General features: G+C 39.5%; 3 protein-coding genes across 6 annotated transcripts in view; 2 read left to right on the top strand and 1 right to left on the bottom strand.

The window, feature by feature from the left end:
* The first annotated feature begins 8,624 nt into the window (after nucleotides 1-8,624).
* eef1db (eukaryotic translation elongation factor 1 delta b (guanine nucleotide exchange protein)) lies at nucleotides 8,625-37,487 on the top strand. Of its 2 annotated transcripts, XM_061976082.2 has the most exons (10): nucleotides 8,699-8,775; nucleotides 13,560-13,612; nucleotides 19,888-20,981; nucleotides 21,320-21,446; nucleotides 21,553-21,624; nucleotides 29,380-29,464; nucleotides 29,601-29,707; nucleotides 32,929-33,123; nucleotides 33,203-33,397; nucleotides 37,384-37,487. In XM_061976082.2, exons 3-10 carry the CDS (start codon nucleotides 19,888-19,890, stop codon nucleotides 37,420-37,422), a joined length of 1,914 nt encoding a protein of 637 aa, XP_061832066.1. In that variant the 5' UTR covers nucleotides 8,699-8,775; nucleotides 13,560-13,612; the 3' UTR covers nucleotides 37,423-37,487. The 2 variants fall into 2 exon arrangements, with proteins under 2 accessions (XP_061832067.1, XP_061832066.1); XM_061976083.1 differs by lacking the exons at nucleotides 13,560-13,612; nucleotides 19,888-20,981 and having other exon boundaries at nucleotides 8,625-8,775.
* A 1,950-nt stretch (nucleotides 37,488-39,437) lies between these two features.
* LOC133616715 (E3 ubiquitin/ISG15 ligase TRIM25-like) lies at nucleotides 39,438-53,297 on the bottom strand. Its single transcript, XM_061976296.1, has 9 exons — nucleotides 53,176-53,297; nucleotides 50,857-51,249; nucleotides 48,372-48,467; nucleotides 48,063-48,281; nucleotides 47,819-47,966; nucleotides 47,696-47,737; nucleotides 40,486-40,557; nucleotides 40,166-40,404; nucleotides 39,438-40,025 (listed from the first exon to the last, which is right to left on the bottom strand). The coding sequence occupies exons 2-9, from the start codon at nucleotides 51,217-51,219 to the stop codon at nucleotides 39,732-39,734; spliced, it is 1,473 nt and encodes a 490-aa protein (XP_061832280.1). The 5' UTR covers nucleotides 51,220-51,249; nucleotides 53,176-53,297; the 3' UTR covers nucleotides 39,438-39,731.
* Nucleotides 53,298-60,590: 7,293 nt separating this feature from the next.
* Nucleotides 60,591-61,859, top strand: part of naprt (nicotinate phosphoribosyltransferase) — a 24,650-nt gene continuing 23,381 nt past the window's right edge. For all 3 annotated transcript variants that reach the window (XM_061976078.1, XM_061976080.1, XM_061976081.1), the window contains exon 1: nucleotides 60,591-60,945. In XM_061976078.1, coding sequence (XP_061832062.1) covers nucleotides 60,669-60,945 — 277 coding nt within the window. In that variant the 5' untranslated portion in view covers nucleotides 60,591-60,668. The remainder of the gene's footprint in view (nucleotides 60,946-61,859) is intronic.

Raw genomic sequence — 61,859 nt, forward strand, 5'->3', positions numbered from 1 at the left:
TACCAAACAATCTGTCACTCCTAATCGCTAAATCCCATGAAATCTTGTACGTCTAGTCTCTTACGTGAATGAGCTAAATAATATTATTCGATATTTTACGGTAATGTGTTAATAATTTCACACATAAGTCGCTCCTGAGTATAAGTCGCACCCCCGGCCAAACTATGAAAAAAAACTGCGACTTATAGTCCGAAAAATACGGTACTTAACGTTCAAAATGGAAAACTTAATTTTTTTGCAAACTATTAGCTCATTTGAAATTTGATACCTGCAACATGTTTCAAAAAAGCTGGCACAAGTGGCAAAAAAGACTGAGAAAGTTGAGGAATGCTCATCAAACACTTATTTGGAACATCCCACAGGTGAACAGGCTTAATTGGGAACAGGTGGGTGCCATGATTGGGTACAAAAGCAGCTTCCATGAAATGCTCAGTCATTCACAAACAAGGATGGGGCGAGGGTCACCACTTTGAACAAACGCGTGAGCAAATTGTCGAACAGTTTAAGAACAAAACAAAAAATTAAGTTTCTCAGCTCGAACGATAAATATCTTGTCTTTGCTTTCTATTCAATTGAATATAAATTGAAAAGGATTTGCAAATCATTGTATTCTGTTTTTATTTACGAATGACACAACGTGCCAACTTCACTGGTTTTGGGTTTTGTACTTGTATTAGCAGGCACATTCATAATAACGCAATATTGACTGTGGAAGTCTTGCGCTTCCGGGTTCTTCGGACCACCAATCACGGACATGACAGCTGCGTTCATGGTTCTGAACAATGATTTATTTTTCATTATGAGTCTCTTTGTGTGTTTTTTTAGCCATCGTCTCTTATGTCCGTCTCGCTCTCGCTCTTGCTCGCCTTTCCAATCTCCCTCTCCTTCCCGGCTACTAGATAAACACTCCCAGGTGGGTCATCTACGCACCTGTCGCTGATCTCGAAGCCGGTCCTGGCACACCCTGCTTTGCTGCAGGTCCGCAGGCCACGCCCCCCCCCCCCCCCCCCCCCCCCCACACACACACAGACAGACTCATCACAACCTTCGCTATTTCCTTCCACAAAAAACAATAAGCATATATCATGCAGCAGTATTGCCAAGTGCTGAACAAGAAATACAAACTATAAACATAAAACAATCACTTACTGTACAATGTCTGCTCTCACTGGGATGTTGACTGATGGGATGTTTATATCTTTCCGTTTAGATCAGGGGTCTGCAACCCGTGGCTCCGGAGCCGCATGCGGCTCTTTGATCACTTTGATGCGGCTCAGCTGCATACTTGCCGACCCTCCCGATTTTCCCGGGAGATTTCCGGATTTCGGTGCCTCCCGCAGAAAACTCCCGGGATTAATATTCTCCGATTTTCACCCTAACAATAATAATAAGGGCGTGCCATGATGGTACAGCATTTAGCGCCCTCTACAATCTGTACAAACAGCGTGCCAGCCCAGCCTTTTGTTGTGTGCATCTTCTACTTGCACACGTAAGTGGCAGCAAGGCATACTTGGTCAACAGCCACACAGGTTACACTGACGGTGGCCATATAAAACAACTTTAAGACTCTTACTAATAATGCGCCACACTTTGAACCAAAACCAAACAAGAATGACAAACACATTTCGGGAGAACATCTGCACCTTAACACAACATAAACACAACAGAACAAATACCCAGAATCCCATGCAGCGCTGACTCTTCCGGGCTACATTATACACCCCTGCTACCACCAAACCCCGCCCCCACCCCAACCCTGCTCCCCCACACATCAACCCGTCGGTTGAGGTGGGCTGGGTTTGGTAGCCGGGGTGTATAATGTAGCCCGGAAGAGTTAGGGCTGCATGGGATTCTGGGTATTTGTTCTGTTGTGTTTATGTTGTGTTACGATGCAGATGTTCTCCTGAAATGTGTTTGTCATTCTTGTTTGGTGTGGGTTCACAGTGTGGCGCATTATTAGTAAGAGTGTTAAAGTTGTTTTATATGGCCACCGTCAGTGTAACCTGTGTGGTTGTTGACCAATTTTGCCTTGCTGTCATTTACTGAGCAAGTAGAAGCCCCATACAACGTGTGGCTGGACCGGCACGCTGGTTGTAGTGGGCGCTAAATGCTGTACCATCACGGCACGTTCGAGAGAATAGTTGCCCTGAAATTCGTAATCAGCTGGAAAAATCGGGAGGGTTGACAAGTATGACTCTGTCAAACGCCAGTCATATAAAACTTGCGGGCCGCACTAACATTCAATTTTCATATTAAGATGTGGGCCGCGTGTCTGAGACCCCTGGTTTATACATAGCACAAAGCAAAAAAAAAACTTTGTATGCAATGTTATTTCATTTTAAATTTCAAAAGATTTTTGTGGCTCCCATTGTTTTCTTTAATTTGTGAAACTGGTCAAAATGGCTCTTGGAGTGGTAAAGGTTGCCGACCCCTGGTTTAGATGAAGAATTCATCCTAATCCTCGCGAAGGGTTAAAAAAAACGAGCGTCTTTTCGTGTCTTTCTCGCCATCTCCGGGTCAGAGTTGACCAACTTCTCAGGTTAATGTCCACATCCTTCTACTATCCAGGTGAGACGCATGATTTTATTATCTAGAATTAACTTTTACCAATTCAGAGGCAACGTAGCAGCTCACCGGCTCAGTATGTCTCTATAGCAGCATAACAATATCGCTAATACTTGGTCATACGTGCCAACTACTCCGGTTTTCCCGTAATTAGTACGGTTTTCATCAACCTATTCCGGGTTACGGTTGCAGTGATAAAAAATAAGTTTTTTCATTAATTAAAAAAACATATTTTTTTAAAAGTTTTATTCACGAAATCGCGTAACAACAATGACAATCGACACTGCTTCCCGTAACTTCCTATCGAGCCATTCCGAATGCCATGTGCGAGGCTATTTATAGCACCGCTGCCAAGCACGAGGCCATTGTTTCCAAACGAGCGAACGATCATGGAATCAGCCGGAGAAACATCGCAAACGAGTCTTAAACCGAAAAGAAAACTGCAGTCATTCCGTGAAGAATATTCAAAAGCCTATCCGGGAATAATTATCCGTTCCAAAAAGGGTGAAAACTACGCAAATTGCACCTTGTGCAGACAAGATTTTTCGATCGGACACGGAGGAATTAGCGATGTAAAAGACCACGTTGGGACAAAAAAACACAAGTCTAATGCCGTTGCTAGCGATACAAGTGGAAAACTTTCAACGTTTTTCGTCGCCCAAACAGATTCTTTGGATGTGATAAATGCCGAAGTTTTATTTACAGAGGCAATAATTGAGCAAACAAAAAGGTAATGACACCAATGTTATCTATTGGAATTGTTTAGTACTGTTATACTGTTAAAAGTGTTTATACTATTTATGCTTTCAAGTCCAAGTTGAAGAAATCTTGTTAAATGTTGACAGCATAACTACCAAAATACAGAAGTATGTCCTTAATATTTTTGCAGTGCTATTTCTGTTGAAAAGTTAAAATGATTACATTAGAGATGTGATGTGCCACTTTTCAAGTGTCTGATGGCTTAAATTAATTTTCATTAATGTTTCATATTTTGAATTCTTTTGAAAGGCTTACAAAAAAACTACATTTGAATTGTAATTCCATGCTATTGACAGGACTATTAATTTTAATGAAGTTAGCTTACCATGTTTACAGTATGATAATTGTGATAGAAATGTGAATTTTAGGCACAGAATATTTTTTACAATTGAACAAGGCAGTAGATTATACAAGCTTGGACAGAAAGTTAATAATGACACCAATTTTTTTTTTAATGGAATTGTTTAGTACTGTTTTACCATTTGTTTACTGTAAAAAGTGTTTATACTGTTTATACTTTCAATTAACAAATTGAAGTCTTGTGAAAGGTTGACAGGATAACTGGCATTAACTGTCAAAATAATTTCAAACTATTGAAGTTAGCTTACAGAATAAACATGTCAATCAACCCATATGATTTTTGCTGTAATATTTTTGTTTTGAAAAGTCACTGTGACTGATAGAAAAGTGATGGTTTTAGCAACATTTTAACCTGTCTGAATGCTAATAATCATTTTGCGTCGGAAGCCCCCTGAAACCCCCACCAGGACTTTGTCCTGGACCTACCGGGGCCTGCGGCCCCTGGACCCTGGCTACTAGGTTTTTCTGATTTCAAAAGTTGGCAGGTATGTAATCATTGTGTAGCGGCTTAAGTGGTTGTGTTGTGCCTTTATTTTGTTGTGTTGTGGCGTTCACATTTGTTCAGACCTCTCTAGGCCACAGTACAAGTTTCTCTCAATATCATTTTAAAATCCATTATTTTTGTTATCAAATCCATTGTACGTTTGAATATCTAGTTCAGTGGCTCTTAATCTGGGTTCGATGGAACCCTAGGGGTTCGGTGAGTCGGGCTCAGGGGTTCGGCGGAGGTCAGAACACACCCGACTCATCGTGTAAATACAAACTTCTCCCTATCGGCGTATAACGGAAACGGCAACAGCTGACTGATTTGCAGGTGTGTAATTTGTTGTGAGTTTATGCACTGTGTTGGTTTTGTTCTTTGAACAAGGTGATGTTCATGCACGGTTCATTTTGTGCACCAGTAAAAAAAACATGGTAACACTTTAGTATGGGGAACATATTCACCATTAATTAGTTGCTTGTTAACATGCAAATTAGTAACATATTGACTCTTAACTAGTCATTATTAAATACTTATTAATGCCTTATTCAGCATGGCCTTATTATAACCGTAACCCTCTAACCCTGGCCCTAACCCTAACCAAATAACTCTAAATTAAGTCTTTATTACTTAGAATATGTTCCCCTAGTGCAGTGGTTCTCAAACTTTTTTTTGTCATCCCCCACTTTGGACAAGGGGGAGTTTTCAAGCCCCACCTGCCCCCATCGCCCCAACAGAGCGCTAATGCCAAGCTTTAACATTTTCAAATTTATTGAACATCAAGTTGTATACATTCGAACTCAATAACATAAAATAACATTAAGTTCATTAATAAATAAAATAACTGTGCAGCTGTGGTATAACTTGCATCAAGTTCAATAATAAATAAAATAACTTCCATCAACTTCAATAATAAATAAAACAAAAGTGTTATAACTTGCATCAAGTTCAATAATAAATCAAAAAAAGTGTTATAACTTGCATCACGTTCAATAATAAATCAAAAAAACTGTTATAACTTGCATCAAGTTCAATAATAAATCAAAAAAACTGTTATAACTTGCATCACGTTCAATAATAAATCAAAAAACGTGTTATAACTTGCATCAAGTTCAATAATAAATCAAATAAAAGTGTTATAACTTGCATCAAGTTCAATAATAAATCAAAACAAGTGTTATAACTTGCATCAAGTTCAATAATAAATCAAAAAAGTGTTATAACTTGCAACAAGTTCAATAATAAATCAAAAAGTGTTATAACTTGCATCAAGTTCAATAATAAATCAAATAACTTGCATCAAGTTCAATAATAAATCAAAAAAAGTGTTATAACTTGTATCAAGTTCAATAATAAATAAAACAAAAGTGTTATAACTTGCATCAAGTTCAATAATAAATAAAAAAACTGTTATAACTTGCATCAAGTTCAATAATAAATCCAATAAAAGTGTTATAACTTGCATCAAGTTCAATAATACTTCAAATAACTTGCATCAAGTTCAATAATAAGTCAAAAAAAGTGTTATAACTTGCATCAGGTTCAATAATAAATAAAACAAAAGTGTTATAACTTGCATCAAGTTCAATAATAAATCAAAAAAAGTGTTATAACTTGCATCAAGTTCAATAATAAATCAAAAAAACTGTTATAACTTGCATCAAGTTCAATAATAAATAAAACAAAAGTGTTATAACTTGCATCAAGTTCAATAATAAATCAAAAAAAGTGTTATAACTTGCATCAAGTTCAATAATAAATCAAATAACTTGCATCAAGTTCAATAATAAATACAATAAAAGTGCCATTTTGCAATCTTTGCAAAAAAAAAAAGAGGAGCTATGCATTTGGCAAGACAGGGCAAGTGACAGCACTTTCCCCCAGGAGAGCCACCTTGCTTCACTGTGAAACAGCACGGCTGTATGATCAGCTCCCATTTCCTCACACAGTGCAGAGAACAGTCGCGCTTTCAGTGGTCGTGTTTTGATCAAATTTACCGCGCTCACAACATCTGTTAAAACCTCATTGAGTTCGGGGCTGAGCTGCCTTGACGCGAGTGCTTCCCGGTGAATGACACAGTGTGTGCCCGTCAGATTTTTGTTTCTCTGCAGGCGCTGGCTCTGGCTCGACGACATTTGAGGTGCGAGTCACAAATGTATATATTTGTGTAATTGTGATCCACACATTAGCCTGCTACCCATCCGCGCGAAAGTTTGTTCCGCTTAGCCCCGCCCCCATTAGTTACTGTTGCTATGTCTGTCAAACTTTCGCTCGTACAGAGAAATATAAAGCCTACAGTAAAAATAAGTACCGGTAATTTCCATTTATTTATATAGCGGATTTCACAGACAGAATCACAAAGTGATTTACAGTGTGTATAGAAAATGAAAGCATAGTAAAAAAATAATCTAAGAATATAATAATTAAAAAAAAAAATTTAAAGTGAAATTTCCTCCCGTTCCTCGCGCCCCACCTGTCATGTCTCTATTCCCCACCAGTGGGGGGCGCCCCACACTTTGAGAAATGCTGCCCTAGTGTCCAAATAACTCTAAATTAAGTCTTTGTTACTTAGAATATGTTCCCCACACTAAAGTGTTACCAAAAACATATAACTTTGTCATGAATTTGAAAAAAACCCCAACATTTTATTTTTCACTAAAGAAGGGTTCGGTGAATGCGCATATGAAACTGGTGGGGTTCGGTACCTCCAACGAGGTTAAGAACCACTGCTCTAAATGTATAGACTATAAAGTTCACAAACATAAAGAGGGATGCTAGTGGGCCAGGCCAATCTTTCCTTATCTCTAAACTAAGACTGGGGAAATGCGTAGAGTGTTCTGGGCTTCAGACATGATTTTATTTCAGAATTCCTTGAGAGAAAAAAACGCCTGGTTAGGCTTTGTGTATGTAGTGTGTGCCTTCCTTGCTTTACAGCTATGTTGTTATTATGCTGTTTGTTACTTATGTATGTTATGTTGCAGCTATTTAAAATAGTTTTGTCTATTTGTTCTGGCTTGAAACAAATTGGCCCTTTGAAACATATCTTTGTCTTTGCGTGTTGTATGTAGACCACATTGCTTAGCAGAGTTCAGTGATGCAAATGCATGTCAAGTTGATCAACAGATTGTATTATTCTCCAGTACTGTACTGAAATGAAGGCTAAAAGGGCATTAAAGGGGACCTTAAAAAATGTTTTTTTAAATAAATATAAGTAACTAAATAGTTTCTTTTCACAGTAACGCATTACTTTTTGGTGTAAGTAACTGAGTTAGTAGCTAGTAACTGTAACTAGTTACTGGTTTTCAGTAACCAACCCAACACTGATTGTGTCTTGATTGCATACTTGCCAACCTTGAGACCTCCAATTTCGGGAGTTGGGGGGTGGGGGCGTGGTCGGGGGTGGGGCGGGGCGTGGTTGGGGGCGCGGCTAAGAGGGGAGGAGTATATTGACAGCTAGAATTCACCAAGTCAAGTATTTCATACATATTATATATATATATATATATATATATATATATATATATATATATATATCTACATCCTGAAAATATGCAAACAAAACTGTGTTTAGATAATTGATACTACAAACTTGCATAAATAAATATTTAGTAATATAACATAACTTGGCTTCTGAGAGTTTCAAAATGTAATGAATAAAATGCTAAAGTTGTTGATAAACAAGCAATTATTTTAATAATTAAATATGGTCATTTTAAATGAATTATTATGATAATTTAAAATAAATTATTTCAAATATGTTTATTTTAATGTATTATTCTATGGCTGGATGTAATAAGGAGTCACGAAAAAATACAAATAAAAATACAATTAATTTTGATGTTTTTAGCAAAATATAGTAAAAATGTATTTAGTTTTTTTTTTTTTAAATTAATAAATATATTTATTTTTAGGTAAAATAAACATAATAATACAATGTATCTCTAGTCTGGATGATTTAGTTCTTGTCACCCTGTTGTCCTCCCGTCGTGAAAAAAGGGCTGTCCTCACTCAGGTCCGCGTGGCTTCCAGCTACGGCTGAAAATCGGGAGATTTTCGGGAGAATATTTGTCCCGGGAGTTTTTCGGGAGAGGCGCTGGATTTCGGGAGTCTCCCGGAAAATTCGGGAGGGTTGGCAAGTATGCTTGATTGTGTTGTGGTGTTCACATTTGTTCAGACCTCTCTAGGCCACAGTACAAGTTTCTCTCAATATCATTTTTAAAATCCATTATTTTTGTTATCAAATCCATTGTACGTTTGAATATCTAGTTGATAGAAAAGCGCTATATAAATCTAATCCATTATTATTATTATTATGTTTAAAGGAATAAAAAGACGTACTCCTGTATAAACGATGCTCAGCAGTTAACAGCCTGTTTAACATGCAGGTTACAATGATGAGTGAAATGAGTGTTTATGTGAAATAAATGATATACTGTATTAACATATAATAACGTATACACTAATTTAGAAATATAACCATATAGGCTTTTTGACTACATCATATAAAAAAGGAAGCTTTTGTCTCCTTCCTCCATCTTGAAAGACGCTCCTTCCTCTTCCTCCTCCTCTTCCCTGTCGGATACAACGTGTCTCCTCCACCGCACACAGCAGTAAGTCACATTAACCTCCATTCATAACTTTTTCAGGGATTGTTTGTTGGCATGTGCCTTTTAAATAAGCTCGAAGGCATAAATACCTTATATTAACATTTAATATAATTTCCTGGACATGTTAGCCGGTGCTAGCATAACGGCTATCGCGATGAGGCCGACCATGCCGGACACCGTCTTCAAAGTGTATGATTATTATTATTTTTATTATTATTATTATACAATTACATAACCATAATGTCAAGAAGCGCCGTACAGTAGTGTCACATTAGTTAAAAAGTAATATTCTTATATTTTTAACGACAATGACCAAAGGCTTTCACTGCCTCAATGGCGGCGTCACATTTTTTTTAAAATCAGAATCAGAATCAGAAATCCTTTATTAATCCCGAGGGGAAATTAAGATTTTCAGTACAATCCCATTCAAAATCAGACAAACATTACAGGGAGACAGAACAGGATCGCTGACGGGTCTGCCTACTTCCGGCGCCTCTTACAAAAAAGGTGAAAAATAATAATATATATATATATATATATATATTCAGTCTAAGCCTGGGCCTCTCAGTATTGTATAGTAACAGTATTGTTTTATAACATTTGTATTACCTTTTATGTGTCATATAGTTCTTCCGCTATCTAAAGACTAAAGGTCATGGACTACCACTACAATAGTTTAAAACAAAAAAAGTGCACTTTTGTGCATGTCACACAAGATATATCAATAACTGTCAAATGAAAATGAGCTGCATAATAGGAAATCAAATACCATACCTGTCATGTCTGTGTAATCATGTTTTATTTTAAGTCATGTTTTGTTTAGTTATAGGACTCTTTAGTTTCTGTCTTTTCACTCCCTCGTCTTGTTTCCATGGTTACCCATTAGTTTCACCTGTTCCACGTTTGGACTCATTGTGCACTCTTGTTTGTCACCATAGCAACCATTAGTTTTCACCTGTCACGTCACGCACCTGTTTCACGTTTTGAGTCACGCACCTGTTTTCGTTAATCATGTCTGTGTTATTTAAGCTTTTTATTTTCTGTTGTTCGTGCTGACGACATCTGTCAAGACATGGACTATGGCTTGGTTTGTTCTCCCGAGGTGCAAGTGAATTGGACTGGTCATGGCGTGAAGGTAAATACATATTTAATAATAACACTCAAAGGAACGAAAAGCGCGCACAGTGGCGGAGAATAAACTATGAAACCAAAAGACTATAGCAAAAAAGTACAAATGAAAAGCACGCACAGTGGCGGAAACTATGAACAATTAAACAAAACACTAACTGTGGCTTAATAAACAAAAACTTACTTGGCATGGAACCGGCATGAAAAAAGAGCAGCAAGGATCATAAGGGTGTGGAGAGTGTGCAGAAACATGTATGGGGAGGTCGTCAGAACGACAAACTGAAAAGAATGAACTTAAAAATGAACTTAAATACTATGGACATGATTAGTGAAAGCAGGTGCGTGACTCAAAACGTGAAACAGGTGCGTGACGTGACAGGTGAAAACTAATGGTTGCTATGGTGACAAAACAAAAGTGCACAAAAAGTCCAAAACCCAAAACGAACATGACCAAAACAAAAACATGATCACACAGACATGACAATACCATACCATACCATACCAACTTTATTTATAAAGCCCTTTAAAGACAAGCACAGTTGAAAAACAAAGGGCTGTACACCACAAATAAATAGAGGCAAAGGACAGACTAAAAAAATAACATTTAAAACAGAAATAACAATACACAATTAAAAAGCAAATATAAATTACCCTAAGAACAGTTTGTTAGATAAAAACAGTTTAAAAGTTAAAAACAGTTCAAAAAGTTAAAAGCTAAAAACAGTTCAAAGTCTCATGCTGGGTTAAAAGCCGGTGAATAAAAATGGGTTTTAAGAAGGGTCTTAAAAATAGCCAAAGAAGGGGCCTGTCTCACATGGAGAGGGAGATCGTTCCAGAGTTTGGGACCCGCAACAGAGAAGGCTCTGTCCCCTCTGAGCTTGCGCTTTGTTTTGGGTACCTCCAGGATCAGCTGATCAGCTGACCTGAGGGACCGGGTGGGGGCATAGAGATGGAGCAGCTCAGAGAGGTACGGTGGGGCAAGACCACGTACAAAAATAGTTTACGTCCTTCGCTATGTGGTAGGTTCCTGCGGACGTTATCTCCTTTTGTTGACTATTTTTTTTCATATGGTGTTGATGTGGAAGTGGTTGCTTGGGCATTTTGTTGGGTGTGGCACCGGCCAGAGATGTTGACATGCGGAGTTTCAAGCACTCTTCGTTCTCTAGCGCAGTGGTCCCCAGTGGTACCGGTCCGCACAAGAAAAAAAACAAAAACAATTTTTTAAAATTAAATCTACATAAAAACAGAATATATACACTATATATCAATGTATATCAATACAGTCTGCAGGGATACAGTCCGTAAGCCCCCCGGTCAAATTTTCAAGCGTTGACCGGTCCGCAGCTACAAAAAGGTTGGGCACCACTGCTCTAGCGCAGTGGTTCTCAACCTTTTTTCAGTGATGTACCGCTTGTGAACATTTTTTTTAATTCAAGTACCCCCTAACCAGAGCAAAGCATTTTTGGTTGAAAAAAAGAGATAAAGAAGTAAAATACAGCACTATGTCATCAGTTTCTGATTTATTAAATTGTGTAACAGTGCAAAATATTGCTCATTTGTAGTGGTCTTTCTTGAACTATTTGGACAAAAAGATATAAAAAAAACTTGTTGAAAAATAAACAAGTGATTCAATTATAAATAAAGGTTTCTACACAATCATCAACTTAAAGTGCCCTCTTTGGGGATTGTAATAGAGATCCATCTGGATTGATGAACATTCTAAACATTTCTTCACAAAAAAAGAAATCTTTAACATCAATATTTATGGAACAGGTCCACAAAAAATCTAGCTGTCAACACTGAATATTGCATTGTTGCATTTCTTTTCACAGTTCTTTTTGACAGACATTATAGTGAGAAACCCGACCTTGTGCTTCACTGAGTTTATTAACTTACATTTATATTTTGGTTGTCTGTTCGACGTCTTCCCGCTTGAAGCCAAACCACTGCCGGACGATGGACCCCGTGCTGTTTTTCTTGAGAATTAATTATTCCTCAATTTGTTACCAGATTCGCACCTTCTCTCTCTCGTGTTACGACTCGCACCGCTCCGCTAGCATCACAGCTAACGTTACCTATGTCTGCTCGGCGAGGGCGTATGACGTTGCACGCGCCACAGTATGTGACATATGTAAGAAGGTGCGCTTGTTTTATCTCTCTGTGAGAAGGAGAGACAAGAAAGAGTTAGAAACGGATGTAGTGTAATGCCCGCAGCTAAAAGCAACTGCGTGAGAACGTATACCGTATTTTTCGGACTATAAGTCGCATTTTGTTTCGTAGTTTGGCCGGGGGTGCGACTTATACTCATGAGCGACTTACCGTAAAATATCAAATATTATTTAGCTCATTCACGTAAGAGACTAGACGTATAAGATTTCATGGGATTTAGCGATTAGGAGTGACAGATTGTTTGGTAAACGTATAGCATGTTCTATATGTTATAGTTATTTGAATGACTCTTACCATAATATGTTACGTTAACATACCAGGCAAGTTTCTCAGGTGGTTATTTTTGCGTTATATAACGTACACTTATTCAGCCTGTTGTTCACTATTCTTTATTTATTTTAAATTGCCTTTCAAATGTCTATTCTTGGTGTTGGGTTTTATCAAATAAATTTCACCCAAAAATGCGACTTATACTCCAGTGCGACTTATATATGTTTTTTTCCCTTCTTTATTATGCATTTTCGGCCGGTGCGACTTATACTCCGGAGTGACTTATACTCCGAAAAATACGGTACTCAAATATCACGATATAGTTATTTTCTATATCGCACAGAGACAAACCCGCGATAAATCGAGTGTATTCCATATATCGCCCAGCCCTAACATAAACCTTGTAATTGTAAAAACTATAGACAATTGTCTAACAAATGTGTTCCGTTAAACCACTAATGGTAACAAGCGAGTCAGTGGTGTTCTTGTTATATTTTTTGCTTTGAAAAATATGACTGTGAGGAATTTGCAAACAGCACCTTTAACAAGAATAAAATAGCTAAAAGGACTAAAGATTTCAGATTTCAAAGTGTTTAGGAGGCAGACCGTGTCTCGCCAATAACGAAATGAGAGAAGAGTATGGAACTTTTTTGGAAATCTGACTTTTTCAGTGCATGTAAACGAAGTGAGTGGCTTTAAATGATCTTCAACCTAGAATGACTTTAAGTATAGTGAGCCAAAGAGGAATGCGGTCCTGCAGTATTATTACAAGGAAAAAATGTTTCTTTCCTGGCCATCAACCCCACCTCCAAAATGTTTTGGATAAAATCTGATTTTTGGGGGAATGGGAGTGTGAGATACACAGACAAAAAAAGTGAAAGTGTCCATAGTCATGCTCACACATCTACTGGCTAATTAATCTGATCCAGTTCAGCCCAGCCCTTGGCTAGTAGAGTCATGGCTTGTATTGCCAAGCTGACGCCAGAGCTTGAAAACCCTCTCCCAACATTAACGTGTCCTGTTTGTCAACACTTTATCATATCATATGGAAGTTTTAACAATACAGTATCCCTGTGTTGGCATGCATACTTGTGAAATTTAACTAACAACAATTGTATGTGTGCTTAAAACATACTCTTATGTTTGCATTAGTATTCCTGTATTTTGACAGTGATTGTTAAATTTCTCTTCCAATCGCTTGCGGTTAACTGGATGAAAAGAACAATTGAGCATTTGATTTTTTTACTTTGAGGCTTGAACCTTTATCTGGACGGTGAGTTAAGACCTTCTATTGTGATTTTCTACTCTGCAGCAGGAACTGTCTTCTCAAAAACGAAAATACATCAAATCATTTTGTTCAAGTCTATCGGTTATTGTTCAATTGACTCTGATTATTCACATTGTGAAACAACGCAAAGGCATTTCCTGCTTCTCAACTACATGAATCTCATCAGAACTGCATGGCCTGCATGTTGTAATATCAAATGTGAAGTGTGCGTAACATCAATTTGTAAATACAGTATATAATGTCTGTACATTTGTTTTTGCATTTTTAACATTGCTGCCATTTAAATAATGTAATGTGATTTCATACAATACTGCTCAGTTTTGATCCAAGAAAAATGTATTAATTGAACAATATGTTAATTATTGTTGGTCTGGTATGCGTTAGTGTCAATTTCTGTCAAACTACACAAATACTAATATCCAGTGTTTCCCACACATTCATTTATTTGTGGCGGCCCGCCACGAAAGAATTACGTCCGCCACAAATGGATTTTTCGGTTTTTGACCCGCTCGACCGCTCATAAAAGCAATGGGACTCTGTCTGTGAATGTTGCTTGTAGTTACAACTCCGGTGCAGTAGGTGGCGGTAGCCTACTATGCATTGTAACTCCGCCAATAGCACTTAATTCACCCGGTGGGCCAGAAGAAGAAGACGAAGAAGACGACAACGATGAAGTAAAAGAAGAACGGACCGACCGGATCAAAATACGAGGGTAATATAAGTTATAGGTAGATAGGTTATAGCTGCATCGCTCGCGGCTCGTCATATATTTAACGTTAATCCGCGATTTCACCGAGCGTTTCACTGACGGTGAGCAGCCTGACGCTGCTTCATTAACACCGCCGCTGTTTGACTCGGGGTCCGGGGCAGACGCACGTAGTAACAGTCACCTGTTTTCATACCGACGAGCTAACGTGTCCAGGTTATAACCCTGTTGTCAATAAACACACATGGACTGAAGCTAAATTGTCCACTGTCCACTGCAGCATGTGAATGCAATGAAAAGAATAAAATCTGAGCCAACCAGCTGTTAAAATGTTGTCCAGGTTAATGTTTTGGCCATTAAAGGCCCTTCATTTCAAGATTTCAACTGTGATCGGGCTTTAAACAGGTGGCTGACCTGTTCAGTTGGGTGTAACTGCTACTGGTCAAATAATGTGAAATAGCATTTAATTTTACATGTATGCAATGCCATTTAAATGTAATTATAGATAATAATAATAATAATAATAATAAATACTGTGTAGTGTTGTAAATAGTCAACGGGAAGGATTTTAGTAAGATATAAGCCATGAGCACTACACAGCCAGAAAAAAACCTAGGCAGGACAAGTAAAAATATTGGGGCAAGTAGATTTGAGAAGTCGGGCAAGTAGAAAAAAACCTTAACGTTGAACCTTGCATGTGTTGAGCTGCTGCCGCTTAAGGTTAGACGGCACTGTACGGTACATAGAGCGGGCTGGACTTGGAGAGGAGGTAGGCCTACAGTCCGGACCACAGGTGCGACCTGTTCAGCAGCAGCAGGAGGAGGAGGAGGAGGAGGAGGTTGACTGACTCTGGCAGGACACCTCTGCCTCTGTTTCACTTCATGTTGCTGGTAAATAATATGGTTGTATTAGTAGGCTAAAGTTAAATTATTTAGTATTCACTAATTAAAGGGGCAGAGTTTTAAGAGACATTTTAGCTTTTACATTTTATAAGATATATTTTTTGTAAGAACCACAATTAATAAATATATTTCAGTGAATCACTAATTGTTCAAATCTGTATATAAATATGTACATAAAATGTTGTAATTATATTCCAACTCCGCGTTCTTCTTGGTCATCGCCGCTGCCGCCGCCACCCCCCGACCACACCACCACAAATAGATGCCTGTCCTGTGGGAAACACTGATATCATTTGTGTATATTTAGGGCCTGAGCAAAATATCTTATAGAAACTGCAATTATTAATATATAATACTATTATTATCAGGACAAGAACAGAACAGCTGCCATTTTGGTTCAAAATGACATTTTTGGCAAGATTTCCACGGATTGTACTCCTTCTAGAGTTCAAGTGTCTAAGTGTGGCATGGCAGCAACGTTCCAGGCTTCGCCATTGTGTCATAATTTGACTGCAAATGGTTATATCTTGATTACATTTAATATGGCAACTTTGGCGAGTAAGAATCCTGAAATAATGAGACAGCGAATGCTACATGCTAATAGCTAAGTGTTATGGACTGGTTAAATGTATGTAAAACATATCTTTCTACATGTCTTGCCAGTGGATGTTAATGTTTTAAGCTGTGTTTAAATGACAAATGCGTTGGTTATGCTGATCCTTAAACACACGAAAAACACCACTGATTGCTCCTCTCGTCTCTACAATACTTTAATACTGTTTTAACCGACCAAATTAATTTAAAGTTGATATAAATGCATTGAGTGTATTCAAATATAGCTAATTGCTTTGACCGACTATTTGAAAACAAAATTTCCACTATGCACTGATTTATTTTGTATTGTTGGACGTCAGTGTGTAAATTCTTGAATAAAGACATTACATTCTTACTTCCCTTAAACAATGTTTAAGATTAAGGATGTTGCTTGTAGATATTCTTCTCACTCGCTAAAATATATTTATCTATTAAATATTAATTTCAACTTTATTGAGAGACATACACTACTTGTATGGATGTAATGATATGAAGATTTCATATTATGGTCATTGTTATTATCGCGGTCATGTTAAATGTGCTCAAAAAGTACTTCAACACACAGAAATATTTTGAACGAGTTATTTATTGAAATAACTAAACACAGTTAGAAAACCTACACTTGGGAAGATTTTTGTTTCTCATGCTTCACTGATAGGGTTTTACTCCCAGTATTGTATCTGTATTAATGGCTAAGCTTTTATTGTTTTAAATATTGGTTTGCACTTTAAGATGTATTAAGTTGAAAAGTGCATAACAAAATCTATTATTATTTTTCTTATTTCTGTCAGGCATTTTGGCATTCTATTCTGTTTGGCGGTCCTTAAACGCAACGTGAAACCACCTTAGTCTCATATTCCTCTAAGTATAAAGAGTTAATGTGCACAGTTGAATAGCCTAGTTTCTCAAACAACAATGTATTTATATAATTTAGATTAGTATATGTCGTTTCCTAATGATGAAAGATGTTCATATACAGTATATTGTTTTCATGTTAGCATTCAAGCTGGCGGGCTGGCGCCAATCAGTCCGAGAGTTTATCGAAGCGCAGTTGTCCTTTACGGTTTTTCGATCATTCTAATTTAAAAACGGTACTACTAACCGTCGGGAGTTTTACCGCTGTTATCAATATTACCGTTTATCATTACATCCCTAACTACTTATGTTATCTACCCTTGTTAATGTTGTTGACTTATTACTGACTCAACAAATACACACATTATTTTCATTACTAACTCAGCAAATACACACATTATTTTCACTCTATTTATTGAATTTAAAATATGACTGTTTGACATGTTTCTCCAGATCACTCATGACCCTAAATAATATAAGCGTTAAAAATTAAATGAGTGAATTTTCCAAACGTATTTCTTTGACTCATGGACACACCATAAGTAGAACTATTCTCAGATTGCCTTTTAATCATTTCATTCTGCTGGCCATTGTTCATCTGCATGGCTATTTCATTCTTTTGCATGCTGCTAATTCCTTTTTTTCTTTTTAAACAATACCAATTATTATTTTCAAGCATAACCTATTGTAATTTTAACTTGTCTTGCATAAACTCAGGCATTGTCCCAAGATGCCTTTTCACACTTGCACAATTAGTCTTAAAGGGAAACAGCACTTTTTTTTGGTATTTTGCCTATCGTTCACAGTCATTATGAAAGACATGACAACGGTTGGATTTTTTAAAATGCATTCTAAATATTATATAAATTTGATCAAAAGTCTGTTTACAATGGAGCCTATGGGAGCCGTTCAATTTTGCCTATAGAGCCCCTGCAAAAATAATTTAAGCACCTCCATTTAACACTTAATATTTATGTAATTTGCTCATGAACTTTTTTTTTCTTCATCACTGATTTCTGCTCACTGCACAGACATAATAAAACATCACTTACTGTACAATGTCTGCGGCCATTAGGATGTTCAAAAATTACCATTTAGATGAAAAATGTGTCATAATCTTCGCGAACAAACGGTATGGGGGTCAGGGGGGAACAAGCGCTTTCCGTGCTCGCCCGTATCAAGTCCTAAATGACTATCAAAGTGTCCCAATTTGTCGGATTATTTCCTCAGACATCTACTTTTCAGGTGAGAGTCTTGATTTATGATCCACAATAAACTTATAGGAAACAGCAGACCACTCGATGATGTAAACTTAGGGACATACAGCAGTGATAATGTCGCCACTATAAATAGTTTGTCTGCGTTAGCGCTTATAATAACAATATCACCAATACTTGGTTAATATTCCAGTCAGGAAATGTAAATGGCGTATTGTTAACGCTTTTTGAATGGTTATCGGATTTTATGAGCGGAATAGTGGAGCTCCCATTGGCTCCACTGTAAGCAGACATTTATTTACGTTTATTTAATATTTAGAATGCATTTAAAGACAAACATCCGTCGTCCTGTATTTCATAATGATTGTGAACGATAGGCAAAATTCCCCAAAAAGTGCAGTTCCCCTTTAAATACCAGACATATGGTCATGTATTGGAACTACTCAGACATACGTAGTTAAAGGGGAACATTATCACAATTTCAGAATGGTTAAAACCATTAAAAATCAGTTCCCAGTGGCTTATTATATTTTTCAAAGTTTTTTTCAAAATTTTACCCATCACACAATATCTCTAAAAAAAGCTTCAAAGTGCCTGATTTTAACCATTGTTATAAACACCCATCCATTTTCCTGTGACGTCACATAGTGAAGCCAACACAAACAAACATGGCGGAAAGAACAGCAAGCTATAGCGACATTAGCTCGGATTCAGACTCAGATTTCAGCGGCTTAAGCGATTCAACAGATTACGAATGTATTGAAACGGATGGTTCTAGTGTGGAGGCAGGTAGCGAAAACGAAATTGAAGAAAAAACTGAAGCTATTGAGCCATATCGGTTTGAACCGTATGCAAGCGAAACCGACGAAAACGACACGACAGCCAGCGACACGGGAGAAAGCGAGGACGATTTCGGCGATCGCCTTCTAACCAACGATTGGTATGTGTTTGTTTGGCATTAAAGGAAACTAACAACTATGAACTAGGTTTACAGCATATGAAATACATTTGGCAACAACATGCACTTTGAGAGTGCAGACAGCCCAATTTTCATCAATTAATATATTCTGTAGACATACCCTCATCCGCGCTCTTTTCCTGAAAGCTGATCTGTCCAGTTTTGGAGTTGATGTCAGCAGGCCAGGGAAGCTCGTCTGCGGGAACAAACTGCCGCCATTGCTTGCCGTGCTAGCGAGGCCCTTTGTCCCTGAATTGTTCACACACTCCGGCAGATTCAATGGGGGTCTGGCGGCAGATTTCTTTGACTTTATCGTTGGAAATGCATCTGCTTTGAGTGTCGCAGGATATCCACACATTCTTGCCATCTCTGTCGTAGCATAGCTTTCGTCGGTAAAGTGTGCGGAACAAACGTCCAATTTCTTGCCACTTTCGCATCTTTGGGCCACTGGTGCAACTTGAATCCGTCCCTGTTCGTGTTGTTACACCCTCCGACAACACACCGACGAGGCATGATGTCTCCAAGGTACGGAAAACAGTCGAAAAAACGGAAAATAACAGAGCTGATTTGACTCGGTGTTTGAGAAAATGGCGGATTGCTTCCCGATGTGACGCCACGTTGTGACGTCATCGCTCCGAGAGCGAATAATAGAAAGGCGTTTAATTCGCCAAAATTCACCCATTTAGAGTTCGGAAATCGGTTAAAAAAATATATGGTCTTTTTTCTGCAACATCAAGGTATATATTGACGCTTACATAGGTCTGGTGATAATGTTCCCCTTTAACCTCAATGCTAACTCTTATTCAGATAAAACAATAGTTTGGTTACCTGTCTGTCGAATATTCCCGTTTACAGTCATATTGACATTTCTGTTTCTGTAAATATGATCAATGAGTCTGCAGAGTGAGAAGTGATCTTTTTAAGTGCATGTGTGAAAGAGGCTTTAACTATCCCCCTTTTACCTTACTTCCTTGTGCTTTTCTCCGACTAATCCACAAGCCTTTTCTTTTTCCTCTAACTGATCAAAGATGTCAAAGAAGACCCCCCGGTGTTCTGCAACGGATCTGTTGGCTCAAATGACTTCCGCCCACAGTCAGGGGGATCGTTCAAGCGACGTGGTAGCCGAGTCTAGAAACGAGGCCAGCTCCAACCACTCAACGTCATCCTCTCCGGAGAGCGCAAGCTTGAATGGAAATGGAAAGCGAAATGGAAAAAGGCGTCGCAGCAAGAAGCGCTCGTCTAAACCTGAGAGCGGCCCCGAGGGCAATGTCAACAGCAAATGTGAAGAGACATCTGATGTGAGCACGAGGCAGCCGTCCGACTGCAGAGCTGGACTGATTGGCCTGCAGTCCGAGTGTGCCAATGTGTGGTTCGAACGCGGCATCTACGAGCAAGCAGAGAGCCTCAACCAGTGCTGGCTGGCAAGCTCATCCAAAGGGACCACTAAGCGAAATGGCTCATCCCAAGATAAAAAGCCCCACTCTAAGGCATCGCGTTCCGGAAAAAAAAAAGACTGTAAACAAGCTGGCCACCAACTTGAAGCCATGCAGCCAACTGACTGTCAGATCTCCATCACACCCAGAACACCCGATGAAGGGTACCAGTCTCAAGCTCCCACGCCAACTTCTGTCACACCAACCACTCAGCAGACGGTTAACGGACACGCCCCCATTATGGCGGAACTCTTCAGAAATGTTTGGCTGGAGAAGCCCATGTACGATCGTGCCGAAGCTACCTTCTACCAAAATCTGTACGGCAACAACTCGTCCAAAGCGTCCTCCTGCGCCGCCACCCCGAGGAATACCGGCCCCTCTCCAAGCCTTGTGGAAGAAGAGGAGGAAGTGGCGGTGGAGGAAAAGCGAGTGGTCTCGCAGGCGAAGGCGGAGGTTTTCCACGCCCTGCACCCCATCCAGGAGGAGGAAGAGCCGGTCGAGATGCCTGACAAGCAGGAGAGGCAGGACCTGGGCGTCTGTTTCTTTCTTCACGCTGACAGCGAGCGCGTGTGGTTGGACAAGTGGCGCTTTGATGCAGCAGAGAGACGTTTCCACGTGGATGACGCTGCCGTGCCAAAGAAAGGTTGGACGCCCAAAACGACCGACTCCACTGTCCGACCAACGGAAAAGTATGATTAAAGCTGGAGAAGGGATCCATTTAGGCATTTCTCTTCCTTTCATTCCTTTTCCTCCTCATTTACTTTTCGTTTCAAATGCTTGGAAGCACACTCATCAGATTTTGTCTTAATTTATTACTTCGTTTGTTTGTTTTTAGTTTAATTTCCCATTTTTTTTGGACTGATCGTATTATGTGACATTACATTTCATCACACACGTTTTATATTTGATTTGTTTTGGAGTTGTTAACGCTTATGACTAGTGCATCATATCTTTGCAATTAGTCACCCCAACAGTAATACCTGCACAGTCTTGTTCATACTTCCCACTCTCCTTCCTTCTTTTCTAGAAACATGAGCGCCGTCAACTTTCTGGTCCAGGAGAAGATCTGGTTTGACAAAACTCGCTACGATGAGGCCGAAAGGCGTTTCTTCGAGCACGTGAACTGCTCCTCACATATGGCACAGGCAGTGTGTGTACGTGGCATATTGCAGTCATACCCAAAACACCCCAAAGCTCAGTCATGTTTACTTTTATTATAATGCAGCATTGTTTATTATTTTTCTCTTTGTCTTTCTCAAGGACGTGGGAGCTAACACCATCCTTCAAGACATAGCCCGGGCTCGAGAGAATATCCAGAAGTCGCTAGCAGGAGTAAGTACAATTGTGCTTTTAATTATAAAACAAAGTAAGGTGCTGCTGTGGTTTTCGCACAACCCACTTTTTATATGATTTGGTTTTTGAGGAAGAATTTCGGTTTTCGTATAGCAATCTCGGTTATACTAAGGCCAAACATTGTGCGCAACAAAAAACAGTCATCCTTCGTTTATAAACGGCCAGTTGGCTTCAGCCTTGACCGTGGTGAACAAATTTCTGTGAAGTAGGATTATAATTAATACATTTTATTGGGGATGTCCGATAATATCGGACTGGCGATATTATCGGATGATAAATGCTTTAAAATGTAATATTGGAAATTATCGGTATTGGTTTCAAAATTATCGGTATCAGTTTCAAAAAGTAAAATTTATGACTTTTTAAAACGCCGCTGTGTACACGGACGTAGGGAGAAGTACAGAGCGCCAATAAACCTTAAAGGCACTTCCTTTGCGTGCCGGCCCAATCACATAATATCTACGGCCTTTCACACACACAAGTGAATGCCATACAGGTCACACTGAGGGTGGCCGTATAAACAACTTTAACACTGTTACAAATATGCACCACACTGTGAACCCACACCAAACAAGAATGACAAACACATTTCGGGAGAACAGCAGCACTAACCCCCCCCCCCCCCCCCCCATGCTCTCTCAGGGAGAGCATGTCCCAAATTCCAAGCTGCTGTTTTGAGGCATGTTAAAAAAAATAATGCACTTTGTAATTTCAATAATAAATATGGCAGTGCCATGTTGGCATTTTTTTCCATAACTTGAGTTGATTTATTTTGGAAAACCTTGTTGCATTGTTTAATGCATCCAGCGGGGCATCACAACAAAATTAGGCATAATAATGTGTTATTAATTCCACGACTGTATATATCGGTATCGGTTGATATCGGAATCAATAATTAAGAGTTGGACAATATCGGAATATCGAATATCGGCAAGAAAGCCATTATCGGACATCTCTACGTTTTACATTAAAAACATTCTAAATATGTTTTTAACATAATTAGAGCCCCCTCGACATGAAATAACACCCATATAGTCAACTTTCACACCCGTTTCACCCAATATAGCAGCTTTGAGTGCTTTCTAATACTCACCAGTCGGGATGGGTTCCGTTTACATTGGAACTGATACGGTACCAAATTCCCAGTATCCCAGGAAATCGATACCGATATCGATAATACTCAACGGCACACATTTTTGCTACTTTTGTGACCGATAGTAAATATTGTTTTAAGTAAAATCTCATTTTTATTGCAACTTTTAAAAATGAGCTGATTAAAACAGCTGTCCAGTTGTTATAACTTGTTTTATTATTATCAATTTATATTTTGCAGGTACGACACTAAAGTGACACAAAATTTGGATCTGTATGAACATTTTACAATTTTATAGTCTGGATGTCACAGAGGAGACGTACAAGCACTATTTTACATAGCCAATATGGACAATTTGGTATTAATACAACAGGTTTGTCCTTTACCTTTGTTTAGCGGCCGCGGTGAGAGTACGTCAACCTCTGACAGCCAGAAGGTGGCGGGAGTCAGTCACTCCGTTTGATTAAAAAAAAATTGTGGTCCTCACATCCAGGGGTCACCAAATTGTCGTCGTATTCCTTTAATCTGGAGCCAGATTAAAGGTATAAACTTAAAATCAGAAGTATTTATTCCCTATTGGATACAATTTTAATACAATTTGTCTGAGCGCTATCTGTCCCGACTAGCATTCAATACGGCGACTCACACAGGGCTTTGTCCTTCCTGGACTCTGACTTCATATCTGGGGTTGTCCTTCAGACCTCGGCGAATACGCCACATCAACAGTAGCAAGAGTGTGGACGATAAGAGTGAATCAGAACCAGAATCAGAAATACTTTATTAATCCCGAGGGGAAATAAAAATTTTCAGCACAATCCCATTCAAGCACAGGCACATTCAAGAATGTGACTGTGCTTGAACTTGGACCCAGTTCCAACTGGAACTTAGAGGATATGATTAGTTGCACGGCCTATTCTAAGCATATATATACAGTACTAAACATTTTTGAATCACTTCATCCTTCATTATCTTCATTATATCCCAATATAATATATCCCAACAGTTCTTATTACAGTTGCATGTCCAAGACGTTTGACAGCAGTAGAGTGTAGTTTATGGTGTTTTTTGCTGCACCCTAAATTGTGTTACTAATGTAAGTATTGTACTTATTCCACACCAGCTGTTTGATTGTAACATGCATTTAATAGTTGTAGTTTTCATTAACAAATTTGAAGGTGCTGAAACAACCATGTAAAATCGCTAATGCTAATCAGTAGCATGTCGATATCAAAACCAATGTATATTAGCATCAAGCTAGTATAGATTTGGAAAAGTGGAGCTTTACTTGACTTAAGTTGGAGTGTTTTTTGAGGTATATTTTTTGTAGGCATTGAAAATTGCAACATTACCAAGAGGTAGGTTGGCGGAGTCAGCTCTCAGTGCTGCTGGAGTGATCGCCAAGTGCTGAAGTTCAAGAGCGGGCTGAGTCAGCAACCGGGCGTGACGTCACGTGCAACCCTGGTACCGAAACATGGCACAATGATTTTATGTCAATTGGTGCCCGGTGGGACCAGCAGGATTTGGTCGGTGCCAAAAAAGTACCGGATTCAATACCCATCCTTACTAACTGGTAGCCTGGAAGATCCTCTCAAACACTGCCAGTAAGATTTGGTATCGGGGGAAAAAAATGACATTGTAGTAAAAGTTTTATTGGCACCGAAACAAGTTTTGGCAACAAATAAATACAAACACTGACAAAATGCTATGTTTTTGGTCGATATTTTTAAAATTATGACATGTTTTTGATGCAAATATTAATATTTTTGCACACTTTCATTGTATTTCTGTGTTTTACAGGTTTTTATGATCAACTTTTTTTTTCACATTCGCTTTTTTACTCCTCTCTGAGCTGCCACCTTAACGTGGTAGAGGAGTTTGCGTGTCCCAATGATCCTAGGAGCTATGTTGTCCGGGGGCTTGATGCCCCCTGGTAGGGTCTCCCAAGACAAACTGGTCCTAGGTGAGGGATCAGACAAAGAGCAGCTCGAAGACCTCTATGAAGAAAACGATTAAGGAACCCAGATTTCCCTTGCCTGGACGCGGGTCACCGGGGCCCCCCTCTGGAGCCAGGCCCGGAGGTGGGGCACGATGGCGAGCGCCTGGTGGCCGGGCCTGTCCCCATGGGGCCCGGCCGGGCACAGCCCGAAGAGGCAACGTGGGTCCCCCCTCCAATGGGCTCACCACCCATAGCAGGGGCCATAGAGGTCGGGTGCGATGTGAGCTGGGCGGCAGCCGAGGGCAGGGCACTTGGCGGTCCGATCCTCGGCTACAGAAGCTAGCTCTTGGGACGTGGAACGTCACCTCGCTGGGGGGGAAGGAGCCTGAGCTAGTGCGCGAGGTGGAGAAGTTCCGACTAGATATAGTCGGACTCACTTTGACGCACAGCAAGGGCTCTGGAACCAGTTCTCTCGAGAGGGGCTGGACTCTCTTCCACTCTGTCGTTGCCGGCAGTGAGAGGCGACGGGCTGGGGTGGCAATTCTTGTTTCCCCCCGGCTCAGAGCCTGTACGTTGGAACCAGTTCTCTCGAGAGGGGCTGGACTCTCTTCCACTCTGGCGTTGCCGGCAGTGAGAGGCGACGGGCTGGGGTGGCAATTCTTGTTTCCCCCCGGCTCAGAGCCTGTACGTTGGAGTTCAACCCGGTGGACGAGAGGGTAGCTTCCCTCCGCCTTCGGGTGGGGGAACGGGTCCTGACTGTGGTTTGCGCTTACGCGCCAAACCGCAGCTCAGAGTACCCACCCTTTTTGGATTCACTCGAGGGAGTACTTGAAAGTGCTCCCCCGGGTGATTCCCTCGTTCTACTGGGGGACTTCAATGCTCATGTTGGCAGCGACAGTGAAACCTGGAGAGGCGTGATTGGGAAGAATGGCTGCCCGGATCTGAACCCGAGCGGTGTTTTGTTATTGGACTTTTGTGCCCGTCACAGATTGTCCATAACGAACACCATGTTCAAACATAAGGGTGTCCATATGTGCACTTGGCACCAGGACACTCTAGGCCGCAGTTCCATGATCGACTTTGTAGTTGTGTCATCGGATTTGCGGCCTCATGTTTTGGACACTCGGGTGAAGAGAGGGGCGGAGCTTTCTACCGATCACCACCTGGTGGTGAGTTGGCTGCGATGGTGGGGAGGATGCCGGACAGACCTGGCAGGCCCAAACGCATTGTGAGGGTTTGCTGGGAACGTCTGGCAGAGTCTCCTGTCAGAGAGAGTTTCAATTCCCACCTCCGGAAGAACTTTGAACATGTCACGAGGGAGGTGCTGGACATTGAGTCCGAATGGACCATGTTCCGCGCCTCTATTGTCGAGGCGGCTGATTGGAGCTGTGGCCGCAAGATAGTTGGTGCTTGTCGTGGCGGTAATCCTAGAACCCGTTGGTGGACACCGGCGGTGAGGGATGCCGTCAAGCTGAAGAAGGAGTCCTATCGGGTTCTTTTGGCTCATAGGACTCCTGAGGCAGCGGACAGGTACCGACAGGCCAGGCGGTGTGCGGCTTCAGCGGTCGCAGAGGCAAAAACTCGGACATGGGAGGAGTTCGGTGAGGCCATGGAAAACGACTTCCGGACGGCTTCGAAGCAATTCTGGGCCACCATCCGCCGCCTCAGGAAGGGGAAGCAGTGCACTATCAACGCCGTGTATGGCGAGGATGGTGTTCTGCTGACCTCGACTGCGGATGTTGTGGATCGGTGGAGGGAATACTTCGAAGACCTCCTCAATCCCACCAACACGTCTTCCTATGAGGAAGCAGTGCCTGGGGAGTCTGTGGTGGGCTCTCCTATTTCTGGGGCTGAGGTTGCTGAGGTAGTTAAAAAGCTCCTCGGTGGCAAGGCCCCGGGGGTAGATGAGATCCGCCCGGAGTTCCTTAAGGCTCTGGATGCTGTGGGGCTGTCTTGGTTGACAAGACTCTGCAGCATCGCGTGGACATCGGGGGCGGTACCACTGGATTGGCAGACCGGGGTGGTGGTTCCTCTCTTTAAGAAGGGGAACCGGAGGGTGTGTTCTAACTATCGTGGGATCACACTTCTCAGCCTTCCCGGTAAGGTCTATTCAGGTGTACTGGAGAGGAGGCTACGCCGGATAGTCGAACCTCGGATTCAGGAGGAACAGTGTGGTTTTCGTCCTGGTCGTGGAACTGTGGACCAGCTCTATACTCTCGGCAGGGTCCTTGAGGGTGCATGGGAGTTTGCCCAACCAGTCTACATGTGTTTTGTGGACTTGGAGAAGGCATTCGACCGTGTCCCTCGGGAAGTCCTGTGGGGAGTGCTCAGAGAGTATGGGGTATCGGACTGTCTGATTGTGGCAGTCCGCTCCCTGTATGATCAGTGCCAGAGCTTGGTCCGCATTGCCGGTAGTAAGTCGGACACGTTTCCAGTGAGGGTTGGACTCCGCCAAGGCTGCCCTTTGTCACCGATTCTGTTCATAACCTTTATGGACAGAATTTCTAGGCGCAGTCAAGGCGTTGAGGGGATCTGGTTTGGTGGCTGCAGGATTAGGTCTCTGCTTTTTGCAGATGATGTGGTCCTGATGGTTTCATCTGGCCAGGATCTTCAGCTCTCACTGGATCGGTTCGCAGCTGAGTGTGAAGCGACTGGGATGAGAATCAGCACCTCCAAGTCCGAGTCCATGGTTCTCGCCCGGAAAAGGGTGGAGTGCCATCTCCGGGTTGGGGAGGAGATCTTGCCCCAAGTGGAGGAGTTCAAGTACCTCGGAGTCTTGTTCACGAGCGAGAGAAGAGTGAATCGTGAGATCGACAGGCGGATCGGTGCGGCGTCTTCAGTAATGCGGACGCTGTATCGGTCCGTTGTGGTGAAGAAGGAGCTGAGCCGGAAGGCAAAGCTCTCAATTTACCGGTCGATCTACGTTCCCATCCTCACCTATGGTCATGAGCTTTGGGTTATGACCGAAAGGACAAGATCACGGGTACAAGCGGCCGAAATGAGTTTCCTCCGCCGGGTGGCGGGGCTCTCCCTTAGAGATAGGGTGAGAAGCTCTGCCATCCGGGAGGAGCTCAAAGTAAAGCCGCTGCTCCTCCACATCGAGAGGAGCCAGATGAGGTGGTTCGGGCATCTGGTCAGGATGCCACCCGAATGCCTCCCTAGGGAGGTGTTTAGGGCACGTCCGACCGGTAGGAGGCCGCGAGGAAGACCCAGGACACGTTGGGAAGACTATGTCTCCCGGCTGGCCTGGGAACGCCTCGGGGTCCCACAGAAAGAGCTGGACGAAGTGGCTGGGGAGAGGGAAGTCTGGGCTTCCCTGCTTAGGCTGCTGCCCCCGCGACCCGACCTCGGATAAGCGGAAGAAGATGGATGGATGGATGGCTTTTTTTACGGTTTAATAGAGATGTCCGATTATGGCTTTTTTGCCGATATCCGATATTCCGATATTGTCCAACTCTTAACTCCCAATTCCGATATTTACAGTCGTGGATTTAACACATCATTATGCCTAATTTTGTTGTGATGCCCCGCTGGATGCATTAAACAATGTAACAAGGTTTCCCAAAATAAATCAACTCAAGTTATGGAAAAAAATGCCAACATGGCACTGCCATATTTATTATTGAAGTCACAAAGTGAAGCTTGGAATTTAGGACATGCTCTCCCTGAGAGAGCATGAGGAGGTTGAGGTGGGCGGGGTTGAGGTGGGGGAGGGTAGCGGGGGGTGTATATTGTAGCGTCCCGGAAGAGTTAGTGCTGCAAGGGGTTCTGGGTATTTGTTCTGTTGTGTTACGGTGCGGATGTTCTCCCGAAATGTGTTTGTCATTCTTGTTTGGTGTGGGTTCACAGTGTGGCGCATATTTGTAACAGTGTTAAAGTTGTTTATACGGCCACCCTCAGTGTGACCTGTATGGCTGTTGACCAAGTATGCATGGCATTCACTTATGTGAGTGAAAAGCCGTAGATATTATGTGACTGGGCCGGCACGCAAAGGCAGTGCCTTTAAGGTTTATTGGCGCTCTGTACGTCTACCTACATCCGTGTACACAGCGGCGTTTTAAAAAGTCATACATTTTACTATTTGAAACCGATACCGATCATTTTTAAACTGATACCGATAATTTCCGACAGTCCGATATTATCGGACATCTCTAGTTTCAAACTAAGGGGAGCATTTTAGCGTCAGGGCTTACAACAAGTTTACCCGGAAGCAGTTTTACTAGACTTGGGCTTGCAGGTAAAAACACCAGCGAGGCAGACATAGATCCATCCAGAAAATTGAGGGTTCCTGGTTTGATTCCAGCTTCTGCCATCCCAGTCACTGCCGATGTGTCCTTGGGCAAGACATTTTACCCACCTTGCTCCCAATGCCAGGCTTCTCAATGTAAAGCGCTTAAAGACAATTGTGAAAAAGCGCTATATAAATATAATTATTTCATTCATTCATAAAGAAGCCTGATTGGTAACCCTGAACAGGTGTGCCCAGATTGCCAATCAGCGACAGGTGTCTGGGCGTAACAATTTAGGAGGATTTAATTGGAAGAGGCTGGTATTGGCACATAGGCTACAGCGAGACGAGTGGTCGGAAGAGCCTGATCCAACCTGTTGGCTGATTCTAGTTTTGGACCCGGGAATCAGTCCAGGGTTATAAGGTTAAAATGCAGCGCCGCTCCCTAACCAACAAGGTTTTGGTCTTGTCTTGCAGAACGCTTGCAGCAGCAACACAACTGACCAAGAAATGGCCACCAGAATAAAGAGCCTGGAACTGGAAAACCATAGCTTACATCAAGGTGAGTTTTGACAAATATTCCAAGTACAGAGACATTTCATACAATAGGTAAAGGAGAATATTCAATATAACTATATAAATACAATTTTTTGACACACTGCAAACTGCTGCTGATTTCCACCGTTGTTGTGTTGTAGTGGTGCACGATTTAAGAGCAGCACTGTTCAAGCTGGAAAGTCGGGTAGCAGTCCTGGAAAAGTCCCCTGTAGCGGTACCATCAGCTCCTTCACTCCCCTACACAAATGTAAATATAAAATACTCATTACTTTGGTCACGATGAGGAGAACATAAAATATTCAGTGCTACACTTCTTACTATACAGTAAAATACCATTATTTTTGAGTTTTGCCTAATTGTTGAATGTTTAGAATTTTTGTTCATAGTACATAGTAGATATTAGTGATGGGTCCGGCAACACCGATGCATCGGCGCATGCGTCGAGCTCATAGAGCAAAACCCTGTGTCGGTGCGCGTACCGCTTTTAGAAAGTCACGTGACCGATCATGAGCTGTTTTGGTCACGTGACCGATACGCGAACTGTGTCGCACTGACGCCTCCTCTGTGCCCTGTGAGCGGCTCTTTTCTACAGCCGGAGAAATAATAACTAAGAAGACAAAGCGTCTAAAATTGAATACGTTGGAAAATCTTTTTTTTTTTTTTTTTTTTATAAAGATGTGTAAAAAAATAATAATTTCCAGGTCCACAAGCATCCTCATTCACAACACGTTCTCTTAGATTTCCATGTTATGATACATGTTCACATTATTTATTGACTGTATCTAAAAAAGACAAAAAATATATTTTTATTTAAATGAAGTTATGCAATAATCCTAAATGAAATACAATGACTTGGTTTATATTATTGTATATACTAGGTCAGTGGTTCTCAACCTTTTTTCAGCAATGTACCCCCTGTGAATTTTTTTTTAATTCAAGTACCCCCTAATCAGAGCAAAGCATTTTTGGTTGAAAAAAAAAAAAGATAAAGAAGTAAAATACAGCACTATGTCATCAGTTTCTGATTTATTAAATTGTATAACAGTGCAAAATATTGCTCATTTGTAGTGGTCTTTTTTGAACTATTTGGGAAAAAAAGATATAAAAATAAGTAAAAACTTGTTGAAAAATAAACAAGTGATTCAATTATAAAGATTTCTACACGTAGAAGTAATCATCAACTTAAAGTGCCCTCTTTGGGGATTGTATTAGAGATCCATCTGGATTCATGAACTTAATTCTAAACATTTCTTCACAAAAAAAAAAAAATCTTTAACATCAATATTTATGGAACATGTCCACAAAAAATCTAGTTGTCAACACTGAATATTGCATTGTTGCATTTCTTTTCACAGTTCTTTTTGACAGACATTTTAGTGACAAACCTGGGCTTGTGCTTCACTGAGTTTATGAACTTACATTCATATTTTGTTGAAGTATTATTGAATAAATATATTTATAAAGGATTTTTGAATTGTTGCTATTTTTAGAATATTTAAAAAAAATCTCACGTACCCCTTGGCATACCTTCAAGTACCCCCAGGGGTACGTGTACCCCCATTTGAGAACCACTGTACTAGGTCATAAAATCAGTGTCAGTTGAGTCGGTCCATAGGTTGCCTGTAGGGATTTTTAATGTCCAGCAGATGTCAGTATTTAGTGACACCGTATCGACACAGTATCAATACAGTTTTGCAATGTGTCGAAACACTTCATGACGCCTCATCAACCCATCACTAGTAGATATATAAATGTTCATAATAGAACAGTAAGAAATGACATGAACATAAGTAATCGCAGCCTTTTGGATGCACATTTTGGTCAAGTGTGAGAGCTTTTATGAACAGTTGTCATTCCAAATCCTGGACAATCACCTGAATTGACCACAGCTGTGGAAACATCTCAAGAGGAGTGGAGACATGATGCGTCTCAGCTACAGTTTCAGCTTCATGACAAATGCTGTGAATACTTATGTACATGTATATTATTTTAATACATTTACATATATTAGACATTTGTCATGTTGTAAGATCTGTTTTGTAGAATTTGATTAAAAAGTAATAGGTACCAATTAGGTTTAAACTAGGGGTGTCCTGATCCTTAATTGATATCGGTCTGATATCAGAAGAAAATATAATCGGATTATATTGGTTTGACATTTAAAATTTCTGCCATATGCACTGTAAAACAGTGTGTTTACTTGTGCAAAGTTAGACAGCCAATTAACATCTAAATGTCCTAATAAACACACACTGTGTTTTCTCGTTTTTTAGTGAAGTCATTTGCAAAAGGTAAACATGGTACACTAGATGCTACTCAGAGCTAGCAGCTACACAACAGCTAAGCACACAATAGCTCACAAGCCAGATATATTAGTGTCAAACAGCACAATGGTCGATATAAACCTGTATGAAATAATTGTACTTATATTACTTACGGATACAAAGTCTCCAATGCTGAAGCGTGTTAGAAAGCACCCAGTAACAAATGTGACTGCATCATTGAACTTACTGTATTGTGATCTTAATTTAACTTATTATTGTGGCCACTAGGTGTTGCTAAAAACAATTACCACTACAGTGCAACTAAAAGACAGCATAAATCCATTCCAGACGGTTAAGTGTTTTTCATACCTACTATTGTTCTTTAATTTAAATTGATCAAGCCTTTTCTAACATTTAACACTATAAGATAATAGAACTATGTACTACCAATCCTTTAAGTTCTAATGTGTTAAAATTTTCAGATATTGTGTTTTTAAAAACAATGGAAATTATGTTTCGACTAAAGAACAGCCTTAGCTTGTATTCTTAGATTATTTTAATTAGGAGGAGAAAACTATAATTTACGGGGATATTGATTTTTGAAATAGGTAAAGTAAGACTAAATATAAAATACAAATGTATTTCAGTTTTAGGAGTTAACTGGTGGAAGAAGCTCAGTGATGAGCTGAAGACATGTAGTTCTTAAGGTTTAAGAATAACTTGAAAGGTGAAATAATTGAAAATTTATAAAATATAGTAACAATTACCGGTACTTTCATCCCATTGATTTTTTTTTTTTTTTTAAACGTTTATGTTCCAGGCAATCTAATTTTCAGTGAATGTATAGGATAGGCAAATATAAGCTTTGGCCTCAGCCTATTCCTTTTTCGGTCATTCTTTTTCTTTTTGTGTGTAAATGTGTATGATTGTTAAATATGTCTAATCTGTACTGTTTAACTGCTCACACAAAATTGATTATATGACCGAAATAAACTTATTTCATTTAATTTCAGTTGTGCCGATATCTTAGTGTAAAAATCCAATATCGGTACTGGTCAATTCTCAAGGCTCCAGTATCGGTATTGTATCAAAAGTGAATAAATATATCAAGACACCTTAGTTGTAATAAACGTGCAAAAAGTACAATACTTTGAATACTCTATTATGCTGTAATTTTTGTAATTCTATGTTTTACCGTCTTCAGGGCACTACCATGCAGCAGAAGACTATCGCGCCTGCAAAAGAAGAAGAAGAAGATGACGATATCGACTTGTTTGGTAGTGACGACGATGAAGAGGCGGAGAAACTGAAAGAGCAGCGGTTGAAGGAGTATGCGGAGAGAAAGGCCAAGAAACCCACCGTCATCGCCAAGTCCTCCATCTTACTGGATGTCAAACCAGTAAGAACCTCCTTTTTTAAAGTAGATTTGATTACCAGGGAGCCAAAGCTCTTTATGGATGACACGTGTGTCTCTTCAGTGGGACGACGAAACCGACATGGCCAAGCTGGAGGAGTGTGTGCGCTCGGTGCAGGCAGACGGCCTGTTATGGGGCGCGTCCAAGCTGGTCCCTGTGGGGTACGGGATCAAGAAGCTCCAGATCTCCTGTGTGGTGGAAGACGACAAGGTGGGGACAGACTTGTTGGAAGAGGAGATCACAAAGTTTGAAGACTACGTAAGTTATTTTTACTACTTTATGGAAACATTTACCAAAGGGACTCTTGTCTTTTTTCTGCTAAAAAAAAATTAAACATAGAAATTAGTTATTTCATTAGATTCAAAACATAAAATACTTGATCTGAATAATTCTGTAGCTGCTGTGTATCAGCAAAAATAGTCACAGCCCTTCACTTCTTCCACATTGTGTTGGCGTGACAGCCTACCTCGGCTAGGTATCAACAGGTCAGAAGTGCCAAGATCCTTGTTGTGATGCTGGACTGCACTCTATCCTGGTCAAATCATATCAATGATATAGCATACCTGCCAACTACTCCGGTTTTCCCGTAATTAGTACGGTTTTCATCAACCTATTCCGGGTTACGGTTGCAGTGATAAAAAGTTTTATTCACGAAATCGCGTAACAATAATGACAATCGACACTGCTTCCCGTAACTTCCTATCGAGCCATTCCGAATGCCATGCGCGAGGCTATTTATAGAACCGCTGCCAAGCACGAGGCACCTGTTGCCACTGTTTCCAAACGAGCGAACGATCATAGAATCAGCCGGAGAAAAACGAGTCTTAAACCGAAAAGAAAACTGCAGTCATTCCGTGAAGAATATTCAAGAGCCTATCCGGGAATATTTATCTGTTCCACAAAGAATGAAAACTACGCGAATTGCACCTTGTGCAGACAAGATTTTTCGATCGGACACGGAGGAATTAGCGATGTAAAATACCACGTTGGGACAAAAAAACACAAGTCTAATGCCGTTGCTAGCGATACAAGTGGAAAACTTTCAACGTTTTTCGTCGCCCAAACAGATTCTTTGAATACATTTGGATTTTAGCTACAAAAAGGTAATGACACCAATGTTATCTATTGGAATTGTTTAGTACTGTTATACTGTTAAAAGTGTTTGTACTATTTATGCTTTCAAGTCCAAGTTGAAGAAATCTTGTTAAATGTTGACAGCATAACTACCAAAACACAGAAGTATGTCCTTAATATTTTTGCAGTGCTATTTCTGTTGAAAAGTTAAAATGATTACATTAGAGATGTGATGTGCCACTTTTCAAGTGTCTGATGGCTTAAATTAATTTTCATTAATTTTTCATATTTTGAATTCTTTTGAAAGGCTTACAAAAAAACTACATTTGAATTGTAATTCCATGCTATTGACAGGACTATTAATTTTAATGAAGTTAGCTTACCATGTTTACGGTATGATAATTGTGATAGAAATGTGAATTTTAGGCACAGAATATTTTTTACAATTGAACAAGGCAGTAGATTATACAAGCTTGGACAGAAAGTTAATGACACCAATTTTTTTTTAATGGAATTGTTTAGTACTGTTTTACCATTTGTTTACTGTAAAAAGTGTTTATACTGTTTATACTTTCAATTAACAAATTGAAGTCTTGTGAAAGGTTGACAGGATAACTGGCATTAACTGTCAAAATAATTTCAAACTATTGAAGTTAGTATACAGAATAAACATGTCCATCAACCCATATGATTTTTGCTGTAATATTTTTGTTTTGAAAAGTCACTGTGACTGATAGAAAAGTGATGGTTTTAGCAACATTTTAACCTGTCTCAATGCTAATAATCATTTTGCGTCGGGGGGGGGGGGGCGAAGCCTGAACCCCCCACCAGGACTTTGTCCTGGACCTACCGGGGCCTGCGGCCCCTGGACCCTGGCTACTAGGTTTTTCTGATTTCAAAAGTTGGCAGGTATGATATAGTTACAAGGATGGGAAGGGCTGTTGGTGTTTCCAGGAAATGTGCTGCTTTTGTTGATCCACCTCTTCTTTGTCAAATTGTTAAGAGTTTAGTCTTGTCATCTTGACTATTGTTCTGCAGTCTGGGCGTCTGCTGCAAGTGGTGAGATCAGTAAGCTCCAGATTGTCCAGAATAGGGCAGCAAGACTGGTTCTTGGTTGTTCACTAAGAACCAAAGTGAACCAAATGCATGCTTCTCTTTCCTGGCTAACAGTGCAGGTTGTCAGCTAATACTCTAATATTGTTCAAATCAGTGACCAGTAGTAAAACTCCTGCTTTTCTCATGGCCCAAATAGTTCACAGCAGCACTATGCACAATCACAATACCAGGGCGTCCAGTGAGGGGCATATTATACTCCCTCGTCCCAGGAAGAATGCTTTGCGGAAATCTTTTATTTATAGATCTTTATCGCTCTGGAATAACCTGCCTCGAATTCTCACCGGCATTGAAAGTAAACAGATTTTTAATAAGAGAGTAATATTTTATCTGAGTCTTTAAATTAGTCTGCTCGTTGATGATTTGTTTGGTTTTATATTGTGTAGTTATATTTATATGGTAATTATTATTCTGTGACTGTAAATTGTTTGCTTGTTTTCTTATTGATGCTTTTATTTTATTTATTTTTTCTGTATTGTGTAGTTATAATATGCTTTTACTTGTAATTGTATTGAGTTGTGGACCCCAGGAAGACCAGTGGGTTGTTGAGGCAACCAGCTAATGGGGATCCTTAATAAAAATCAAATCTCTACATTATATACATATTAATAATTAGGGGTGTCCCAATCCAATATTGATGTCATACACCGGTCCAAAATCAGCTGAACAAAAGCATCAGCTTGCATCTAAAATCTCTGGTATGAGCTTCGATTCAAACAGTCCTGCAGCATGTTTACTTGTACAAAGTTAACATGTAGGGTCCAACCTTGTGTTTATTGGAGGACATTTTCTTCTGTTTGTGAAATCATTTAGAAAATGTAAACATGGTAGGCTAAAGGCTACTAAAGTGGATCTGGGTTAGATTTTGCCTCATCCCTCACCGAAGGCGTGAATGAAAAATCTGTGAGGAATGCACTACCGACCTGATAAGTGAGAAAGATGGTACAGTATTATTTGCTCACAGATGCTACCTGCAGCCAGTCCTGGCTGGTCCCACTACTTAATGATTCAATCACACGCAGGAATTTAGTAAAAATACATGACCTACTTTAGGAGCGAGCAGCTACACAACAACAAAGCAGACATGGACATACGTAACAAGTGTCCTTAATTTAACAACATTGCAGTATTAAACACGTGTTAATATAAACAAGTATCAAAAAATTATAGTTACCGTATTTTTCGGACTATAAGTCGCAGTTTTTTTCATAGTTTGGCCGGCGGTGCGACTTATACTCAGGAGCGACTTATGTGTGAAATTAACACATTACCGTAAAATATCAAATATTATTTAGCTCATTCACGTAAGAGACTAGACGTATAAGATTTCATGGGATTTAGCGATTAGGAGTGACAGATTGTTTGGTAAACGTATAGCATGTTCTATATGTTATAGTTATTTGAATGACTCTTACCATAATATGTTACGTTAACATACCAGGCACGTTCTCAGTTGGTTATTTATGCCTCATATAACGTACACTTATTCAGCCTGTTGTTCACTATTCTTTATTTATTTTAAATTGCCTTTCAAATGTCTATTCTTGGTGTTGGCTTTTATCAAATACATTTCCCCAAAAAATGCGACTTATACTCCAGTGCGACTTATGTTTTTTTCCTTCTTTATTATGCATTTTCGGCCGGTGCGACTTATAGTCCGAAAAGTACGGTACATTTTTCCTATATTGTCAATCTTAAAACCATAATCACATGGAGTTATTGTAAAAAAAAAAATTACTGAGGAAGCAAAATTACTTTAGGTGTATATTTTGGTTGTTGGATTTTTTTTTTCTACTTTCAATTTAAAAAAAAAATTGTTCAGCAAATGGCTCCCAAACTACACTTTGGACACCCCTGCTGAACATTAGGATTGTCACATAAGACGTTATTTTTTTATACATAAAGGTATTTTGGTAGTAGTTTTGTTTATTTAAAAAAAAAAAAAAAAAAAAAAAAAGCTCAAGAAAGTGTAGAAATAGTAGATGTATCTACTATAAACGTATATAAAATATTTGCATCAAGACTAATTCTAGTGCTTTTCTGTGGTTGTATTTCAGGTTCAAAGTGTGGACGTTGCAGCGTTCAATAAGATTTAAATGTCGTACTATAAACACTCCGTGTGTCCTTTGTGTCCATGAATAAAAAAAACTCTTGCACTGAAGCATGTCTCGTTATTGGCAAAGGCTTGTATTGCTTTCAAAGTAAGAGCACAGGTAGCTTGTGTTCTGTTTATTAATCACTTCCACCACAATATTATTTATGAATATGTAAAATGATCAAATTAGCAAAAATATCCACTTGTCTTTGTATTTCACCCAAACTGACAAAAAGGCTTTTCAAGCTGCAACTTCTCTTTGGCACTATAGCTGGCTAAAGTCTGCTCTGTATTCATTTACCGGGTAGATGCAGGATGCCAAACATTAATGAGCCTCTGTAAAAATGTGCATATGAATACATGTACTGTTACATCCTTAGTCAAGAGTGCAATGTTAAAAAAAAAAAAAAAAGGTCATAATTTGAATTGACATAATGCTGAGGTCTTCTAATAAATATTACTACTTCAAATATAGCAACATAAAGGCACAAAAGAATTCAGACATTTTCTCCTATTTTAAATAGCTAGCAATTGACATCAAATGTACAATTAGGTGATGTGTGCTATATAGATATAACAGGTTATGTAACGTACAGAAGGAGCATCAGCATACTTGCATATATTGTAACAATGTAAGATGTCATGTTGTACAGAAATATACTACAGTCGTGCTCATAAGCTTACATACCCTGGGAGAATGTATGATTACTTGGCCATTCTTCAGAGTATGAAAAATACAAAAACCTTTCTTCCACTCATGCTTAATGATTGTGTGAAGCTATTTATTGGCAAACTGTTTACTCTTTTTAAATCGAAATGACAAAAGTACCCAAATGACCCTTATCAAAAGTTTATATACCCCAGTGACTTGAAGAAAAATGGGCTGCATGGTCGAGTCGCCAGAAGAAAGCCATTTCTGCGCAAATGTCACAAAGTATCCCGCTTACATTACGCCAAACAGCACAGAGACAAGCTTCAAAACTTCTGGAACAAAGTAATTTGGAGTGATGAGACCAAAATTTAACTTTTTGGCCACTCGACCATGCAACCCATTTTTCTTCAAGTGCCTCCTTATTGTGCTCTGTGGCGCTATCCGCGTTGGGGTGCTGTTAAGGTTGACAAAGTTTTTAAAAAAACGTCGGACTGTGTGTGCTTCTCTTGGGATGCTACATGACTTACATGACGTTAGTTGTACAATATAACCATCAAGCACTTGTTGCAGGTGGCTGAGTCTGACTCTGAGTCACCTTGCTATTTCGATCTGATTACTAGGGCTGTGAATCTTTGGGCACCACACGATTCGATTCTTCAAGGTAGCCTCAAAACTTCTGGAACAAAATAATTTGGAGTGATGAGACCAAAATTGAACTTTTTGGCCACTCGACCATGCAGCCCATTTTTCATCAAGTGCCTCCTTATTGTGCATCTTGAAACAGCCACACCACAATTTTTCAGAGAGTCCTGTATTTCACCTGAAGTTATTTGTGGATTTTTCTTTGCATCTCGAACAATTTTCCTGGCAGTTGTGGCTGAAATCTTTGCAGGTCTACCTGAACCCCTCATTTTCCACTTCTTAATCAGCGTTTGAACACTGCTGATTGGCATTCTCAATTCCTTGGATATCTTTTTATACCCCTTTCCTGTTTTACGCAGTTCAATTACCTTTTCTCGCAGATCCTTTTGACAATTCTTTTGCCTTCCCCATGACTCAGAATCCAGAAACATGTGTGCAGCACTGGCTGAAAGATGCAATGGTCTGTCTGAAGCCCAGAAACTCGCTGACCTTTTATACACACACATTAATTACTAACAAACATGTCACAGATGAGGATTGTGTGGGCTTTGTACCGAGGATGTCGTTGTGGCTTGTGCAGCCCTTTGAGACACTTGTGATTTAGGGCTATATAAATAAAGATTGATTGATTGATTGGAACCTTGATTAGCCATTCAAACCTGTTTGTCAACTTTTGTGCATGTTATCAGATCAAAGTCACTGGGGTATGCAAACTTTTGATCAGGGTCATTTGGGTACTTTCTTTTGTCATTTTGATTTAAAAAGAGTAAACACAGTTTGCCAATAAATAGCTTCACACAACCATTAAGCATGAGTGGAAGAAAGGTTTTTGTGTTATCATTCATATTCTCTGAAGAATGGCCAAGAAATCATAAATTCTCCCAGGGTATGTAAGCTTATGAGCACGACTGTATATGCATGCAACATGTTGTACAGTAATGTAATATTACTATATAAATATATATGTGGAACATGCTATGTTGTAGACTAGAGGGACTTTAGCTTATATGTCCATGTCAGTCAACACAGGTGAGGTTAACGGAGGCCCCGGGGCCGAGCCACACAGCCGGGTACAGAGGCTGGTCAAAGTTGGTCTTTATTTGGTGCAGTAGCTGGATTCCTGCAGGTGTCACCGAATAGAAACACAGCGCTCCCGCGTCGTGGTCCAGGAAGACCCCGATTTTGTGCGATATTCTGGCGGAGGGAATGCTGACCATATCGTCGCCATGGGTGAAGGTGAAAGAGGAAAGACCGCAGAGAAGACTCCACGATAGACTGTTGTGTCCAAGCCTGCTTTCGTTGGACGTCCCCTGAACGCAAACAAATCATAAGATCTTCAAGGGGATGCTGGAGCCTACAAGCCAGAGCACTACGGTACCTATTTGCTAACCTCTGTACTGTAAACAAAAATGATCGTCGTTTATGCCTCATCTTAAACAAAGCTAGTCACCTTTCTCTTGATGTTTTCGTAGGCGAGTCCCAGCGCCACCTGCTGGCCATCCCAGTCAGCTTCCCAGTAACAACGTCCTTGCAAACCTTCACGGCACATCGCCTGAGCCCAGCTGTCAAAGCGCTCGGGGTGAACCGGGTAGGACTGCACCTCTCCTGTCCGACCCACCGCACGGTTCCCCTCGGTCAGCAACAGCTCCTGGTGCGCCGTAAAAGGGTCCCAGGAAAGAGGATGGAAATCTAAAGAAAAGGCATACTGATGACATGAGGAAGAAAGAGCCGCTGTTACTGGTGAGAAAACCAACAACTACCGGTACTCACATCGAAGCAGATCACTTCTGTCGTCCAAAGTGGCGACGCTTGCAGTGTAGGACTTCTTCACTGTCGCACATCCTAAAAATGAACATTCAATCTCTCGACATCAGCAAAAACACATTAATTATGAAACGATTCTCTTAACTGCATCTTTTAAATATGTGGCTTTTATATAGACCTAGCCACATATGTTTCTCTATAGTAGATCATAGTCCTTGTTAGGGATGTCCGATAATATCAAACTGCCGATATCATCGGCCGATAAATGCTTTAAAATGTAATATCGGAAATTATCGGTATCTGTTTCAAAAAGTAAAATGTATGACTTTTTAAAACGCCGCTGTGTACTCGGGCGTAGGGAGAAGTACAGAGCGCCAATAAACCTTACAGGCACTGCCTTTGCGTGCCGGCCCAGTCACATAATATCTACGGCTTTTCACACACACAAGTGAATGCCATGCAAACTTGGCCAACAGCCATACAGGTCACACTGAGGGTGGCCGTATAAACAACTTTAACACTGTTACAAATATGCGCCACACTGTGAACCCACACCAAACAAGAATGACAAACACATTTCGGGAGAACATACGCACCGTAACACAACATAAACACAACAGAACAAATACCCAGAACCCCTTGCAGCGCTAACTCTTCCGGGACGCTACAATATACACCCCCCCACTACCCCCCCACCTCAACCTCGCCCACCTCAACCTCCTCATGCTCTCTCAGGGAGAGCATGTCCCAAATTCCATGCTGCTGTTTTGAGGCATGTTTTTTTTTTAAATGCATTTTGTGACTTCAATAATAAATATGGCAGTGCCATGTTGGCATTTTTTTCCATAACTTGAGTTGATTTATTTTGGAAAACCTTGTTACATTGTTTAATGCATCCAGCGGGGCATCACAACAAAATAAGGCATAATAATGTGTTAATTCCACGACTGTATATATCGGTATCGGTTGATATCGGAATCGGTAATTAAGAGTTGGACAATATCGGATATCGGCAAAAAAGCCATTATCGGACATCTCTAGTCCTCGTAAACCTCATTATAGAATACAATTAAAACTTTGAGAAAAATTATGATAGCAGAGAAAAGCATTCAGTCTTTAAGTAAATGAAGTACAAACCCCGTTTCCATATGAGTTGGGAAATTGTGTTAGATGTAAATATAAACGGAATACAATGATTTGCAAATCATTTTCAACCCATATTCAGTTGAATATGCTACAAAGACAACATATTTGATGTTCAAACTGATAAACATTTTTTTTTTTGCAAATCATTAACTTTAGAATTTGATGGCAGCAATACGTGACAAAGAAGTTGGGAAAGGTGGCAATAAATACTGATAAAGTTGAGGAATGCTCATCAAACACTTATTTGGAACATCCCACAGGTGTGCAGGCTAATTGGGAACAGGTGGGTGCCATGATTGAGTATTAAAAACAGCTTCCCAAAAAATGCTCAGTCTTTCACAAGAAAGGATGGGGCGAGGTACACCCCTTTGTCCACAACTGCGTGAGCAAATAGTCAAACAGTTTAAGAACAACGTTTCTCAAAGTGCAATTGCAAGAAATTGAGGGATTTCAACATCTACGGTCCATAATATCATCAAAAGGTTCAGAGAATCTGGAGAAATCACTCCACGTAAGCGGCATGGCCGGAAACCAACATTGAACGACCGTGACCTTCGATCCCTCAGACGGCACTGTATCAAAAACCGACATTAATCTCTAAAGGATATCACCACATGACCTCAGGAACACTTCAGAAAACCACTGTCACTAAATACAGTTTGTCGCTACATCTGTAAGTGCAAGTTAAAGCTCTACTATGCAAAGCGAAAGACATTTATCAACAACATCCAGAAACGCCGCCGGCTTCTCTGGGCCCGAGATCATCTAAGATGGACTCATGCAAAGTTGAAAAGTGTTCTGTGGTCTGACGAGTCCACATTTCAAATTATTTTTGGAAATATTCGACATCGTGTCATCCGGACCAAAGGGGAAGCGAACCATCCAGACTGTTATCGACGCAAAGTTGAAAAGCCAGCATCTGTGATGGTATGGGGGTGCATTAGTGCCCAAGGCATGGGTAATTTACACACCTGTGAAGGCACCATTAATGCTGAAAGGTACATACAGGTTTTGGAACAACATATACTGCCATCTAAGCGCCGTCTTTTTCATGGACGCCCCTGCTTATTTCAGCAAGACAATGCCAAGCCACGTTCAGCACGTGTTACAACAGCGTGGCTTCGTAAAAAAAGAGTGCGGGTACTTTCCTGGCCCGCCTGCAGTCCAGACCTGTCTCCCATCGAAAATGTGTGGCACATTATGAAGCGTAAAATACGACAGAGGAGACCCCGGACTGTTGAACGACTGAAGCTCTACATAAAACAAGAATGGGAAAGAATTCCACTTTCAAAGCTTCAACAATTAGTTTCCTCAGTTCCCAATCGTTTATTGAGTGTTATTAAAAGAAAAGGTGATGTAACACAGTGGTGAACATGCCCTTTCCCAATTACTTTGGCACGTGTTACAGCCATTAAATTCTAAGTTAATTATTATTTGCACAAAAAAAATAAAGTTTATGAGTTTGAACATCAAATATGTTGTCTTTGTAGTGCATTCAATTGAATATGGGTTGAAAGGGATTTGCAAATCATTGTATTCCGTTTATATTTACATCTAACACAATTTCCCAACTCATATGGAAACAGGGTTTGTAATTTTATCTTACCATTTCTATAGGGGGCCATATTTTACACTCGTATATTTTCAAAATAAAATGAATTTTACCGACTCGTTACTTTTGTTTAGACAAAGCATTATGATACAGAAGTACAGTGGAACCTCAATTTACAAACCCCTCTATTTGCAAAAATTTCAGTTTACAAAGTTTTAGACCGCGGCAAATATGCTGCTTCATTCATTCATTTTGTGCCTGCTCGTATTGAAGTGATTTGAGGAAGCCGGCTTCGTACGACGACAAGCTTTTAAAAGTGATGAGATTGGACTTTGCTGGACAAAAATGTCAAAGTGGATTAATTTCACAGCGGAGGAGAAGACTATCTCTTGGTCAGCGGCGCCTCTTCCAAGTGCACACACACCTCCTCCCTCCTCTGTCTGCTCATTTCTGTCCTCATGAGCTGCTCCTCTGCAATGTTAACGTACTGTAAGTGGATGTTACTTTTTAAACTGTTTATTACTGTATGGTTGTTAAAGTTAAGGATTTTTGATCATGGGGGACTTTGTGTGTGTGTGACAAAGAAGCGCATACAGCACACTTCAGCTTGTTGTTTTGACTTGTTGACAGAGACAGTTGATTAGTCACCCTCTTGTTTGATGTACTGTATAGTATAGCACCTTATGTTGTGTTCAAAATGTCCAAACCAATTAAGTTGGAAAATCGAGGTTCCACTGTATTATGATGCTATATTACTATATTATAAACTGGATGTTACATGTACAAGGACTATTTTTTTTTAAAGTTATTTCACAACTTTAAAAAAAATAGTTGAGTATTAGTAAACCCAATTGTTACATGTTACGTCTTGTTTTTTTGTTCATCATTTAAGCTATTGAGTAATAATAACCAGTATATGGTGGTGCCTCAGGATACACGTGCCTCAGCTCACAAGTTTTTACAACCTGTCTCTTGGCAAATTGTTATATTATCAAATGGCGGACATTTATACATGAAAATATGTAGAAACTGCTGATGGTATCAGTTTAAACTTGGGCTTTTTATCACAAAAGTTATTTAATAAGAGTATTAGTAACTAGTCTACATTTAAATTCACACAAGTTGGTAAAAGTTAAGTGAAAGTACTTGATTTTAAAACATTATTTTATTTAACACATATATTGTCTAGTGCATGTTGACACAAGACTACTTTAATAAACACTTTAGTACATTCTGCTGCTCAGATGTGATTTACATCCAAACATGGACATCTAAATTTAATGCTGTTAATCGTCAAACTGTTTTTCCTTGTTTCTAAAACAAATGAGACTTTTTCTTAATTCAAGAAACTGACAAAAGCCAAGTAGTTTAACTTTTACCGCGACTACCAAGTATGCCTTCTGTGTACTTTATGCTGAATTGAAAGCCCTGAAAGAGAAATAATAAAAACAAACAAATTCCAACTGAAATTTTAATGGGCCTACTATGTGTGCTGCGAACCTTTGGTCCCAGGGTTGATTGAAGCTAAAAAGTTAGCAGGCTATTGTTAGCTTATTATAATGGGAACAGTTAGTATACAAAATCCATAAACCATTCATTTTTGGTTTAAACCAGGGGTGTCAAAAACTACGGCCATCATCTTGTGGACAGCGTGAGTAATTCAGGTCAATGACCAAGAATTGTGTTTTCGAAGTGTATGTAGCACAGCATTTACTTATATGACTCAATCCAAACAACTTTCCGTACTCATGGCGCAAAAAAAAAAAAAAAGCTAAACACTTTCTACACTTATCCATGTTTGGTGCATTTAAGCTGCTGGATGTTTCTGATTGTTTGCAAAACTTTGTAGGTCGTCACAGAAGTAAACAAGGTATGAGTTGAATTTTCACATACTCTTAATATCCAATCATAGTATTTAGTATATATCATTATATTAATATACAGTAAATATGTACACATATATACTTAATGCATAGGCTATTGTTACTTTACATGCAGTCAGCTTAGGCCCCCTGGCCAAATTCTTTAGCCCAATACTGAACCCAAGTCAAAAATTTTGGACAGACTTTGCATAAATGATCAAAATTTGCAAAAATTCTAGCATGAAATGTTAGCATGGTAACATAAGAAAAGTTAGCCTACTTCTAAGATGGCGACAAATACGAGAATCCATGATTTTTAGGTTCAAATTAATATTTGCTAAAATACTAGCATTAAATGTTGGCATGCTAACGTTAGAATGATAACATAGCAAAAGTTAACATACTTCTAAGATGTCACCAAGTATCAAAATCCATGATTATTAAGTTCAAATGAATACAATTTGCTAAAATACTTGCTTAAAGGTTGGCATGCTAATGTTAGAATGATAACATCGCAAAAGTTAACGTACCGTATTTTTCGGATTATAAGCCGCTCGAGTATAAGTCGCACCGGCCGAAAATGCATAATAAAGAAGGAAAAAAACATAAGTCGCACTGGAGTATAAGTCTCATTTTTTGGGGAAACTTATTTGATAAAATCCAACACCAAGAATAGACATTTGAAAGGCAATTTAAATTAAATAAAGAATAGTGAACAACAGGCTGAATAAGTGTACGTTATATGAGGCATAAATAACCAACTGAGAACGTGCCTGGTATGTTAACGTAACATATTATGGTAAGAGTCATCCAAATAACTATAACATATAGACATACTTGCCAACCTTGAGACCTCCGATTTCGGGAGGTGGGGGGTGGCGTGGTCGGGTGTGGGATGAGGGAGTGGTTAAGAGGGGAGGAGTATATTTACAGCTAGAATTCACCAAGTCAAGTATTTCACATACATATATATATATATATATATATATATATATATATATATATATATATATGTGAAATACTTGACTTGGTGAAGTCAAGTATTTCATATATATATATATATATATATATGTATATATATATATATATATATATATATATAAGAAATACTTGACTTTCAGTGAATTCTAGCTATATATATATATATATATAAAGAAATACTTGAATTTCAGTGTTCATTTATTTACACATATACACACACATAACACTCATGTACTCATTGTTGAGTTAAGGGTTGAATTGTCCATCCTTGTTCTATTCTCTGTCACTATTTTTCTAACCATGCTGAACACCCTCTCTGATGATGCATTCCGCTTTGTCTCCTTGTTGTGTGCGCAGTTGTGCACTGCACTCTCTAAAAGCCGTAGATGTTATTGTCACATATGCATGTACAGTAGAGGGCAGTATTGTCCTGTTTAAGAGTGTCACAACATTGCTGTTTACGGCAGACTAACTGCTTTACGGTAGACAAAACGTGACTGCTGTTATGTGTTGTTGCCGCGCTGGGAAGACGTTAATGAAAGTGCCTAACAATAAACCTGGAGGGGGCGTGGCCTCCAGCTCCGCCAGAATTTCGGGAGATTTTTGGGAGAAAATTTGTCCCGGGAGGTTTTCGGGAGAGGCGCTGAATTTCGGGAGTCTCCCGGAAAATCCGGGAGGGTTGGCAAGTATGCATATAGAACATGCTATACGTTTACCAAACAATCTGTCACTCCTAATCGCTAAATCCCATGAAATCTTATACGTCTAGTCTCTTACGTGAATGAGCTAAATAATATTATTTGATATTTTACGGTAATGTGTTAATAATTTCACACATAAGTCGCTCCTGAGTATAAGTCGCACCCCCGGCCAAACTAGGAAAAAAAACTGCGACTTATAATCCGAAAAATACGGTACTTCTAAGGTGTCACCAAGTATCCAAATCCATGATTATTAAATTTAAATTAATAAAATTTGCTAAAATACTCGCTTAAATGTTTGCATGCTAATGTTAGCATGATAACACAGGAAAAGTTAGCATACTTCAAGATAGCACCAAGTATCATAATCAATGATTTTTAGATTTAAATGAATAAAGTTAAAGATAAAGTGCCAATGATTGTCACACACACACTAGGTGTGGCGAAATTATTCTCTGCATTTGACCCATCACCCTTGATCACCCCTAGGAGGTGAGGGGAGCAGTGAGCAGCAGCGGTGGCCGCGCCCGGGAATCATTTTTGTTAATTTAACCCCCAATTCCAACCCTTGATGCTGAGTGCCAAGCAGGGAGGTAATGGGTCCCATTTTTATAGTCTTTGGTATGACTCGGCCGGGGTTTGAACTCACAACCTACCGATCTCAGAGCGGACCTAGATACAATTCGAGCATAAAACATTAACATACTAACGTTCACATGCTAACATATTAGAAGTTGGCAACTTCTAATACTAATATGGCACACAGTTTCAAAAGCCATGTTTTTAGGTTTGAATACAATACATTTGATAAAAAGCGAACATAAAATGTTAGCATGTTATAATGGAAACAGCATGCTTCACAGCAGGCGCATAAAAATCTCAAAACATTGGGCCTGTTGGTTAAACAATAGAAAACTATGTACATAAGTTGGAGAAATATAAACATGGCGTACAACATGATACTTTATGCTCACCTTTGTTTGACTTCTCTGACTGCAGCATGTTGACATTTTTTACTGTGAAAAGACAACAAACTATTGTAGTGCAGCGGTCAGTATAATCAACAATAACAATACATTAGTGTTTACAATAAACACCTGCGGCGCTGATGTTGGTAAACTGTGCGTGGTAAAAAGTCTGCAGGTGTTCCTTCATGTCGGAGATGGATCTCCTCACGCCGCCAAAGGAGACGTGAGGATTGAGTGTCAGAGAACGTTCTTCTGCTGCTGGACTGCAAAACGTATTCTGCACACACAAGTCGATCAAGAACCCTTCAAACAACCTTGGAAGATCCCATTACTGTTGATTAAAAACGGCCCAAGGTCAGAATTTGTTGCTTACGATCAGATGCTGATCCTGCGATCCTTGCAGCGCGGCGTCTCGCTCCTTCAGCTGGCAGATTTGTCGTTCCAGGCGATGCAGCAGGTTCTCGCAGCGAGTCGACTCCGCCTTCTCCTGAGCCCTGATGAGCGCCTTCACTTCCACACGACGGTGCTCCAAAAACATTTGCAGCTCCGCAAAGATCCTGCTGGCATCCTTGACTGCTTCCTTGGCGCGGTGCTTAAAAATATGGTACATCATATGTTTTAGTTATTATCAGAACATGTCCAAAATGGACAGATGGTAACACGTGTGGTTTTTATTACTTACAGAGAAAGACTTCAAGTTTTGTTTCAGCTGCTGAACCTCACGTTCTTTCTCCGTAATTTGCTCGCCGATGTTTCTACGCATTTCTTCAAAATGTTTCTATGGCAACAAGAAATCAAATAATACTTTTTTACTACCATATATGTATCAAACTATATATTCTTACCATAGTATTCAGCTGTCAATGTATTAGTTTATTTATAGACGTTTTATTAAATACATTATTGCAGTGGTTTTAGAAAACTACATCAACATTGCTTCTTTTCTCCCCCACAAATAAATGAACATGTAAATAATATAACCGTAATGGCAGTCATATATTTTATGAGTGTGTGAGCAATTCAGGGACAAAGGACCTCGGTAGCACGGCAAGCAATGGCGGTAGTTTTTTCCCGCAGACGAGCGAGCTAAACCCCCTGGATGTCTTTGCTCACACCGTCCCTTATGCCACCGAAGATGATCAAGAGAAGAATATCGACCCTAGTTTCCCTGGCCTGCTGACATCAACTCCAAAACTGGACAGATCAGCTTTCAGGAAAAGTGAGCGGATGAGGGTATGTCTACAGAATATATTAATTGATGAAAACTTTATTCATTACTCGCGGTTTTACATAAATTATTATACATGAACTGTGTTTACCAATAATTTAGCTTAAAAACATTACAACACTTAAAAACAAACACATACCAATCGTTGGTTAGAAGGCGATCGCCGAATTCGTCCTTGCTTTCTCCCGTGTTGCTGGCTATCGTGTCGTTTTCGTCGGTTTCCCTTGCATTCGGTTCAAACCGATATGGCTCAATAGCTTCAATTTCTTCTTCAATTTCGCTAAAGCCGCTGAAATCCGAGTCTGAATCCGAGCTAATGTCGCTATACCTTGCTGTTCTATCCGCCATGTTTGTTTGTATTGGCATCACTGTGTGACGTCACAGGAAAATGGACGGGTGTATATAACGATGGTTAAAATCAGGCACTTTGAAGCTTTTTTCAGGGATATTGCGTGATGGGTAAAATTTTGAAAAAAACTTCGAAAAATAAAATAAGCCACTGGGAACTGATTTTTAATGGTTTTAACCCTTCTGAAATTGTGAACTAATTAATTATTAAATTAGATTGGAAACCGCATATTAAATATATAAAGGGAAAAATATCCAAATCCATTGCTATTCTTTATAAAGTAAAACACATGCTGAATAAGAAATGTCTTCATATGTTATATTCTTTTATTTTTCCATATTCAACATATTGTGTTGAAGTTTGGGGAAATGTTTATAAAACAAACACAGACCCAATAATTAAACTTCAAAACAGGGTCATTAGAATAATACACAAAGCGTGCTACTATGAACATACCAATCCATTATTTATAAGTTCTAATGTGTTAACATTTTCAGATATTGTGTTTTTAAAAACAATGGAAATTATGTTTCGAGGAAAGAACAGCCTTCCAGCTTGTATTCTTAGGTTATTTCAATTAAGAGGAGAAAACTATAATTTACGGGGGAAATTGATTTTTTTAAATAGGTAAAGTAAGAAGGAATATAAAATACAAATGTATTTCAGTTTTAGGAGTTAAATGGTGGAACAAGCTCAGTGATGAGCTGAAGACATGTAGTTCTTAGGGTTTAAGAAAACCTTGAAAGGTGAAATAATTGAAAATTTTAAAATATATTAACAATTACTTTCATCCGATTGATTTTTTTTAACGATGTTTCAGGCAATCTAATTTTCAGTGAAGATATAGGATAGGCAAATATAAGCTTTGGCTTCAGCCTATTCCTTTTTCGGTCATTCTTTTTTCTTTTCGTGTGTAAATGTGTATGATTGTTAAATATGTCTAATCTGTACTGTTAAACTGCTCACACAAAATGGTTGATGGTTGATTATATGACCGAAATAAACTTATTTCATTCATTCATATACTAAAAAAATAAGGAAGAAACTACAATACAAATAAAAAATAAATAAATTGGTTTCCATCTATACAATATTTATGTATTCACAGTAGAGATAAACTTATTTGCACCAATATTAGGCATTTTGACGTATATGTCTTTTTTTTCTCTTTTCTTTTACTACTACTTCTACATATTAAACCAGTATTTAGTAGGGCTGTGACAGTATTGTGGATACCCTGGTATTTCGGTTTCAAAGTCTTCGCCTAACAGTATCAAACAAAAACTTGTGTAGTTTTTTCCGCCGGTCATTAGTCGACTCTGAAAACAACCTACATCTACCAGAATCCTCTGCGCACCGTGGGGCTCCAAGGTGGGGGTGTGGAATGCAGGAAAGTGAAGTGTGTTCAGAGTCGATTAGTCACATGCAACCAAGGTACCAAAACATGGTACCGTTGGATTTTACGTGAATCGGTGACCGGTCGTACCGGCGGATGGTGCCAAAAAGTATGGGATTTGGTACCTATTCCTAAACTTGTCACTTGTAAAATGTTAATACATACAGTTGTAAGGTTCGTGTACATCTACGCACCTCCCCAAAGGTCCTCCCTGCATGGACTGAGGACACGTCAAAGGTGGGATGCTCAAAGCCTTGGGTCATGGAGAACGCCGGGTCCTGGTAGAGGGGAGGAGCAGATGGACCCTCACTTAACTGTGCAGCCGCCAGTCTTTGGATCATCTCTGTCAGCAAGGTGTTCCTGCCCAGGGTCGGTCTGGGACTGAAGGTGGCTCTGCAGTGTGGACAGCTGCAGACCATTTGACTGTCCCAGTAGCTTGTCAGGCAGCTCTGACAGAAGCTATGACCGCACGGGATGCTGACCGGGTCCTTCAGCACTTCCAAACATATTGAACAGCTGAACTCTGCTGCGTTCAAACCGAAATGGGCTTGAGCCATCGTAGCGGAGCGGAGACGGGACACCAAAACCTGGAACAGGTAGGGAAATCACAAAACCTTTACAGTGGATCCTCGACTTTTGAGTGTTGTCTCTCGGCTATTGCAAGCCAAAATTTGAGATACAAGCATTCCCGCCAAAACATCTGCTCTTACTTGCTAGCATTAGCTAATAGCTAGCTTTGTTTCCCCACCATTGGATTGACTGATTGAGACTTTTATTAGTAGATAGTACAGTACATATTCCGTACAATTCACCACTAAATGGTAACACCCGAATAAGTTTTTCAACTTGTTAAGTCGGGGTTCACGTTAATCAATTCATGGTACAAATATATACTATCATCATAATACAGTCATCACACAAGTTAATCATCAGAGTATATACATTGAATTATTTACAATCCGGGGGATGGTATGTGGAGGGGGTTAGGTTTGGTTGATATCAGCACTTCAGTCATCAACAATTGTATCATCAGAGAAATGGACATTGTCACAGTGTAGGTCTGACTTGGTAGGATATGTACAGTGAGCAGAGAACATAGTGAGCTCAGAAAGCATAAGAACAAGTATATACATTTGATTATTTACATTTGATTATTTACAATCCGGGGAGATGGGATGTGGTGGGGGAGGGTGTTAGTCTAGGGTTGTAGTTGCCTGGAGGTGTTCTTTTAGTGCGGTTTTGAAGGAGGATAGAGATGCACTTTCTTTTACACCTGTTGGGAGTGCATTCCATATTGATGTGGCATAGAAGAAGAATGAGTTAAGACCTTTGTTAGATCGGAATCTATTTTAATCTATTCTAATTTAACGTGGTTAGTAGAGCTCCCCCTGGTGTTGTGGTTATGGCGGTCATTTACGTTCTGGAAGTAGTTTGTCATGTACTTCGGTATCAGGGAGGTGTAGCGAATTTTATAGACCAGGCTCAGTGCAAGTTGTTTTACTCTGTCCTCCACCCTGAGCCAGCCCACTTCGGAGAACTGGGTAGGAGTGAGGTGTGATCTTAGACTTAGACTTGGACTTCCTTTTTATTGTCATTCAAATTTGAACTTTACAGCACAGATAAGAACGAAATTTCGTTACATAAGCTCATGGTAGTGCAGGATAAAAAAGCAATAAGGTGCATATATAAATAAATAAATAGGTTACTGTACAGATAAATATATTGCACTTTTCACGTTTATGGCTGTATGTTATATTGTCTTTTTTATTCCAGCGAGTTAATCCATTTTGGGGGGAGTTGAGGGGGTGGAGGTCTAGAAGTAACCTGACTAGCTTGTTCTGGGATGTTTGGAGTCTAGATTTGAGGGTTTTGAGGGTACCAGGAGGTGCATGCGGAATCGAAAAAGGAAGAAGAAAGTGAGTGTGAAGGACAGTCCGTAGAGGAAGAAGTGGATGACATTCATTGAATTAATTAAATAAATGATAAACATGTGTGTAGTCGATTTGATAAAGGAGTCTAGCCAAAGATGTCAAAATGATATCAAAACGGCAGGACATTTATCCATGAAAATATGGAGAAGCTGCTTTAAGGAGATACCGTAGAAGTCCGCTCTCCAAGGTAAATACTGTACATTACTACTATTACATAGTTTCATAAAACTACTGTTGGTTGTAGTACATTCTATTGTATTTTTACATACAATATTTCTTATCTAAAAATGTATTTTTCTTTTTAAAAAGGCATGTTGCATGTTCAAACTGTGCTGTTTTGGGAGCCAGTCACTGATTGAATTGATTTTTTAATTCAATGAGCGACGTTGAGGAGACTCCCCTCAATACTGAGATAGGCTCCAGCACCCCCCGCCACCCCGAAAGGGATAAGCGGTAGGAAATGAATGGATGGAATACTGTACCAATACAGTCAACACGTCAAAATGTCATCTAATACATTCAATACAGTAATAATACATTCCCTATAAACAGAGGCTTGAGCAAATGAGTAATTTGACTCACCAGTCAGTGTTTCAATCGGTGCACTTGCGTACCTACACTCGTCTTTTGAGTATTTATAAAATAATGACAGTACCCGAATGTTGTACTGGACTCAAGCCATTGTGTTGTTCTCGAAAGTCGCCATCTTGGTTACGTGACGGAAAAGGCGGGACTTATTTGAATTTTTTTTTTTTTTTTTAAATAACTTGATATTGTAGTGCTGTTTTATACCGAGTGAACATGTAGTGAACATGTGTACAAAAGCTAATTATATAAATTATTATTAAAATTAAAATATTGCGATTGTCATTTCCGGTCCGTGTGGATTCTCAGATTTGCCATAACTACACTGCCAAAGTTCGATTCCTAAGAACAGTACTACGCTGTATACACAAAGACATTTTGTTGACATTATTATAATATAATTTTTTGTCTATAATAAAGTGTACTGATGGAAGTATTACATTTTAGAAGACAACTATTGGCATACTTGCCAACCTTGAGACCTCCGATTTCGGGAGATGGGGTGGGGGGTGGGGGGCGTGGTCGGGGGCGGGGGCGTGGTTAAGAGGGGAGGAGTATATTGACAGCTAGAATTCACCATTCTACATCCTGAAAACATGCAAACAAAACTGTTTAGATAATTGATACTTCAAACTTGCATAAATAAATCTTAAGGAATATAACATAACTTGGCTTCTGAGAGCTAAAATTAATTATTTCAAATATGTTTATTTTAATGTATAATTCTATTGCTGGATGTAATAAGGAGTCAGAAAAAATACAAATAAAAATACAATTAATTTTGATGTTTTTAGCAAAATATAGTAAAAATGTATTTTTTTGTTTTTTGTTTTTTTTTAATTAATAAATATATTTATTTTTAGGTAAGATAAACATAATAATACAATTTATCTCTAGTCTGGATGATTTAGGTCTTGTCACCCTGTTGTCCTCCCGTCGTGAAAAAAGGCTGTCCTCACTCAGGTCCGCATGGAGCTGGAGGCCATGCTCCCTCCACCTCCGGCTGAAAATCGGGAGATTTTCGGGAGAATATTTGTCCCGGGAGATTTTCGGGAAAGGCGCTGAATTTCGGGAGTCTCCCGGAAAATTCGGGAGGGTTGGCAAGTATGACTATTGGTAGCAGACTCTAGAGCAGGGATAGGGAACCTATGGCTCTAAAGCCAGATGTGGCTCTTTTGATGACTGCATGTGGCTCTCAGATAAATCTTAGCTGACATTGCTTAACCCAGTGTTTTTCAACCACTGTGCCGCGGCGTGAGATAAAGTCTGGTGTGCCGTGGGAGATTATCTAATTTCACCTATTTGGGTTAAAAATATTTTTTGCAAACCAGTAATAATAGTCTGCAAATGATGTGTTGTTGAGTGTCGGTGCTGTCTAGAGCTCGGCAGAGTAACCGTGTAATACTTTTCCATATCACTAGGTGGCAGCCGGTAGCTAATTGTTTTGTAGAACGGGAGGCAGCGTGCAGGTAAAAAAGTGTCTAATGCTTAAACCAAAAATAAACAAAAGGTGAGTGTCCCTAAGAAAAGGCATTGAAGCTTAGGGAAGGCTATGCAGAACGAAACTAAAACTGAACTGGCTACAAAGTAAACAAAAACAGAATGCTGGACGACAGCAAAGACTTACTGTGGAGCAAAGACGGCGTCCACAATGTGCATCTGAACATGACATGACAATCAACAATGTCCCCACAAAGAAGGATAAAAACAACTGAAATATTCTTGATTGCTAAAACAAAGTAGATGCGGGAAATATCGCTCAAAGGAAGACATGAAACTGCTACAGGAAAATACCTAAAAAAGAGAGAAAAAGCCACCAAAATAGGAGCACAAGACAAGAACTAAAACACTACACACTGGAAAACAGCAAACAAGTCAAAATAAGTCACAGGGTGATGTGACAGGTGGGGACAGTACACCTACTTTGAGACAAGAGCTATAGTGATGCATGCTTGGTTATGGTTTAAAGTCATATCCAACAATTGCGACAACGACTTTTTATTGTCAACGGAGTTTAGTTTTCTAATGATTTCTGCTGGTGGTGTATGCCTCCGCATTTTTTCAGCGCAAAAAGTGTGCCTTGGCTCAAAAAAGTTGAAAAACACTGGCTTAACCTAATAAGTCATGAATAATTCCGCTGGTAATCAGTGTTAAAAAATAACGTTCAGAATATAAAACATTCTCATGCATTTTAATCCATCAATCCGTTTTCTTCCGCACTTGTTCATTAATGGTAAGAAGTATTTTATTAATTATTGGTTAACTTCAGAATAACAATGGTATTAAAAAGAATAAGAGACTTATTATACTCCAAAAATGTTGGTGTTACTTAAAAATGCACACATTTAGTTGTATTCAGTGTTAAAAAAAAATACTATATGGCTCTCACGGAAATACATTTTAAAAATATTTGGCTTTCATGGCGCTCTCAGCCAAAAAGGTTCCCGACCCCTGGTGTAAACGTAGTCTAAGTTGGAGGTGTTAAAATCGCCATGTAAAATTGCTAATGTATAGCAGCATCAAGTGGAAAAGTGGAGCCTATTTTTAAACTTACTTTGGAGTAGAGATGTCCGATAATGGCTTTTTTGCCGATATCCGATATTCCGATATTGTCCAACTCTTAATTACCGATTCCGATATCAACCGATACCGATATATACAGTCGTGGAATTAACACATTATTATGCCTAATTTTGTTGAGATGCCCCGCTGGATGCATTAAACAATGTAACAAGGTTTTCCAAAATAAATCAACTCAAGTTACGGAAAAAATAAGACTATTTTTCAAAATGTTCCAAGATGTTATTAATCATTAATTAATTAATGAATGATTAATATAATGCAGTGGTTCTTAACCTGGGTTCGATGGAACCCTAGGGGTTCGGGGAGTCGGGCTGAGGGGTTCGGCGGAGGTCGAGACACACCCGACTCATCGTGTAAATAAAAACTTCTCCCTATCGGCGTGTTACGGATACGACAAAAGCAGGAGTCAGACTGATTTGCGGGTGTGTAATTTGTTGTGAGTTTATGCACTGTGTTGGTTTTGTTCTTTGAACAAGGTGATGTTCATGCACGGTTCATTTTGTGCACCAGTAAAAAAAACATGGTAACACTTTAGTATGGGGAACATATCACCAGTAATTAGTTTGCTTATTAACATGCAAATTAGTAACATATTGGCTCTTAACTAATCATTATTAAGTTCTTATTACTGCCTTATTCGGCATGGCCTTATTGTAACCCTAACCCTCTAACCCTGGCCCTAACGCTCTAACCCAGGGGTCGGGAACCTTTTTGGCTGGGAGAGCAATGAAAGCCAAATATTTTAAAATGTATTTCCGTGAGAGCCATATTATATTTTTTAACACTAATTACAACTAAATGCGTGCATTTTTAAGTAAGACCAACATTTTTAGAGTATAATAAGTCTCTTATTCTTTTCAATAACATTGTAATTCTGAAGCTAACCAATAAAAAATAAAATACTTCTTACCATTACTGCGACTTCTTGAACAGGTGTAGTAGAAAACAAAAGGATGGATAAAAATGCGTGACAATGTTTTATATTTTGAACGTTATTTTTAACACTGATTACCAGCGGAATTATTCATTACTTATCATGTCAAGCAATGTCAGCTAAGATTTATCTGAGAGCCAGATGCAGTCATCAAAAGAGCCACATCTGGCACTAGAGGCATAGGTTCCCTACCCTTGCTCTAACCCTAACCCTAATCAAATAACTCTAAATTAAGTCTTTGTTACTTAGACAGAGGTGGGTAGTAACGCGCTACATTTACTCCGTTACATCTACTTGAGTAACTTTTGGGATAAATTGTACTTCTAAGAGTAGTTTTAATGCAACATACTTTTACTTTTACTTAAGTATATTTATAGAGAAGGAACGCTACTTTTACTCCGCTACTTTTATCTACATTCAGCTCGCTATTCGCTACTAATTTTTATCGATCTGTTAATGCACGCTTTGTTTGTTTTGGTCTGTCAGACAGACCTTCAAAGTGCCTGCCTTACTGGTGACGTTTCACTTCGTTCCACCAATCAGATGCAGTCACTGGTGACGTTGGACCAATCAAACAGAGACAGGTGGTCACATGACCTGACTTAAACAAGTTGAAAAACCTATTGGGGTGTTACCATTTAGTGGTCAATTGTACGGAATGTGTACTGTACTGTGCAATCTAATAATAAAAGTTCCAATCAATCAATCAAAAGTGTGAAGGACAAATATACTTGTTTTATTTCAACCGTACATCCCGTCAAAAGCCTCAAGACTGACCGCACATGAGGACGTTCCTGTCTTCACAATAAAAGTGCCGCTCCATCGCGCCTGCGCTTTCAAAACAAGAGTCTCCGAAAGCCAGCGCAAACAAGCTAGCAAGCTACGGAGTTTGACGCCAATATATTTCTTGTAAAGTGTATAAAAACGAATATGGAAGCTGGACAAATAAGGTGCCAAAAACCCACCACTTTCATGTGGTATTAGACAGAAAGGAGGAACTTTTCTTCTCCTCCATTTGAAAACGTGGACGTTATCATCACTACTGTCTGATTACAATCAACGCAAGTCATCAGAATCAGGTAATACACCAACTTATATTCTAGTCTGCATGAAAGAAAGGAATCTATATGTTAAACATGCATGTATATTCATTAAAACATCTTTAACATGTAAACAAAAACAGCAAAATAAATACATATAAATTATATACTGTATATATCAATGTATATGTATGTATATATATACCGTATATATATATATATATATATGTGTGTGTGTATGTTACTCATCAGTTACTCAGTACTTGAGTAGTTTTTTCACAACATACTTTTTACTTTTACTCAAGTAAATATTTGGGTGACTACTCCTTACTTTTACTTGAGTAATAAATCTCTAAAGTAACAGTACTCTTACTTGAGTACAATTTCTGGCTACTCTACCCACCTCTGTACTTAGAATATGTTCCCCTAGTGTCCAAAAAACTCTAAATTAAGTCTTTGTTAATTAGAATATGTTCCCCATACTAAAGTGTTACCAAAAACATATTACTTTGTCTTGAATTTGAAAAAAAAAACATTTTATTTTTCACTAAAGAAGGGTTCGAATATGAAACTGGTGGGGTTCGGTACCTCCAACAAGGTTAAGAACCAATGATCTAATGGTATACAATTACTTTTTTTTTACCAGAAAGTTTGTAAAATGCTGATTTATAATGAGATTAAAACACAGGATAAAGATTTTGGTCAAAGATTAAAAAAAAATTTGTATCAACAAAAATATGACAATAACAAAACAAAATAATACAATTATTCTATAAGAGGCCATTCTGTTTAAACAAAATAAAGTCAAAATAGTTGTCCTTTTGCGCCTAATATAAATGCAACAATGTAACAATATCAATAATTTAATATAAAAACACGCATATATATGTGAATATAAATACGAAGCCAACCATGACCATAATTAGCATCAGTATTTTTGGTATGTGTTAGTTACACTAAATTGGCCCTAGTGTGTGAATGTGAGTGCGAATGTTGTCTGTCTATCTGTGTTGGCCCTTTGATGAGGTGGCGACTTGTCCAGGGTGTAACCCGCCTTCCGCTCGATTGTAGCTGAGATAGGCTCCAGCGCCCCCCGCGACCCCGAAGGGATTAAGCGGTAGAAAATGGATGGATGGATGGATAGTTACAATGCAGTTCCCGCCCATGTTTTAGCTGACAACACCCATACTTGCCAACCCTCCCGAATGTTCCGGGAGACTCCCGAAATTCAGCGCCTCTCCCGAAAACCTCCCCGGGACAAACATTCTCCCAAAAATCTCCCGATTTTCAGCCGGAGCTGGAGGCCACGCCCCCTCCAGCTCCATGCGGACCTGAGTGAGGACAGTCTTTTTTTCACGTCCGCTTTCCCACGATATAAACAGCGTGCCTGCCCAATCACGTTAAAAATAAAAAGCAACAATGAGAATAAAAATATAACAGTAAAATAAGAATATAACAAGAGAAACTAGACAGTAGAGACCATGTTATGAAAAAGTATTGCACTGTCATCCTAGTACCTCCCCTCCCTCCCAGAGAGGAGTTGCTTAGAAAACTGTTTTATTTTAGATATGTAATCCTCCATGTTAATAGTCCAGGCGAGAAGAAAAAATAAACGATCGCTGCTAACTGTTGCTGCTTGTTGTCACTTCTTCTGCAGCCGAGTAGTCACAAGAATGATCTCTGGGATCACTACCGCCCTCTACCACCAGGAGGCGGGATTACTGCGAGCCTCACACAGTGCGTCTTCGCAGCCGTTTTATGATTGCTCAGCACAAGAAATACGTTACACCAGGGGCGTCACTAGCTTTTAAGGACAGGGGGGGCTTTGCCCCCAGGAGATGCACAGGATGCGAGCGAATGTTACGCACGAGCACAAAACTTCACAAACGGCTAACAAAGACTTAGAAATTATTCATTGTTATTATTATTATTTTAAAAAAAATGCACGGAACGAAATGAAATGCTCCCCAGTACGATGGCTTTTGACCATATTTTTTCTTTTTATGTATTTATTCATTTTACATTTTATATTAAATGTCTTGGTTTTTCCTCCCTCTGAAAATCCTATTAAATGTTTAACAAGCCATCCTATAATAATAAAACAGCTATTAATGTAACAATACAATAAAACCAATATATTTAATGATGTTTTTTTCATTTTAACAATAGGCTTATGTATATTACTTTATATAGATTCTACAAGAAACACAAAACTTAAAAAATAAATGATTTACAATTGCACACACAAGGTTTTGTGCAGCTTCACTCATTGTAAAGGAAGATAATGTGCTTCGTACACCTGCAGGACCGCAAGCAAGGTCGCAGAGAAAATGCGGACTGGAATTTGAGTGATGTGGGCATTTTCCATATGAACAAGTGGAATGGATTGGATACCGACGCATGAAAGGGACTCTCTACCTTACGCTACGAAGTGAGGGGAAACTGAGTGAATAATAACAGGTTATATGATTATTTATTTAAACTCATATTCGGGCCACTTTATAATGAATATGTATTTGTAAAAAAAATCTATATATATATAACACCAAATTATTTAGGGGGGGCTCAAGAATATTTTAGGGGGGCTTGAGCCCCCCTAAAATAGGCCTAACAACGCCAATGACCGCAATTCTCAGTATTTGAACGGCAAATGTGAAAATTCAGCGATTTTGAATAAAAATAATCTAAAACTGGTGAAGTTAAATGGAAAATAACTTTATAGTATAATCACTGGATACATATAACAATTTAATTTTTTTTCTTTCTTTTTACATTTTTTTTTTCTTTCCATGATGGCAGGTGAGGCCCCGCCCCTGACTGCAAGTCACTGGTACTTTGGCAGGTGTTAGTATAAAAGTGTTCCAGTGAACTTCAAGTCCCAGAACCCTCGGCTTCTTCGGACCTGACTGGCTGGCTGGCTGGACTCGAGAGCAATGGCAGCTCCTCGCGGGGACACGCGTGCGGTCGGCGAGAGATCAATACCGGGGGGTGTGAGGATGGAGAGGTCGATACTGGACCGGGTTCCGTCGCTGCTGACCGACCTGTACCAGTTCACCATGGCCTACGCGTACTGGCGGGCCGGGCGTCACCAGGACTGTGCGGCGTTCGAGTTGTTCTTCAGGCAAAATCCGTTTGGTGGCGGCTTCGCTCTGTTCGCGGGACTCAGCGACTGTCTCAACTACATCAAGACTTTCCACTTCACGGACGAAGGTGAGGACACTTTTTTATTTATTTATTTATTGAAATGGTTGTTACACATTCCTCATGTAACTTTACGTTGTTGTGGTCCACCCGTGTTGCGCAACACGCGTGACAGCGTCAATGGTTGACTGTTTCATGTCTTTGAAGTTCTGTAATACATATATATATATATATATAGAGAGAGATATATATATAAGTATGCTGTAATGAACTCTATCCATGTCTAAAAATATAATATGCGTCTTTTTGAAGGCTAAATATAGGAGAGAAATTAAGTATTCGATACACTGTTTTTTGTTTTACCTTGTATTTTTTAGTATATGTATTCTACAATAGAGAAAATAATCTTTCTATAAATAAATATGTATTTGCCTTGGTCAAATCCAAATAAGTAGTTGTACCACACACACACACACGCACACACACACACACATATATCTACAGTGTTGGGACTAACGCGTTACAAAGTAACGCCGTTAGTTTCGGCGGTAACTAGTAATCTAACGCGTTATTTTTTTTATATTCAGTAACTCAGTTACCGTTACTACATGATGCGTTACTGCGTTATTTTACGTTACTTTTTATGTAGTATAAACTAGTTTGTTTTATCGGAGCGCTGAGCTGATTCTTCTTGTGTCTCAAGCCGGAGAAGAGAGAGAGAGACATGCGCTCTGTGTGGGTGTGTCTGAGTGTGAGTGTGGGGAGCGAGGGGGGGGGGGGGGGCGGGGGCGTGTCTGATCATGGCGGAGCCAGAAGTCGAGTTTACCTACTCAGTGGCCTAGTGGTTAGAGTGTCCGCCCCTGAGATCGGTAGGTTGTGAGTTCAAACCCCGGCCGAGTCATACCAAAGACTATAAAAATGGGACCCATTGCCTCCCTGCTTGGCACTCAGTATCAAGGGTTGGAATTGGGGGTTAAATCACC

The sequence above is a fragment of the Nerophis lumbriciformis genome, linkage group LG14 (genome assembly GCF_033978685.3).
Source record: "Nerophis lumbriciformis linkage group LG14, RoL_Nlum_v2.1, whole genome shotgun sequence".
Taxonomy (NCBI): Eukaryota; Metazoa; Chordata; class Actinopteri; order Syngnathiformes; family Syngnathidae; genus Nerophis; species Nerophis lumbriciformis.

Coding starts and splice junctions, on each gene's coding strand:
- eef1db (XM_061976082.2), top strand. CDS start 19,888: ATGTCAAAGAAGACCCCCCGGTGTTCTGCAACGGATCTGTTGGCTCAA. Junction 21,625..29,379: donor TCCAGAAGTCGCTAGCAGGA/GTAAGTACAATT, acceptor CTTGTCTTGCAG/AACGCTTGCAGCAGCAACAC. Junction 33,124..33,202: donor TCTTACTGGATGTCAAACCA/GTAAGAACCTCC, acceptor GTGTCTCTTCAG/TGGGACGACGAAACCGACAT.
- LOC133616715 (XM_061976296.1), bottom strand. CDS start 51,219: ATGGCTCAAGCCCATTTCGGTTTGAACGCAGCAGAGTTCAGCTGTTCA. Junction 40,405..40,485: donor CAGAAGTGATCTGCTTCGAT/GTGAGTACCGGT, acceptor CCTTTTCTTTAG/ATTTCCATCCTCTTTCCTGG. Junction 40,026..40,165: donor ACGAAAACATCAAGAGAAAG/GTGACTAGCTTT, acceptor GTTTGCGTTCAG/GGGACGTCCAACGAAAGCAG.